This window comes from Labeo rohita, chromosome 19, assembly GCF_022985175.1.
Source record: "Labeo rohita strain BAU-BD-2019 chromosome 19, IGBB_LRoh.1.0, whole genome shotgun sequence".
NCBI lineage: Eukaryota > Metazoa > Chordata > Actinopteri > Cypriniformes > Cyprinidae > Labeo > Labeo rohita.
The window spans coordinates 27,249,366-27,315,876 of record NC_066887.1 but is presented as its reverse complement, the minus strand read 5'-3'; the positions used below and the strand labels follow the sequence as shown (position 1 = coordinate 27,315,876).

The 66,511-nt window shown below is 34.4% G+C and overlaps 3 protein-coding genes across 5 annotated transcripts; 2 read left to right on the top strand and 1 right to left on the bottom strand.

Annotated features, from left to right (window-relative positions):
- The first annotated feature begins 24,703 nt into the window (after positions 1–24,703).
- LOC127181745 (CD209 antigen-like protein E) lies at positions 24,704–29,179 on the top strand. The gene is made up of 7 exons (XM_051136644.1): positions 24,704–24,855; positions 25,450–25,584; positions 25,696–25,731; positions 25,836–25,907; positions 27,348–27,502; positions 28,795–28,904; positions 29,005–29,179. Exons 1-7 carry the CDS (start codon positions 24,780–24,782, stop codon positions 29,177–29,179), a joined length of 759 nt encoding a protein of 252 aa, XP_050992601.1. The 5' UTR covers positions 24,704–24,779.
- A 580-nt stretch (positions 29,180–29,759) lies between these two features.
- zgc:86598 (STKc_CK2_alpha domain-containing protein) lies at positions 29,760–47,368 on the bottom strand. Its single transcript, XM_051137375.1, has 14 exons — positions 47,236–47,368; positions 44,651–44,721; positions 41,613–41,743; positions 39,076–39,187; positions 38,017–38,118; positions 37,816–37,866; positions 37,654–37,713; positions 35,315–35,398; positions 34,867–34,977; positions 34,591–34,692; positions 30,766–30,866; positions 30,522–30,670; positions 30,245–30,334; positions 29,760–30,162 (listed from the first exon to the last, which is right to left on the bottom strand). The coding sequence occupies exons 3-14, from the start codon at positions 41,711–41,713 to the stop codon at positions 30,044–30,046; spliced, it is 1,182 nt and encodes a 393-aa protein (XP_050993332.1). The 5' UTR covers positions 41,714–41,743; positions 44,651–44,721; positions 47,236–47,368; the 3' UTR covers positions 29,760–30,043.
- Positions 47,369–58,436: 11,068 nt separating this feature from the next.
- On the top strand, positions 58,437–63,024 carry si:ch211-133n4.6 (uncharacterized protein LOC797776 homolog). 3 transcript variants are annotated; one of them, XM_051137074.1, is made up of 10 exons: positions 58,437–58,532; positions 59,355–59,413; positions 59,925–59,957; positions 60,040–60,072; positions 60,169–60,204; positions 60,786–60,818; positions 60,915–60,950; positions 61,672–61,701; positions 62,059–62,091; positions 62,176–63,024. In XM_051137074.1, the coding sequence occupies exons 1-10, from the start codon at positions 58,522–58,524 to the stop codon at positions 62,337–62,339; spliced, it is 468 nt and encodes a 155-aa protein (XP_050993031.1). In that variant the 5' UTR covers positions 58,437–58,521; the 3' UTR covers positions 62,340–63,024. The 3 variants fall into 3 exon arrangements, with proteins under 3 accessions (XP_050993031.1, XP_050993032.1, XP_050993033.1); XM_051137075.1 differs by lacking the exon at positions 60,786–60,818; XM_051137076.1 differs by lacking the exons at positions 60,786–60,818; positions 60,915–60,950.
- Positions 63,025–66,511: the final 3,487 nt, after the last annotated feature.

Genomic DNA, 66,511 nt, shown 5'->3' with positions numbered 1-66,511 from the left:
AAGTTCTTCTGATTATTTTCGCCATCTCTCTGTTTTTTGCTCTTGGAGGTCTCTGTGCTTTGAGTATACTGTGTGAGTATAACAGTATAGTTGACATAACGCGCATAGATGTATCAGTTATTATGTTTTGTCTTCAGTCAGATGTCAGTGTTTCAGTGAAAGTGTCTGCCCAGGAAACTAATGTCACTAGTAGGTAAAACATTTTAACCCACTCAATACAGCAAAGCTTAATTAAAGGAGAAGTCCACTTCCAGAACAAAGATTTACAGATAATGAACTCATCCCCTTGTCATCCAAGATGTTCATGTCTTTCTTTCTTCAGTCGTAAAGAAATGTGTTTTTTGAGAAAAACATTTCAGCATTTTTCTCCATATAGTGGACTTCTATGATGCACCGAGTTTGAACTTCCAAAATGCAGTTTAAATGCGGCTTCAAACGATCCCAAATGCAGTTGTAAATAATAATACAATTTAAATACTTTTTAATGTCAAACGCTCGTCTTGTCCAACTCTTCCTCAACTGTTTTTTTTCCGGTTCATGCCAGTTAGGGTATGTCAAAAAACTCATCTTATGTTCTCCCTCAACTTCAAAATCGTCCTATAGCAATCTATATCTATAACCAAACATTTTGCTAGATAAGACCTTTCTTCTTCGGCTGGGATCGTTTTAAGCCACATTTAAACTGCATTTTGGAAGTTCAAATTCAGCATAGCAACCATAGCAGTCCATTATATGGAGAAAAATCCTGAAATGTTTTCCTCAAAAAACATAACTTTATGACTGAAGAAAGAAAGACATAAACATCTTGGATGACAAGGAGGTAAGTACATTATCTGTATTTTTTTGTTCTGGAAGTGGACTTCTCCTTTAACAGTGCATAAAGAGGAAGAAATACAAAATGGCAATTTTCACCAGAGATTCAGAGCCAAATCACACTATCAAAGTGGGTATGTTATTACTACACATACACTGTTAGGTCTGTTAGTAAAATCTTTAGACTTTAGCAATATTTGTTGCACTATATAAAAAAAATCAAATGGTGGTCTCTTTGCAAAAATATGATACTTCTTTCTTTTAAAGAGGAATGAAGAACAAATATTGTTGAACCTTGAAATGTATCTTGTTTCCATCTGTCAAGACAACTACATTGAAAATACTTTTGTGAGTGCCATAAATATTCTTTTTCCAAAGTTTGCATGCCCATAACTCAAGAAGTATTAAATAATTTGTCATATGATTTTAGATTCTACTTCATTTTCAAGGCCCTACATCATTCAGTCCCAGAGATATGGGGACATCAATGTGGCTCCATATTATATAACAATTTATTATATAAGTAAAAGTATAATATAGTAAAATAAGTGTAATTTATTATATAAGTAAAAACTTAAAATCTGTCTTTTTCCCCCCTTTTTTGAATGGTCATTATGATAAAATTATGATGCTGTCATCTTTCTGAAGTTATTTTTACCCTCCTGTAATTTGGCTCTGAATCTCAGGAGAAAGCAGCCATTTTGACTTCCCTATACAAAATAGTGGATTACTCAATAAATATACATCCATGATATTTAATATTTTGATTTCATCACTATACATGTGTCAGGGTTTGGACTTTGGACTTTGTGTTCTGTGTTTTACCCCCAGCCTTAGTTCCTGTTTCCTTTAATGGTCATGTTTCCTGTTCTAGTCTAGCTAATTTGATCCCAAGTACGTCTTGTTAATTGCTTCCTTTGTAATGTATTTAAGCCCAGTGTTTCCAGTGTCCTGTGTTTGGCGTTAATTGTCTTCCTGTTCTCCTTTGTGGTTTTGCCTATCCTGTTTTGACTTTTGGTTTTGATTATTAAAAGTATATTGTTTTGTGAAGTTTACTCCTTCGTCTCGTTGTCCCTCTCTCCTCCACCCCGACTCACCATGACAACATGTCTATCTGTCTTAAGAAAAATATTAGCAAAATTAGTTAAAGTTTTTGAAATTTGGTTGATTTGACACGGAATGACATGGAAAGAACCTATATGAGGATATATGCGCATATATGAAACCTATATGCAGTATATATGCACATATATGATAATATATATGCTGCATATATGCGTATATATGCTGCATATATGCGTATATATGTCACATATAGGCAAAATTGAGGTGCATATATGTGCATATACAGGCCATATAGGTCTCCTGTATTGCTTCTTTATATCCACAAAAAAGCCCTATATGTACATACAAGATATGTCTCCTATATAGCTCATGGCAGGATCTGGTCATTTTAGCTCATATCTCACTTTGGCAACTGTCATACATGATGCCTAGCTCATACTTTCTATTATCAAGGCAATAACTAAGAACTAACTAAAAAAAAAAAAAAAAAATGCAAAAAACTTATGTGCGAACACGTGAAATTGGTATCACATGTAATTGGCATGTTATGGAATTTACCCACACGGAAATAACCTATATAAACATATATGTTTTAATATAGGTTTTGATATAGGTTTTTAATATATGTGACATATATAAAATTGGCCGCTTTTCCTATATTATATGTACATATATGTGCATGTTCATACCTATATAAACATATATGTGCATGTACATATATGTACATATAATATAGGAAAACGGCCAATTTTATATATGTCACATATATTAAAAACCTACATCAAAACCTATATTAAAACATATATGTTTATATAGGTTATTTCCGTGTGGGTTGGTTTTAGATTCATGCATAGACTTACAGGCAATTTCTAATTTTGAACTCTGTTTTGATTAAACCTCCTCAATCATTACATTACCCACTTATTCAGGAAATATACGTCTTTTGAACACATTTCTTCAACCACTTGTTTTCTCTTTCTCTCTTTCAAATTGCTTCTGTATCAGTCATGGCAAGAAAGCTTGAAGAACTTACAGCCACCTGCACCAGAGTTAGAGTACAGCTGTCATTTTATGAAAGTGAGCTAATTCTATTTCAGACACAGGTTTAAAATTGCACTTTTTTAAATATCAACTGTGTCGTGGTCTGAAGAACAAGTCACTTTCATATGCTTTTCTTTCAGCAATTACGGCTCAGCCTTTGAACTGTAACATTGACAACTTTTAATGGAAAGTTGTACTTCTTCAGCTCTAATAAAATGAACTGGTCAAGCAGTCGTGCTTTATGTGTTTCAAAAGGAGCCAATTTGGTCAATGTACCCAGCCAAACACAAGCATGTAGTGTTATCAAATCTGTATTTCAAATCTGAACACAAAGGAAAACAAATCACAAAAGAAACAGAACAAGCAGGTAATGGGGAAGTACTAAAACTGGTCATTTTCATAGCAGGGGTGATTAATGCGACAATGGAGATCCATTGACTGAAAGAATACAAATAATTGTGAAAGCTGCAGTGCAACACTTAAATATAAGTGGGCTGACTTGGGAGGAAGTAAGCAATGACCTCAGTGGTCAGGAACAAGCATGGGTTGGATAATAATAATGGTCCTCTTAATGTAATGGAATGCTAGGAGTTTGCTGGCTAATGGACAAGAATTTAAAAAACATGTTGAAGAATTATATAGCAAGCCTGTGTTATTTGTATTGAAGAGACATGGTTGAGATCAAATTATGACAGTGTTAGGTTTGACAGAAGGGAAGGAGTAGAGGGAGGTTGTATAACATTTATTAGAAAATGAATTGTATTTAGGGTTATAGGAATAGAAAATGAGCAAGAATATATAACCATAGAGGTATGAACGAAGGAAGGAGCGCTCATAGTTAATAATTACTATAATCCTTGTAAGAAACTTGACTTAAGTAGTGCAGATTGCAGGAATGGAAGGGCATAAAAAAGTGGTATGTGGGGATTTTAACGCACATAGTACATTATGGGGGGATACAAAAACAGATGTAAATGGGGAAGTGACTGAAGTACTGTGAGGGAAAAGTGGATGGTTTGTTTAAATGATGGGAGAGGGACGAGACTAGATGTACTTAAAGGGAGTGTATCAGTTTTAGATTTAACCTTGGTGTCAAGTAATTTAGCAGGGAAATGTGAGTGGGAAATAGCATATGAAACTAAAATTGGAAGTGATCATTATCCAATATATTTTAGGGTATTGTTACAGGAAAATATGCAATAAGGGGAAAGAGTAGGAAAGTAGATTTTTGATCGTGCAAAATGGGGAAAGTTTAGTTTTATTTGTGAGAGAGGAGTGGATAAAATAGATTTAAATGAAGAGATTGAGGAGATTGATAAAAAAAAAAAAGAAAGAAAACTGTGTTACTTGATGCTGCTGAGAAGTCAATTCCTAAAAGTAATGGGCAAATGAAGAGAAAGATGGTTCCTTGGTGGACAGATGACTGTAGTAGAGTAGTTAAAGAAAAGAATAAAACTCTAAGAATATTAAGAAGAGCCCATAATTATCAAAACTTAATTAAATACAAGCAAATTCAAGCTAAGGTGAAGAAAACTATACGTAATGCAAAAAGACAATGATGGCAAACATTTTGTAATAAAATTGGTAGATCAATTCCTGTAGGAGAGATATGGAACATGATTAAAATTATGAGAGGGATTGGAAAAGAATGGAAATATCCTGTTATAAAGGTGGGAGAAATAGCAGCATATCTGATGAAAAAAAGAGCAGAAATGATAGCAAAGGAACTTTGCAAATCCATAGCTCAAATAACTTAACTGAGGAGGGAAAGACAGGAAGAGAATTAACAAAATCAGCTTATTCAAGGTGTGAGAGACAGAATGAAATAGAAAGTGTGATAGATGCTCTGTTAACTATGGAAGAATTAAAGAGAGCAATAGCAAGAGCTGGAACATCCCCTGGGAAAGATGTAATCTGTTACATAAAGTTAAAACATTTGGGAGTTTTAGCATCTATAAAGCTGTTAGGTTTTTATAATAAAATTTGGGAAAAAGGAAAGTTACCAACTGAATGAAAAGAGTCATTGATTACTCCTATTAGGAAACCAGGAAAGGATCCATCAAATCCAAAGAATTATAGACCAATAGCATTGACCTCACATATTGGGAAGATAGTGGAAAGAATGATTACAGAGAGACTAGCATATTATTTGGTAAGTAAAGGAATTTTATCACCTCATCAGAATGGTTTTAGGAGAGGGAGAGGAACTATGGACCCTATTATATGTCTTGAAACAGATATTAAGAAAGCTCAAGTTAATAAAGATTCAGTGATGGCAGTTTTCCTTGACATTGAAAAAGCCTATGATATGGTTTGGAAAGAAGGTTTATTGGTAAAACATAATAAGATATGAATAACTGGTAGAGTGTATAATTGGATTAAAGACTTTTTATTTGATAGATTTATCCAATTAAGAATTGGGACAGCCTTATGAATATACGGTATAAAGTGGTACCCCTCAGGGTGGTATTATAAGTCCAATATTTTTTTTCAATTATGATAAATTATGTATTTTCTCGAGTTCAAGGAGCTATTGGTCGATCATTGTTTGGAAGTAATAGCTTATGGCTCAGCAGCAAAAACTTTATTGAAGAAGCTAGATGTGATACAATCTCAAGCCTTGAGACTTTGTTGTGGTGTGGAGCGACTCCTGTATCTGCTCTTTGGGTTGAGATGGGTGAAATGAGATGTAAACAGTTAAGAATGAACTACTGGGTAAATCTTCAAGGTTATTCAGAAGATCGTCACTCAACTGTAAAGGTACTCCTTCCATGTTGTGAAAAGGAAAAATCTAAATACAAGTTTTTTGCATGGGACAGTGATAAAAAAAAGCTAGAGTAATGATATTAAATCAGATAAATCAGAAAAGATACATTCCTGCAATTTTACTGTCAATAACTCAACCTTGGATGTTACCTGCTGTATTTTTGCATTTTTATGTACTGGAGTTAATGGAAAGGTTTAAAGATTCTGAAAATATTGTAGCTGTTGTTGAAGATATGTTGCAAACTGTATACCAAACATTTGCTATGTCACAGGATATAGTGAATGAGATATATGAAAGTCAATGATCTAAGAATATGAACATTATGGTAATATTTATGTGGATACCAGCTCATAGAGGAATAGAGGGTAATGAAATTTGGATAGACTAGCAAAACAGGCCTTAGAAAATGAGAGAATCATGAATGTTTCATTAAGTAGATTAGAAGCCAAGGCAATAATTAAAGCATCTACCATTACAGAATGGCAACAAATTTGGGATGCAGGAAACACATGATGTCATCTTTATAAAATACTATAATGCACCTTAACATTGGTGCTACCTGCCATTAAACAAAAAGAAGAAGCACCAGCAGGGGTGATATTTATTTATTTATTTTATTTTACTTATTTATTTATTTTTTTTTAGCAGGGGCGACCATGTTATGTGTAGTCAGTAAATACTATACAGTATAATACATTTTACTAAAGTGGTTCAAAAACACAATAGTATTTACTATATATTACTATAGTATTTTTTAATGTGGGTAATTTTTGTAAGGGATGCACAGTAACCACAATATACTGTATACCATGCTTCTCCCACCTTAAATGTAGTTTAACTGTGGTATTTGTATGTATGGTAACCACAACAATTGTCATTTTACCATAGTAACCGTTTACTGTCTACTGTTTGTATTAAAAGCACAGTATATCACAGCACTTACCATGGTTTTCCCACAGTGACTGTACTTGTAATGTGGTATTTGTAGTTATTTGTAGTTAAGCACATAACCACAACATTTAATATGGGTTTACCTCAGCAACTGTAGTTTTACTGTGGTATTTGTAGTTAAAGCACAGTAACACAACACCATGGTTTTACCACAGTGAATGTTTTATGTGGTATTTAGTTAAAGCACAATACTACAACACTCACTATGGGTTTACCTCAGTAACCATAGTTTTACTGTAGTTTTACAACAATTACCATGTTTTTACCACAGTAACTGTGTTTTTACTGCATACTATTTGTAAAGCACAGTAACCACAATGCTTGCCCTGCCTTTAATAGCTTTTTGTGAAGTGATTGTAGTTCAATATTTTTTTTCTGTCTTGCAGTTACGTCAGATCACATACTCCACAACAACCTGTAATCCAACAACTCTTTTAAGAAGCCATCTCTTGTAGTTCTCTCTCTCTCTCTTTCTCTCTCTCTCTCTCTCTCTCTCTCTCTCTCTCTCTGTCTCAGCTTTTCCTTTCCTGTTTTTCCAAACTGTAATCCACGATGCATTTACACACAGTTTTGCTCTCTCTCTTTTTGTGGTTCATCATGACCTATTTTTAAAACTCAGAATTGACTAATTCTGTCAGAAACTTGAACTTAAAAGCTCCCAGTGCTGATCTTGAAGAAGCTGCCAAGGAGGCTGAACAAGTCATTCAAAGGTTTAACCCCTCACAGGTTTTGTTGAACACATTTCGTTATAACCAATTTGCTTTAATGAATGCATCCTTATTTTATGTTAATAATAACTTTCCTTACAGTCCTTCCTCTCAAATATTTTGGTCACAGATGTTTTGGCCACAGTTTTTTACACACTGTCTCAACATGTATATATGTGTCTTTGTTTCAGCTGTAAAGGAAGACCAAAGGAAGGCCTGTCATGTAATTTGAATTCAACCATCTTGTGCAAACACTTCCAATGGTGTGTCTGTGTTTGTCTGAGCACCCTGACTGTACCTTTACTGCAGTTACATTTTGCAAGAAGTGTGACATTTCTTAAACTTTGGTTTGCATACCCCATCAGGAAGAACCCCCAGAAAAGTCTCATGTTGAAGTAGTAATAATTCATACAATTTACCAAGTCAGCAAATTAATATGATATTGACAAGCATATTTGTACAAAATTCTATGACTTGTACTCCTACTGCTGACACTGGCCATTGCTTCAATTCTCATGAACATTGTGCCCATTGTAAGTAGTCAGAGTCTTTATATCATAAAGTTTATTTTAAGTCCATTGTATTCTTCATTAACCTTTGCAAATTGCCGCAGCATCTTCCCGTTCCAACAGTACATGATATCTGTCCACATCTCACAGCCTGGCTTTCTTACCATGTTGATTTTTATTGAACACATCTAAGAAGGAAGAGTCTGGAAATGCCAGTTTAACTTGTTATGTGACAAATCAGGTCTGCAATTCATTTGGCCAAATCAGATCACTTAAAGATGTTCACACCAAGAGCAAACTATAGTGAGATCTATTTTAACTATTTATTTTTCACACCAACAGACAATAACATTCTGTTTATTATAAGCACATGTTATGGTCAGTTTTTATTGGTCATCATCTGGATTTTTTTTTTTTTTTTCTGAAAGAGATTCCAACAATATCATTTCTCTGTGTTATTTAATGTTAAATAGCTGCGGTGCGGACTCATCTTTGTTGGGAAGAGGCCTTTAAACTGCTTAAAATACCGCCAACATGCTATTGCAGAATACAACTTTTTCTAATGCTGCTTTCCTCTCACTCTGTTAAACATACACACAAAATTCTGCCTATTTTTCTTCATCTTATTCCTTTACTTCCTCACTCACTTACACATTCTTTTGTGCTCTGTTGTAAGGTAGAAACTGAGAGTTCGCATGATGGCCTTCTCTCAGACTCTGAATCTGATGTGTACAGATGAACTCAGGAGCCTGCTAGAGTTGCCAGAGGACTTGAGCTTGAAGTATATAATTACAACTGCTTGATTAACCCTTTAACTGTCATCGTCCACCCTGTGGGACGCAAATAAATCCCAATCTAATCATGACAAACTATACATCGTTGGAAAGGTCTAAAACTCCTAAATAGATATTTTACCATTTTTTTGTGTTAGAAATTATGTAGGAAAAGTAATAGATTAATATATGCCAAGAGTGCCACTTAAAAAATGTACATCATAACATGAGTTCTGACCTTTGTCACAAAAGACTTTCCTCATTGCCTTTTCCCCTATCACGCTTTAGATATCATAAGAAATTATGTGTCAGCTCAAAACTTAAAATCTCAAAATTCATACTTTGAAAGGCATTTTAAGGCATTTTTCATTCATTAATTATAAAGATTTAAGTCTGGATAGTGCATTTTTATGTCTGTGTTCAAAAATAGGAGTGACAGTTAAAGGGTTAATATGTTTAACGAAGAATATTTAAGCATGGAGTCAATAAATATTTTCTTGTTCTACAGCTGAAGACCAAAAACACAAAGAAAATCAGTCACAGCAAGCCAGTCAAACCAGTCCTGATGAATGAGGAATGAACATGGTCTTCTTGTGCCCAAACACACTAGACAGAGATCTGAAAAGTTGGACATTTCCATTGGTATGTCTGTATTCAAGCTATGCAGTTATGTGTGGTATAGCATTTAATGTTTATCTTTCAAAAGCCTATGTTCAAAACATATAAGTTACTAAGTGTACCAAACTGTTATTTATGCACACAAACGACGCACACATTGTTAAAGTTTTTTTTTTACTTACCGACACGGCAAACAACTACTTCTTTTTAGCGGTTTGTAAACAACGGTACTATCTTCTTATCGATGCTTCTTCCTGTTTCAAAATGAATGAACATGTGACATATGTGGACATGGGCGTGGCTTTTGACGTCACATTCCTTGTATCTTCGTCTGATGCCTTTTATTCTGATGCCGTTTCATCTGATGCCTAATTGACGTCGTTTTAACTGAGACCTGAAGCCTTTCAGTCTGAGGCACGATGCCGTTCTGTCTAGTGACTGAAGCCTTTGAGTCTGAGGCATGACGCCTTTTTATTTTATGACTGACGTCTGAGGATGTCCTAAAATGTACACCGTACGCAGGCAGTTTCTTTCAAATAAAAACATTTTTGTTCATATAAAGTAACCTGAAAAAAGTGTCAGTGCTTTGGTGTGAGAAAAAAACATTTTCTGTTCATATAAAATAACTTAAAAGTAAGTGTCAGCGGTGGCAGGTGCTTCCTGTCAGATACATTTTGAATTCATTTACAGAATCATTAGGTGCTTAACACTAACGGCAGGCAGTTTGTGTCAAATAAATACATTTTTTTTTATTCATATAAAGTCATTTCAGAGAAGCGTCGGCTATCGAAGTACTTTGGTGATAAATAAATACATTTCATATTTTCGTACGGTTACATCAGACTTGCCAGCGATCTTGTGTGATTGGCGTCAGATATATTTTAAATTCATATCCAGAATCTTTAGGTACTTAACAGTAACGGCTGGCAGTTTGTGTCAAATAAAAACATTTTCTGTTCATATAAAATAACTTAAAAAATGTTAAAAAAAAAAAAAAAAAAAAAAAAGTTAAATAAAAAAAATGGTCAGAGCGTTTTGGTGTGAAATAAGTACATTTATTTTTTTGTACGGTTACATCATAGTTGTTCAATTTAAATTTGTGTGTACAGTGCCTTTCACAATACATATCATTGCAAAGCTACTTTACAGCAAATTACAGTTTTTACAATATATTTAGTAGTAGCTTACTAGTGGTGGCTATGTCAAGTTGATGTACATATGGCAGAGGTGTATGGTAAAGATCAATTAATGATGTAATCAAGCAGACAAAAAACACTATAAATTAGAACCAAATTTAGTAGTGCTGTATGTTGTTTCAGGGTTGGCATCATCTGAAGTCCTCTGAGGGTTTGACATCATCTCTTCTTAAGTGTTCTGAATCCAAACTGAAGCTTATGAATTCCTAGTTACCACGGGATGTCAGTCCCATGACAGAAACAGAGAACAAATAGGAACATTAATTAGCATAGCTGCTGTTCAAACCAAGCAAAGAAAGATTTGTTCAACCAGAGCTAAAAAATTAATAATGTGCATTTGATCAGATATAACTGCAGTAAAAGTGTATGGGAAGCATTATTTGAATGCTTGGCTAAAAGATGACTCTTTATTCTAGATTTAAACAGAGAGAGTGTGTCCAAATTCCGAACGTTATCAGGAAGGCTATTCCAGAGTTTGGGAGCCAAATCCAAAAAAGCTCTACCTCCTTTAGTGGAATTTACTATCCTAGGAGCGACCAAAAGTCCGGAGTTTTGCAACCTTAGGGAGCGCGATGGATTGTAGCAAGGTAGAAGACCAGTTAGGTACGCAGGAGCTAACCCATTAAGTGCCTTATAGGTAAGAAGTACTATTTTGTAGCTGATGCGGAACCTAATAGGTAGACTTTAAAATTGGGGTAATATGAACATATTTTCTTGACCTGGTAAGGACTCTAGCAGCTGCATTTTGGACTACCTGTAGCTTGTTTCTTGAAGATGCAGGCTAACCACCTAGTAGTGCATTACAGTAGTCCAGTCTAGAGGTCATTAATGCATGAACTAGCTTTTCTGTGTCAGAAACAGGCAGAGATGGGAAGTAACGGAGTACAAATACTTCGTTACTGTACTTAAGTAGATTTTCCTGGTATCAGTACTTTACTTCACTATTTATTTTCCTGACTACTTTTTACTTTTACTCCTTACATTTTTACACAAATATCTGTACTTTCTACTTCTTACATTTTCAAACCAGGCTCGTTACTTTAGTTTTAATCAGCATTAGATGTATCGCCATTCGATAACAAATCTCTAATAAATCATGCATCGGTTGATTAGTCTTTACTGTCAACGCGATTCGGCTCGTGCGCTCTCCGTGTTTCTATCAGAGTAATCATTACCAGCGACTTGAGAATTGAGTGGAAGCGCCCGGGTGGATCATAGAGGCAAAACTACTGACATGTTCAGGACTTCAAGTGCAGGTCAGTTTCATCTATAAACAGGCTGCTAAGAGTTGCTAACAGTTTAATGCTTAACTAAGTAAACAAAGACAAAACTACAGCAGTAGTACTGTAAACGAAACTAAATTACTATCATCACTCAAAATACTTTATGCTGAAGGACACCATTATTATCTACTGTAAAGTTACAGTAGAAATTTAGCAAACAATTGTTATAAAACATTTTGTAATACGTTCAGAGGGAGCTATAGGGCAGATAACAACACAGCCCTTATGAAAATTAAAAACAAAATCCATGGTTACTGTAGTTAAACCATGGTAACCACAAATGAACCATGGTTTTGTTACACTAACCATATGTAATTACTATACTTTTACTGTAATAAACCATGGTTAATTTTAGTAAGACTCATGATAATGCAATAACATTTTCAGTATTATATTTCTCTGTGAAGATATTGTCGTGATGTAATCATTACTAATTTTGACATTTAGGCAATTTAAAAATATAGTTTTCTTAAATCTTTAAGCCATTTTAAGATAAAACAACAACACCTGGTCATAATGAGATACTTTAAACTGAAGTTAAATAAAATTGTTACTGCAAATACAATATAATGAGGCGGTTGTTTTGCAACAAGGTGGAAGCGGTTGTGCTCATAACACAAAACGGCTGATGGAAAAAGTGACAGGTACAAGAAAATTAGTGAAAAAAGCAAATGCACACAAAGTGAGATGCAGAGAGATATCATGGAAAATGAAGAGATTGAAAAGGAAAAGAAGGTGGAAGAGAAGGTGCAGTTCAAGAGAGACTTTTTCTTATTTTGCACGGACGCAGCCTAAGGTTTTAAACATAATTTTAAACATATTTAAATGTGATGGCCATACAAAAAAAATAATAATAATAATAATAATAATAAATAAAAAATAAAAAAATAGGGTTGTCCATGATTTCAGAATTTTGGGAGATTTCCCTGCCTGAAATTTTGTCCCAGTCCGGCTCTGTTCTGCATAGTGGTTGTTTAGCCTTGATACATTCATTGGCTAACAAATTTTAAATGTAAGTTATTTTGTATTAATGTGTCAATATGACTTGAGGTCCAGTTACCAGCGTGACACTAAAACAGGTAGTAGTAATGGGTACTTTTAACTTAAGTACATGTCTGAGCTCATACTTCTTTACTTTAACTTAAGTAAAAAAGTGTAGTTTTTAAAGATGAGAATCTGTACTTCTACTTAAGTGATGGACGTGTGTACTTTTGCCATCTCTGGAAACAGGTAACATTTTCAAAAGCCAAGTTGCTGTCTAATATAACACCCAGACTTTTGACTGTAGTGGAAGTAACAGTACATCTGTCTAGTTGTAGATTGTAAGCCAATAGATTGTGTGTACAGTTTTTTGGTCCAATAAGTAATATCGCTGTTTTATCTGAATTTAATAGGAGAAAATTATTGGTGATCCAATCTTTTACATTTTAAACACACTTTGTTAACTTCGATAATTTAGAAGTTTCATCTGGTCGTGTTGAGATATATAGTTGAGTATCATCAGCATAACAATGGAAACTAATTCAGTATTTCTAATTATATTACCAAGGGGCAGCATGTATATTGAAAATAGCAGAGGACCTTGGACAGATCCTTGTGGTACTCCATACTTTACTAGTAATAATTGAGATGACTCCCCGTTTAGATAAACAAAGTGGTAGCGATCGGACAGGCAGGATATAAACCATCTTAAAGCCTGCCCTTGGATACCCGCGTAGTTTTGTAGTCAATCTATTAATATGTCATCATCAATAGTGTCGAACGCAGCACTAAGATCAAGTAAAACTAGCAATGAGATGCAGCCTTGGCCTGATGCAAGAAGCAAGTCATTAGTGATTTTAACAAATGCAGTTTCTGTGCTATGATGGAGTCTGAAACCTGACTGAAATTCTTCATAGATATTTTTTTTTTTCTTTTGCAAGAATTAGCACAGTTGAGCAGATACAACTTTATCCAAAATTTTAGACAAACGGAGGATTAGAAATGGGTCTGTAATTTGTCAGTTCACTAAGGTCTAGTTGTGGTTTCTTAATAAGAGGCTTAATAACCGCCAGCTTGAATGGTTTTGAGAAGCGGTTCTTCTGCTACAGGTAACAATTCTTTAAGTCATTTAGTGGGTACTGCAGTTTTTCTTTTGGTGTGGTGATAGAAGCTGACATATTAAACTCTGTAGAATGCTATTGTATTTCTGATGTTATCTGTTTTCTCCATTTTCTCCATTTGCGCTCAAGATTATGAGTTTCTTTCTTGAGAGAATGGGTAACAATGTTGTACCATTCAGTTCAATTCAGTTCAAATTGATTTGTATAGCGCTTTTCACGATACATATCGTTGCAAAGCAACTTTACACCAAAATAAAGTTTTTACAATATATTTAGTAGTAGCTTACTAGTGGTGACTATGTCAAGTTGATGTACATATGGCGGAGATGTATGGTAAAGATCAATTAATGACATAATCAACAGATTTTTTTACAGAAAAAAAAAAACATTTGTTGTAAAATTCGGTAGTGTTGTATATTGTTTCAGGGTTGGCATCATCTGAAGTCCTCTGAGGGGTTGGTATCATCTCTTCTTAAGTGTTCTGGATCCAAACTGGAGCTTGTGAGTTCCTAGTTACCACGGGATGTCAGTCCCATGGCAGAAACAGAGAACAAATAGGAACATAATTAGCGTAGCTGCTGTTCAAAGCTGCTGCTGCGAACGTGTCCTCGCCTGCACTCAAAAGTAGACACAAATTCGCCATTACAGCAAGTAACAGTGGGTAAACAAAGGTAATGTGTGTAAATATAATGCAAGCAAGATTAGCGGCAACCACGCGGACTCGGTAGATCAAAACAAAAATAGTGATAACAAGGCAATCCAGTTGTTTTAGTTATAAAATACAACAAGGGGTATATTCCCACGTTATAAGAAGCGAAAATGATGGTGTGTAAAATTGATTTTAGATGGAAAAATAGACAATAAGGACTTAACTTGACGAAGTTCAAACTCTAAGTGTGCGGCATATTAATAAACATTAACTTCAGATACCAGTCAGCAATCTCAGGCAGTTTCTTTCACATAGAAATTTTTTTTTGTTCATATAAAATAACTTGAAAAAAGTGTTAGGGCTTTGGTGTCCAATAAATATTTTTCATATTTTTGAACGGTTACCTCAGACTTGCCAGCGATCTCCTGTAATTGGCGTCAGATACATTTTATATTCATAAACATTAACTTCAGATACCAGTCAGCAATTGCAGGCAGTTTCTTTCACATAGAAACATTTTTTTTGTTCATATAAAATAACTTGAAAAAAGTGTCAGGGCTTTGGTGTCAAATAAATATTTTTCATATTTTAGTATGGTTTCGACTTGCCAGCGATCTCCTGTGACTGGCGTCAGATATATTTTATATTAATAAACCTTAACTTCAGATACCAGTCAGCAATCGCAGGCAGTTTCTTTCAAATAGAAATATTTTTTTTGTTCATATAAAATAACTTGAAAAAAGTGTAAGGCATTTGGTGTAAAATAATTATTTTTCATATTTTTGAACGGTTACCTCAGACTTGCCAGCGATCTCCTGTAATTGGTGTCATATACATTTTATATTAATAAACATTAACTTCAGATACCAGTCAGCAATCGCAGGCAGTTTCTTTCACATAGAAATTTTTTTTTGTTCATATAAAATAACTTGAAAAAAGTGTTAGGGCTTTGGTGTCAAATAAATATTTTTCATATTTTTGAACGTTTACCTCAGACTTGCCCGCGATCTCCTGTGACTGGCGTCAGATGTATTTTATATTAATAAACATTAACTTCAGATACCAGTCAGCAATCGCAGGCAGTTTCTTTCCAATAGAAACATTTTTGTTCATATAAAATAACTTAAAATAAGTGTCAGCGGTCGCAGGCGCTTCCTGTCAAATATATTTTGAATTCATATACAGAATCTTTAGGTGCTTAACACTAACGGCAGGCAGTTTGTGTCAAATAAATATATTTTTTATTCATATAAGGTCAGTTCAGAGAAGCGTCGGCTATGGAATGGCTTTGGTGTTAAATAAGTACATTTCATATTTTTGCACGGTAACATCAAATTTGCCAGCGATCTCGATTGTTTGGCTTCAGATACAGTTTATATTAATAAACATTAACTTCAGATACCAGTCAGCAATCGCAGGCATTTTCTGTCAAATAAAAACATTTCTGTTCGTATAAAATAATTTCAAAAAAATGAAAAAAGTGTCAGGACTGTGGTGTCAAATGAATACGTTTCATATTATTTTACAGTTACATCAGACTTGCCAGCCATCTCATGTGTTTGGCGTCAGATACAGTTTATTTTAATAAACATTAACTTCGAATACCAGTCAGCAATCGCAGGCAGTTTCTGTCAAATAAAAACATTTTCTGTTCATATAAAATAACTTAAAACAAGTGTCAGCGGTCGCAGGCGCTTCCTGTCAAATATATTTTGGATTCATAAAAAGAATCTTTAGGTACTTAACGGCAGGCAGTCTGTGTCAAATAAATACATTTTTTATTCATATAAATCAGTTCAGAGAAGCGTCGGCTATGGAATGGCTTTGGTATCAAATAAATACATTTCATATTTTTGTACGGTTACATCAGACTTGCCAGCGATCTCGTGTGTTTGGCGTCAGATACATTTTATATGAATAAATATTAATTTCAGATAGGCAGGGAGTTTCTGTCAAATTAAAACCTTTTCTGTTCTTATAGCTTGGAAATAAGTGTCAGGGCTTTGGTGTCAAATGAATACATTTCATATTTTTGTATGGTTACATTCAACCTGGTATCACGCCAAAACACGTTGACACGTTGGTCCACTCAAGGATACATGTGAGTGTCACGTTTTGCCGCCTCAAAACGTGAAAATGACACGCATGTATAAATTGGAGTTCCCACTGGAGCACCAGCAGAGGCGATAATTCCCCCCAGTGCGCCAACAACTCCACACGGACCAAAAAGCCTCAAGTGATTTAGTCCGTTAAAAGATGCATTTAGATGACTTCAAGACACATACAGGTAGGGTTTCCACCCGTCTCCTAAAACAGACGATCGTCCCATATTTATGAGTGAAATTATTAATTTGATATTTGCCTTTCCTGGGAAAGGGTTCATGTAAAAAGTCCACATATTTACCATATTGTTTACCATAGTAACTGACGCTCGACCATGTCATGTGTACTCAGTCCCCTACGAAACTTAACCATGGTTTTATTGAGGTAAAATCTAGTAAACATGTTTTTTGTTTGTTTGTTCGTTTGTTGTGTATTTATTACTTATTGCATAACCACAGTTTTACTACAAATACCATGGTTAAACCATGGTTAGTGTAGCAAGACCATGGTTAATTTGTAGTTACCATGGTTTACCTATAGTAACCATGTTTTTTTGTTTGTTTGCTTGTTTGTTTAATTTGTAGTAAAGCCATGGTTACCCACAGGAAAAAAAAATTCTACAGTAATTTATGGTAAATACTATAGTTTTCGAACCATACTATAGTAAAATAGCCTACTTGAATTCATTTGTTGTGGCAGTTCTATGGTTGCTAATATAAAGTAGTAATATAAACAAATTACCCAATACTAAACTAAGTTTTCTGCAATATTATACTACAGTACATTACAGTTTACTGAAGTATAGCTAATACTACAGTATGCTGTAGTATTCATTAACAAAGTGTTGTAAAAACTATAATGTATACAGTATAATACACTTTACTAAAGTGGTTCAAAAACACAACAGTATTTACTATATATTACTATAGTATTTTTTTAATGTGGATAATTTTTATAAGGGATGCACAGTAACCACAATATATACAATGCTTCTCCCACCTTAAATGTAGTTTTACTGTGGTGTTTGTATGTATGGTAACCACAACAATTGTCATTTCACCATAGTAACTGTTTACTGTCTACTGTTTGTATTGAAAGCACAGTATAACACAGCACTTACCATGGTTTTACCACATTGACTGTGCTTGTGATGTGGTATTTGTAGTTAAAGCACATAACCACAACATTTAACAAGGGTTTACCTCGGCAACTGTAGTTTTACTGTGTTGTAGTTAAAGCACAGTAACACAACACCATGGTTTTACCACAGTCAATGTTTTATGTGGTATTTAGTTAAAGCACAGTAACTACAACACTCACTATGGGTTTAGCTCATTAACCGTAGTTTTAATGAGGTATCTGTAGTTAAAGCACTGTAACAACAACAATTACCATGTTTTTTTTGTTTTTTTTACCACAGTAACTGTGTTTTTACTGTATACTATTTGTAAAGCACATTAACCACAATGTTTGCATTGCCTTTAATAGCTTTTTGTGAAGTGATTGTAATTCAATATTTTTTTTCTGTCTGTTACGTCGGATCACATACTCCACAACAACCTGTAATCCAACTGAAATCCACAATGCATTTACACATAGTTTTGCTCTCTCTCTCTTTTTGTGGTTCATCATGACCTATTTTTAAAACTCAGAATTAAATTCTGACCAGTTCTGTCAGAAACTTGAACTTGAAGCTCCCAGTGCTGATCTTGAAGAAGCTGCCAAGGAGGCTGAACAAGTCATTCAAAGGTTCAACCCTTCACAGTTTTGTTGAACACATTTTGTTATAACCAATTTGCTAATGAATGCATCCTTATTTTGTGTTTTAATAATAACTTTCCTTACAGTCCTTCCTCTCAAATATTTTGGTCACAGATAATTTTTAACACACTGTCTCAACATGTATATATTTGTCTTTGGTTTAGCTGAAAAGGGAGGCCTGTCATGGGATTTGATTTTGACCATCTTGTGCATTTATGGAGAAGACAAAAAACTGCCAAGGCAAACACTTCCAATGGTATGTCTGTGTTTGTCTGAGCACCTTGACTGAACTTTTACTACAGTTACATTTTGCACAGCATGTGATATTTCTGAAACTTTGGTTTACATACCCCATGGCCCCATCAGGAGGAACCCCCAGAAAAGTCTCATGTCGAAGTAGTAATAATTCATACAATTTACCAAGTCAGCAAATTCATATGATATTGTTCAAGCATATTTGTACAAAATTCTATGACTTTTACTCCTACTGCTGACACTGGCCAATGCCTTAACTCACACGCAGATTGTACCCGTTGTAAGTAGTCAGAGTCTTTATATCGTAATGTTCATTTTAAGTCCATTGTATTCTTTATTAATCTTTACAAATTGCTGCAGCATCTTTCCATTCCAACAGTATGTGATATCTGTCCAAATCTCACAGTCTGGCTTTCTTACCATGTTGATTTTTATTGAACACATCTAAGAAGGAAGAGTCTGGAAATGCCAGTTTAACTTGTCATGTGACAAATCAGATCTGCAATTCGTTTGGCCAAATCAGATCACTTAAATCTGTTCAGACCAAGAGCAAACTATAGTGAGAGCTATTTTAACTAAGTATTTTTCACACCAACAGACAATAACATTCTGTCTACTTCTTATTATTCATCATGTGATAAATTCTCTTTCTTCCTGTCTTGCAGGATTTTTCATCGATTTAGTCCTTCTCCATCAGCTCTCCACAAGATCAGCCCTTCCAAAAGCTTCCACATCGCTCTCTCTCATGTGGCACATCTGCTGCCAGTCCTTTTCCCATTCTCTCAGTGATTACAGGAGATATATTTTTAAAAGTAATAATTGTAAAAACAAATACTGAAATATTGTTTTTAATCAGTTTTTGCCTATTTGTTCGTTAAAGTAAAGAAAATAATATATTGTCAACTGGACCCTCGAAACTCCCAGTTTGTAAAATATTATTTAGCATTGTATAACATCTTCTGTAAACAAATTCTTTCGTTTTATTTTTGAATATTAGAGAGTGTTTAAAGGGGTTTTCTATTGTGTTTTTGTTAGTTAAATATTTGTTTGTATGTACCCATTAATTACTTTATCACTTAGTCATTCCTTTAGGTGTTGTTTCACTATAATTGGTTGCCTTTATGCAGAAACATTTTTATAATCAACTGCTTTTTTTGTCTTCTTTTTTTTTTTCATAGTGGCACAAACTGAAGAGAATACTGTTCTGGGCAAGCATGTTTGAATATTTATCAGAGATGTATTTTTTTATTTAGATTTCTTTTTGTAAGCAAATAAAACATTTAGACTTTTAGCAGTTATTTTTCACACAGCTTAAGCAAACTTTTGAGTTTTAATATTGTATATTAATATTAGCGTAAACAATCTAAACAATTAAAAACATTATGCCCGTGTTGAAAAAAAAATCACTGTAATCAACTATTTTATTGCTGCATCAGGTTAACCCCATGATGCAATCTGTTGTTGCAGTTTTATTTTAAGTGGGGACAAATAAATCTTTAACTGATTATCTGATAAAGAACCTGGAAGAACCTGTTATTGATGACGATATATGGATGACGCCTCTGTTCAACTGGGTTGCCGTTGGCTTTGAAGTTTCCCTGGCAGATGCAGAACTCGCTGTGATTGGACTGTCTTTTAAACCAAATTAAATAAAGCCTTATTTTGCAAAGTACATTTTGCTATTATTATTACATCCTTCAGTTAACAATGCAGTGTTGCTATCTCGTGAGAAATATCCTCTTTACCGAGATCTTAACCCTAACCCCTGAGCATAATTTCATTAAACTACAAATAACAGTGCCATGTTTTTTGTGTTCAATCGATAGAATACCAGAGGCTTATGGGTAATGTAGTTTAAAATGTTTAATAATGAAATTGGGGGTACACAATCTTTTGTGAAAAAATTGAGATTGAAACATGCTCATTGTGCAAACATCTATGACATATTTGAGGGGCAGGCTGAAGTTTTGTATTTTGCTAAGAACACTTTTTTCAACACCTTTATAACATATTTCCATATGTGTTCCATATAACTGTTTAACATTATTGAGTAAACATAGCATAAGTAGTTGTCCTACCAATTTTCTTTTTGACCCTATAATCAGTTTTGATTTACAGCCATTTGAAATGTTAATTTTCTTTGTAGACTCCTGGGGATGGGAGGGCAGTAAAATATACACAGATGATCTATTCTCATCATGGACAACACACTATGCCGAGTCACATTTTTTGATTGTCTTTCAACAACTTGCCATTATGTAAGTTGCAAGTCATCTTAGAATAAGTATAGAAACCCTAAACAATATATACCAGTGCCCATTTGGAATGGGCTCCTTTTATGTAATTCCATCAAGAACAAGAATACAGTGTTGATATTAGACACCAATTTAAACGACCAGTACATATTGTGACACTTCATTGTACTATTACACAAAGGCCAATGTGTCATTCAGTACGACAAGGTATAGACAGTGTGTGGTTTATGTTGCAAAAGCCATAGCATGTATGCAATTCAAAGAATCGTATCATAAAAGACGTACTTTGTACATCTCTGCGCCAAAAATGTCTCATCTTTGGTCTCCTCAAGTGTTGGACATCAGTAATGTGTATGCTCATCTTGCTGATAATGTAGTACAGGATTCATGTTGATCTTTCCCTGGTACATCATCTTTCAGGCTTTGACTGAATGTCTTTAAAATGTCTGATGATGTTCTTGTCTTAGTTAAAACACAGTAATTTTATGAATCGTATACAAAATTACCAAATTCACAAAACACCATCCTTAATACAGAATATTCACCATACTTTATTATCCAACACCATGTACAATTTTGTACTGGAGGATACAGCATAAAGACAGCTAAAGTATCATATTAAGCAAATGATATTCAAGAGAAGTCCAAATGGGTTATGTTAAAACTCAGATGAATCACGCAAATGCATGTATGGTGAAATCTCCTGAGCATCATAAAATCACATTCAGTTTTTTGCTCATCATCAGACAAACAAGAGACACGTGACCAGTTCAAATCAAACCACTTTACTGTGACAACACCGTGAACGTAAGTGTCCAGGCGGTGAAATTCTTTTGTGCAAACTCAAGTTTGTGCAGCATGACAGTATGGATGACAAGTATTGAATATATATGCAACAAACATATATAAGGGACTCAATACAGCTAGATAGTATGCTAAATATACTATACAGAGAGAACAACAATAAACACAACATTCATAGTACACGTATACCTTTGCAGTGCAGTACAGTATGAATGAGCGCAAAAAAAAGGGTGCAGAATAATAGGCAAGGCAATGTTCATTTATATAGCACATTTCATACACAATGGTAATTCAAAGTGCTTTACTTATAAAAGGAAGTAAAATAATAATAATAAAAAAACAACAACCATAAAACTGATTTAAAATGTATTAAAACATTTCAGAATAAAAATGATTATACATAAAATACAGTGCAATCAGTTCAGACATAGCAGTGCTCATTCAGTAAATGCACAGCTAAACAGATGTGTTTTGAGTCTAGATTTAAATGTATAGACTCACATCTTAATACAACAGTGAGTCAGAGTCCAGTCAGTGTAAATGATAGAGTGCAGTATATATGAGGTCGGTGTGCTATGTGTGGTGTTACTGGTACAAGTTCAGTTCAGTCTGATTGCCTGTGGAAAGAAGTTGTCTTGCAGTCTGCCGGTGAAGGTTCTGCGATAACATCTGCCTGATAGTAACGGTGAGAGCAGCCCATGGCTCGGGTGACTGGAGTCTCTGATTGTTCTCCTAACACACCACTTGGTATAGATGTCCTGGTGGGACAAAATATGTATTAAGGGTGTGGTAAATCAATAAGCAATATATGGTATTTTCATTCATAATTGTTGCACTGGACTTACCAATGATTCCTGTTGGAGGTTGTTGGATGTATGGGCCAAAAGAATCCCTCCACAACTTGCAGTTGATCCGTTTACCTTTATAAGCTGTAACAGTAGAATGCAGTCTTCACAGCACATATATGTGGTGGTTTCAGGCTGCAGTGCTGCACATGGTGGCCACTGAATTGATCTCTTCATCAACTGCCTTCACCCTGCTTCAAACAAACAGACAAAATGATATAAGTCAACAATAACTCCAGAGAAATAGTTTTGGTGAATACAGGTGCAGGTGTCAGTACTTAAAATTTTCAGTCATTTCCTCACCAAATTCCAAAAGGTGATGGCACTGTTGATTGGAGCTATAAAAATGTATATGTGAAAAATGATTACTGCTGACCTGAAGAGTCTTTTGAAAGATCAACAGCAAATGCTGTACCGCACATAACTGCATTGCTTGACTACAGACATACAGATGGAAATGTCCAACTTTTCAGTTCTCTGTCTTTTCTGTTTGGGCACAAGAACGTGTTAATTCCTCATTCATCAGGACTGGTTTGACTGGCTTGCTGTAACTGATTTTCTTGGTCTTAAGCTCTAAAACAAGAAAATATGTATTGACTCCATGTTTAAATATTCTTCTTTAAACATATAAATCAAGCAGTTGTAATTATATACTTCAAGCTTAAGTCCTCTGGCAACTCTAGCAGGCTCCTGAGTTCATCTGTACACATCAGATTCAGAGTCTGAGCGAAAAGGCCATCACGCGAACTCACAGTTTCTACCTTACAACAGAGCACAAAAGAATGTGTAAGTGAGTGAGGAAGTAAAGGAATAAGATGAAGAAAAATAGGCAGAATTTTTGTGCAAGTTTAACAGAGTGAGAGGAAAGCAGCATTAGAAAAAGCTGTATTCTGCAATAGCAAGCTAATATGAATTCTTTTAAATATGATTAAATAAAACAGAGAAACAATACTGCTGAAATCTCTTTCAGAGAAAAAAAAATCCAGATGATGACCAATAAAAACATAGACAGCCAATCAAAATCCACCTGACTGTAAAGAGCTTGAGCAAATAACCGTAGCATGTGCTTATAATAAACAGAATGTTATTGTCTGTTGGTGTGAAAAATAAATAGTTAAAATAGATCTCACTATAGTTCTTGCTCTTGGTGTGAACAGCCTTAAGTGATCTGATTTGGCCAAATGAATTGCAGATCTGATTCATCACATGACAAGTTAAACTGGCATTTCCAGACTCTTCCTTAGATATTCTAATTACTTAGAATAAATAATTAATAAAAAATAAAGTAGCTGATGATATATTTTTAATTTTATTTTATTTCAAACTATTTACAAGTGCTTTAAAGCATTTAAGCATATATGAAAAAAAGACATTATTTGGCAAGCTTGTAACCACATAAATCAATGATTTAAAAAAGCATTTTTGCAATTTACCATAGAAATATTATGGGTTTTTTTTAACAGTTAGAGAGCCAGCTGTGGTCCAACCCTCTTAAAACTTTGCACACTTGTTTAGAATCACCTGTCGCCTGTGCTCAGCAGGTAGGTTTCTTTAAGGCTTTACAGGATTTGGGGTAAATTCGGACAGGCCACTTTTCTAAAAAACTCTGATATAGCTTCTTTAGGTGTAAATTTCGACATTTTTTGATAATATGGCCTAGAGCAGGGGTCACCAGACCCGGTCCTGGAGGGCCGGTGTCCATGCAGAGTTTAGCTCCAACCCTAATAAAACACACCTGAACCAACTAATCAAGGTCTTACTAGGTATACTTGAAACTTCCAGGCAGGTGTTGAGGAAAGTTGGAGGTAAACTCTGCAGGACACCGGCCCTCCAGGAACAAGTTTGGTGACCCCTGGCTTAGAGAGTCCAGAGAATTGTACTGCAGTGTTTTTTTCCCAGACACATGAAATCATACAGGAGAGAAGCCAGTCAGTTGAGTTTGTGGCCAAACCTTTTACAATGGTTGAGTGTTGTTGACTTTTACTGCATATGATAATTCATACTTAGAAAGTAGAACTGTGCACCCACCACAGTCTCGGAAAATCCTATAGGAATGCAGAGTTTGTGTATGCCAGTTCACCTTACTATTTGTGTGTGGACAATATATAGCACTAAATACATTTCTCACTAAATACATTCACACCTCCAGCTGCCATTGTGTGGTATATCGGTTTATTGAATTTGCAGCTCTACTGTCAATGACTTGTTTCCTGTGCTTGTTTTTTCTCTTTGTTTTGTGACTTCCTTTACTGTCAGTCACACGCATCTGTCAAGTTAATAAAATGGATGTAGTCTATGAAAATTCTGAATACATGCGTTCAACAACTGCTTCAAATCACAAGTGCTCCAAATACAAAGGTAAGACAATTTATCAAAAAAAAAAAAAAACTCACAATGTCTGATAAATCGTGTGTTTACTATTATATTATACTGTATTTAACTTTACATTTAGCATTCTAATAAGAATTTTGCATTGATTATTCTTCATGAAAGCACAACAATTATACAATAGGCCTACAGTTTATACAAATACTGTATCCAGTATTTTATACACTATATATACTTTAAATAAAACAAAAGATCAAATAATAGTAGTACTAACTAACAGTACTAATTGTCAATTCTCATTCGACCATTCTGGATCAAAACTACATCAAAGTCATCAAACTCAGCACTATAAACAACTTTTATTACAGAAATATTAAAATTTCTGAGTAAGAATGTCACATTTCCTTCCTTCAAGAACTATGGCTTAGTTTAGACTAATATTTTATCATACGTCAACTTTTATTCTGGTTTAAACTGGTTTTACGAATTATGCAGAATGTGGTGTATGCTTATGCAAAACTGAACTGTATCTAGTTCTTAAAAAAAAAAAAAAAAAAAAAAACACAACAACACACGTTTGACTTGTATAGATAATTATGAACTTCAGCTGCCTTCTAATCACAGATCAGAAGACCCTCAAGAAAGAAGTTACTGTAGTCCATAAATGGATTACGGTTCTTTTGATAGCACTCGGTGTCTGTCTGGTCTTTGCTGTCGGAGGCGTTTGTACTTTGGCAGTACTTATTGAACATGCTACACGTAACTCATTTTACTTCTAAACTCATGTTTCATACCTAAATAAGCATTTTGCATTTATCTACTATATTTGGCATTCTATTGATTTGCATCTGTTGCTTTTTTAAAATTCAGACTCCAATGTGTCTGATGAGGAACACAATGCAACAGGTGAGGAAAATATACAGCAGCCACAACAATTTCACTTCTGATTTGTGTAGTCAATGAAAATTGTCAAATGCTCCACATTCATTGTTTCTTTGTTCTGGTTGCAGATTACAAAGCACAGTTCCAGGCGCTCCGTAACCAGCATGAGGAGACACTTAGAAAGCTGAACAGATTAAATTGTAGGCTACGTCTTAAGAACTGAGCCGTGTGCAAAGTTAAAAAGAGCTTACAGTGGGTACGGAAAGTATTCAGACCCCCTTAAACGTAAACGTTGGTGGACAGCCATTTTTAGGTCTCTTCAGAGATGCTCAATTGGGTTTAAGTCAGGACTCTGGCTGGGCCATTCAAGAACAGTCACGGAGTTGTTGTGAAGCCACTCCTTCGTTATTTTAGCTGTGTGCTTAGGGTCATTGTCTTGTTGGAAGGTAAACCTTCGGCCCAGTCTGAGGTCCTGAGCACTCTGGATAAGGTTTTCGTCCAGGATATCCCTGTACTTGGCATTACTTACTATTCATCTTTCCCTCGATTGCAACCAGTCGTCCTGTCCCTGCAGCTGAAAAACACCCCCACAGCATGATGCTGCCACCACCATGACTGTATTGGACAGGTGATGAGCAGTGCCTGGTTTTCTCCACACATACCGCTTAGAATTAAGGCCAAAAAGTTTTTGGTCTCATCAGACCAGAGAATCTTATTTCTCACCATCTTGGAGTCCTTCAGGTGTTTTTTTTTTTTTAGCAAACTCCATACGGGCTTTCATGTGTCTTGCACTGAGGAGAGGCTTCCGTCGGGCCACTCTGCCATAAAGCCCCGACTGGTGGAGGGCTGCAGTGATGGTTGACTTTCTACAACTTTCTCCCATCTCCCGACTGCATCTCTGGAGCTCAGCCACAGTGATGGGTTCTTCTTAACCTCTCTCACCAAGGCTCTTCTCCCCCGATAGCTCAGTTTGGCCAGACGGCCAGCTCTAGGAAGGGTTCTGGTCGTCCCAAATGTCTTCCATTCAAGGATTATGGAGGCCACTGTGCTCTTAGGAACCTTAAGTGCAGCAGAAATTTTTTTGTAACCTTGGCCAGATCTGTGCCTTACCGCAATTCTGTCTCTGAGCTCTTCAGGCAGTTCCTTTGACCTCATGATTCTCATTTGCTCTGACATGCGTTGTGAGCTGTAAGGTCTTATATAGACAGGTGTGTGGCTTTCCTAATCAAGTCTAATCAGTATAATCAACACAGCTGGACTCAAATGAAGGTGTAGAACCATCTCAAGGATGATCAGAAGAAATGGACAGCACCTGAGTTCAATATATGAGTGTCACAGCAAAGGGTCTGAATATTTAGGACCATGTGATATTTCAGTTTTTCTTTTTTAATAAATCTGCAAAAATGTCAACAATTCTGTGTTTTTCTGTCAATATGGGGTGCTGTGTGTACGTTAATGAGGAAAAAAATGAACTTAAATGATTTTAGCAAATGGCTGCAATATAACAAAGAGCGAAAAATTTAAGGGGGTCTGAATACTTTCCATACCCACTGTAAATGCACACACAGTTACTGTAATATAAAGAGAAAATGTGTCTGAAAGAACAAATAATTGATTAATCTTTACCTGTTTTATTAAAGACAGCACAGGTTGTGCACTTTGTGCCGTCCACTTTATTCATTCTGGAGGAAAGTGTTACTACTTCTCTACGGTCAAGATGAACTGGACACAGAGTCGAGATTACTGTGTGACTCTAGGAGCACATCTAGTGATCATAAACAGCAAAGCAGAGCAGGTGTGTTCAGGTTATACCCTTAATACAGCCACAGTTCAGTATTGTTTAAATCGAAACAAATCGTAATTATATATATATTCTATATGTCCAGTCATCTAAATGTTAAGATGTAAAAAAACATACTGTGACTGTTAAAGTCAGCATAAAATCCTGTTTTACTTATGTAACGTGACATGTTTGGGTGAAACAGACCAAAAAAGGAGGAAGGATTTCATTTTGTGCATCTGGAACTTATTTATTTATTTAGCAGATATTATTATCTAAACTGACTTACAAAAGAACATCACAATGTGTCGATATTTGCAGATTGCAAAGTTTTAAGTAAAAGCTAGACTAGCATACAAGCCTAAGCAGACGTTAAATACAGTAGATACCAAGAAGGTTTTTTCCTTCCCCAAAACAGGAGTCCTTATTAGAAGTTCATTTTTTATGTTTAAGGTTAAGTCTTCTTTAGTCTTCCCTAGGTCTCTAGAAAGCAATATCATGACTCGTTTAAAAAAAAAAATAAAATAAAAATCAGGCACTAATTACAGACAGTGAAAAAATTTGATGTGTGATGTTGTCAGTTAAACGGGATCATTTCCAATAAGACCTGAAATGTGTATTCAAAAAAAAAAAAAAAAAAAAAAAGGGGGGGTCAGTTAAGTATGAAGCCCATTTCCATTAATTGCGACCTTTTGTATCACAATTCTGACTTTTCCCCCTCACATTTGGGAGTTTACATCTCGCAGTTCTGATTTTTCTCAGAATTGTGATATAACTCGCAATTCACAGTTACTGTTGCTATGCTCTGACAAACAACGGCTCTCACACTACACATCATGTTCTCAAAAAGCAAAGACGAAACTAACACGCCAGCAGACAGGGCAGGGCAGGTTACTTCTCGTGTGAAACATGGTCTCAGCTTTAAAATGTTGTCATTTTTAAATTCAGACAATACATTACATTTTGTGGCTCTTTAATGTATCGTGACAGATCACTGTATTGCCGCCGTAGATCAATGACACTTTAAGTCAAAATTGCGAGACATAAACTTGCAATTCTGAGTTTATATCTCACAATTCTGACTTTACAACTCGCAATTAGGAGTTTATGTAAATTCTAGGTAAAAGAAGAGTCAAATCAGAATTGTGAGATAAGTTGCAATAACCTTTTTTTTTTATTCAGTGGCGAAAACAGGCTTTTTTTGTTTGCATGTTGACTTTACATTGCTCTGCTCTGAACCTTTTGTGCATTGCATCAGATCTCACTAGTTGCATGATAATAAAACTGTTTAATTTGTTCTCCTTCAGGATTTTGTTACCTCTAAAGTTAAAGTAACCCACTGGATTGGTCTTAATGATTTGGACACTGAGGGACACTGGGTTTGGGTGAACAACCAGCCAGTTAACGATTCAGTAGAGTATGATATTACACATTAATGTTTAAAATACAAGCTTTGCATTGAAAAACCACCAATACTTGAAGCAGATGTATTTTGTTTAGTTTTTTTTTCCCTGCAGGTTCTGGATTAAGCGAGAGAATGGAAACAGAGAACCTGACAACTGGACTGAAGGCCATCCAGATGGTGAAGACTGTGCTGGTCTGGGACATCAAGGCGGAGAGACAGATTTCTGGTCAGATGCTTCCTGTTTTCTAGAGAAAAGATTTGTGTGTGAAGCTGCTGCAGCGGTTTAATTTATCACTCTTGATCTTTCTCACATTAAAAAAAAAAAAAAAAAAATTCCATACAATTATATTTCTCAAAAACAACTTTAAATGGAACACAAAAAGACACATTTTGAAGAATGTGTCTTTTTGTGTTCCATACCTCTTTCTCCCTGATATTTTACTGCATTACACCCTACTGCAATGAATGTAAAGAAGTGTAAAGTGTTTTTTTTTTTTTGTTTTTTTTTGGTTAGAGTTGCTTATTAGGCAAAACTGGATTCTCTCTACATGAGAAAGCAAATGTATACTTTGTATTAACTGTAAGACTTACTATTTTGTCCTCAGAGTTTTCGAACTGGGGGTATGTTAACAAAAAAAAAAAAGGTCATCTTGTTGGTAAATTTGTTTAAATTTAATGTTTTTTTGTTGTTTTTAATTTACAATAAAATGACTTTGAATAAAAGCATTTGCTTACTGCATAAATGTCGATATGGTTCTTGCACCTTGGTATTTGTCTATGCATTTTATTTGCTACACATTTTAACAAATTTTATTTCCCCAAACCTGTAGAATAACAGCAACTGTTCAAATAACAAACGGAAGGCAATGTAGGGACATATAAAATAAATTTTATTATCCATTTTTCTGAATTTCTACACTGTAGTGGCTTCTATATAGACACCATCATCAGGAAAGACTGCCGGACACTGACGCAACATAACAACTGTCTGCTGAGTGTCCGAGCTTCAATATATAATTATTGTATGGAAAAAAAAGAAAAGAAAAAAGGAAAAAAAAAAAGAAGAAGAAACCTAATTTAGTCTCTCTTTCGTTTGTTTACACTCAACATAAAAATGTGGCCCAGGGCAGAAAGAGCGTGAGTGAGTCTGTTCAGGGTTGGGCACCAGTGGCTGCAGGAACCTGTGTGGCAAGAGCACTCGGAGAGGAGATGACAGGAGAACCTGCAATGTTGGCCATCGGCTGGGACGAGGACATGGATGTGACGCCTCCTGCAGGCAAACAGACAGAATGGTTTGTCACAATTCGTGAGATTTATCAAATGCAAATTTACTCAGAAAGCACGGGACTGACCTGTGATCATAGTGGACGTGCTGACTGGAGTGGAGCCAGTGGACAGTCCTGAAGTGGAGCCCATCCTCGCCTGGTCCTTCACAATGGGATCTGACACGAGACATGAACACAGAGATGAAATTAATGTTGCACATTGAGGCATAATCAGTACAGTACATCAAACTTTTATTTTTTATTGTGTGGTATTTCAAGCATAAGGGCGTTTTACAAGAAAGCACAAACATTATTCTATAAACACATTATGCTTTTAACTACAGTAATGTTCAACAACGCTCACAGAAATAAGGGTGCTCCATGGCCTCACGCGCGGTGAGACGAGCTTGGTGGTCGTAGCGCAACAGTTTGTCCAGGAAGTCCAGAGCTTCAGTACTGACCAGGTGCTGGTTCTCACTGTGGACAAACCGTTCCCACCTTTTCCGGGAATGTCTGGAGAAAGAGTGTTAAAAATAAACTAAATTCAGTTATGTATAAAAGCAGCATGTATAAAAACAAGCCTTGTTTTTAAAGCCTTCTCAACACACCTTCCCAAAATGTCGTTGAACCGTGGATCGAGCTCAATGTTGTATTTGTCGATGTAGTCGTAGAGGTCCTCTGTGCCAAGGACTTTGGCAATCCGTACAAGCTGGAAAAAAAGAGACAGAAATGATTAAAAACAGCAGAGGGCAGCAGCCACTAAATGACAGATCAAAACCAGCTGAATGAAGCGCTGCAGTTGTGATGTGTTTAGGCCAACCAAGAAATTAGCATCACCCTGCATCCCTCCACAAAAATTCTGATGCCTAAATATCAGAATTATATCAGCAGAAGAAAGCAAGCTAAACAAATTACACCATGGTCGCATAACTTCAACATCACAACCAGTAAGCTTCCGACTCTTAGCCTTTATTTGAAAACATTTTCCCTGAAAGTTTGAGCTAGAATGGTTTACACAAGTACAATTATAAACATGACAAGCTGGTGAAAGTGGCTAGTGAGTAGATAAGTTTACCTGTTCAGCATGAAGTTTAATGTGTATGTTTATTTTATTAAAATCACAAGATTTTTTATTATTGATAAATTGTATGCATTATGTATTTTGTTAAAATCGCAAGGTGTATTATTGATGTATTTTATGTGTTTTTATTTACTAAAATCACAAGGTGTATTATTGATGTATTTTTATGCATTTTAAAAAAAAAAAAAAAAAAAAAAAAAACAGGTATTATTGATGCATTTTATGTATTTTTATTTACTAAAATCACAAGGGGTATTATTGATGAATTTTATGTATTTTGTTAAAATCACAAGGGTGTATTATTAATGAATTTTTTGTATTTTTATTTACTAAAAATCACAAGGGGTATTATTGGTGCATTTTATGCATTTTTATTTACCAAAATCACAAGGGGTATTATTGATGTATTGTATGTATTTTTATGTATTTTGTTAAAATTACAAGGGGTATTATTGATGAATTTTATGTAGTTTTATTTACTAAAATCACAAGGGGTATTATTGATGAATTTTATGTATTTTTATGTATTTTGTTAAAATCACAAGGGGTATTATCGATGTATTTTATGTGTTTTGTTAAAATCACATGGGTGCATTATTAATTAGTTTTTTTTGTATTTTTATTTACTAAAAATCACAAGGTATATTATTGATATATTTCATGTACTCTTATTTACTAAAATCAGATAGGGTATTATTGATGTATTTCATGTATTTTTATTTACTAAAAAGATCACAAGGAGCATTACTGACATAATTTTGTGATTTTGTGAGACTGTGGTGTTTGGACCTCTGTCCCTGTAGGGGGTTCTGGGGGTATGGCCCCCCTGGAAGAAAATTTTGCACATTTTAAAGCTAAATTCATCTTCAAAATTAACAGCTCCAACAAACTAAAAGAAAAAGCTGGTGAATTAAACTTGAACTTGAGGTTTAAAGTCAGCTCAGTCCTCTTTTTAGTTGTGATATAGTGGCTTAGTCTAAGTTACACTCACACTGGTGAATTTGGAAGCCAAATTAATTACAACATAACTATAATAATGGTTTTATACTATTATTCCTATGACAATAGCCATATACTGTAAAACAATTGCATAGTAAAATAAATGAAAATGAGTATTTCGCAGGTTTTATATTAATTTACCTTATTCTACAGTAGGGAAATTACAATACTTTTGTCCTAATTTCTACAATTGCAAGCAGAGCCTAAAACTAACATTTTGCCACATCTAGTGACATGAGAAAATTTACTGGCCATAAATATTTTTTCCCAGGCCATGAAACAAAGATGCTACATACATGTAGCATGAGCAGTTTTTTTTTATTATTATTATTATTTAAATGGTCTGACTTATCTTTGTGAAATTATGCTATAATCTTCATAAAACAAAACCAGCAGACAGCCTGAGTTTCATTCTCTGACAGCAGGTGGCGCTGATAAGAGGAAAATACCATCAAAACTTCTCTGAAGTCAGTTCCCTTTCAGAAATACACTCATATAAACCCCCACCCAGAGTATTTGTATTTTTATTCCAAAAAAGCAGTGATCTTGCTCTGCCTGTACAGTATTTTCTTTTTGCACGTTTTTAGTTCTTGCTCGCAAGAGATAAACCTATGATCTTTTGTTTTGGCAGAAACTGCAGTTGAGCTTTTATTTAGGCAGGAAACTCCAGCTTCAGTGAAAACAGGCTTACAAATCACAGGTTAGAGGTTATCTAGTGAAATTCTGTAAATATTCGCCAATTAATAATCTTGAAAATGATGCTAATGTGAAAGGATAAATGGTGCCTGTTGCGTTCCCAAATGCGCGATAAACTCGCAGCACATTCAAAAACAACGTTCACCGCATTCACTGTCAATCAAAGGAGCTGCTCTGACTCCGACACACAGCAAACACCAGATCACGAGCTGATCGCCTCAATCAAGTGCACGCTTTACTTTAAAACAGTCAAGCAGTGCAAACAGACTTCATCAAGGGACAAAGCCATATTGCACTTTCAGTTTTTGTTCATTTGACCGATACTTTACAGAAGCAATGGCACGAAACAATGTTAAAGTCCTTTTATAAATATATTTTCGGATTATTATGAAACTGCGGTGGGGCAGATTAGACAGTGGCGGGCTGCCACAGTCTGGTTAATGAATGGGAAACACTGTTGTTGATGTATTTTATTAAAATCACAAGGCAGTATTATTGATGTATTTACTAAATTTGTGTATTTTATTAAAATCACAAGGCAATATTATTGATGCATTTTGTTAAAATTAATAAAATGTGTTAACCAGTGTTGGGGTAACACATTACAAATAACACGAGTTACGTAATAATTTTACTTTTTTCAAGTAACCAGTAAAGTAACGCATTACTTTTGAATTTCTAAGAAAATATCTGAGTTACTTTTTCAAATAAGTACTGCCAGTTACTTGTTTCCCTATTTATTGATTGACAAGTCTCCTGTCAGGAAATTGGGAGTAAACATGATGTTACTGTATTCTAGACTATAAGTGAACATGCATTAATTCATCTCACTCACAAAAAACAGATTCTGTATTCCTCAAAACGAATAAAAACAGTGAAATGCAACCTCAGAATATGACACAAACCTGCAATAATTAAATATGTTAAATAAAACATAAAAATAAAATATCCTTTATGTATTTAATCCCATTTTATTAACCAGTGTCTTTGCTGCTGACCTTCAATGATGCCATTCAACCATACTAGTAAGCAAAAATTACTTTAGATAAACTAACATTTGTGCTTCATTTTTTTTTTGCTGAAGAGTGATCTCCTGCATAAATGTACTTTTCTTTCAGCCTGAGGTGAATTCATTTCACTTTTGGTGTAAAAGGGCTTTTACATTAGAATTGTTTTATGCTAAAAACAAAGAAGCAAGCCCTGCCCAGATTTAAAAAGTAATGCAAAAAAGTAATGTAACTTATTATTTTCCATAAAAAGTACCTAAGTAACATAATTAGATACTTTTTCAGGGAGTAACGCAAAATTGTAATGCATTACTTTTAAAAGTAACTTTCCCCAACACTGGTGTTAACCACAGATCTTTTTAACATCAAATAATCTACTGAAAAAACGCAACTGCTTTGGGACAATGGTACCGTTATTGTTAAAATGCTTTTTGGGTTTTAGCCTAGAAAAATACATCATGCCTGCAGCATTATGCCTACTACAATTCATATACTTCTGAGTATGCAAAGCAAGTACTGCACTTTTTATGAATTAATTTTTGTCTGGTTTCCGATGTTGTAGTTTGTTCTTTGTTATAGTAATTCTGGTCACGCTACAATAGCATGGTAACAATAAATACTTGAAAAGGCCTAAAAGCAGCAAGTCTCACCTGATCGTAGTTGTCGTGTCCATGGAAAAAAGGCTCTTTCCGGAAGATCATACTCGCCAACATGCAGCCTAAGCTCCACATGTCTAAACTGTAGTCATACATCTGTGGGACAAAAGCAACATGAGCTTCAAAAGATCAGCAAACTTGCCCAACAACTAAATTGTTGCACTGCTTCTGTATGTGTATGTTTATTTAACAAATGCTTGAAAAGATGCAAACCAAACAATAAAAAACCCTGTTTGTATCCCTGCATCTTGTTTCCTGTGTGATTCTCACCTGATAGTCCACCAGCAGTTCAGGTCCTTTGAAATATCGAGACGCCACCCTGACGTTGTACTCCTGACTAGGGTGATAAAACTCCGCTAAGCCCCAGTCTATCAGACGCAGCTAAATGACAAAACACACAAAAACAGACAAGAATCAAATGTGAATTCAGTTATTTGGGGAATAATTAATGATTCATGACATGATTTGTGAGATTCGCTCTCACATCAGCGTCAATGCTGACGCAGAGAACATGCAGTTTGTAGACTTGATCTTAATCTTAAATTCGATATTGCTCTAATGTGCTTGACGTCACAGCAGCAAACAATGCTTCTCTTTTACTAGAGCAAACTCTGATTTGAGGTTGGTGCATGTATGTGAGCTCATCATTCAGCCAATCAGAGTTGCAGAGTGTGATGGCGTAACACAATGGTTGACGTGAGCAATGAGCTGACAGTACCTTTCTGTGTTCATGGTCGATCATTACGTTGTGTGGCTTCACATCTCTGTGCATAATTCCCATACTGTGGCAGTAATCCAAAGCCTGAGAGAAATAAAGAGACAATCTTAGAACTAGACATTACAAATACCTACATTTCCACATCGTCTGACAAATAAATAATAAAAATAAATAAATAAATAAAACAAATAAAGTAGCTGATGAAATATTTCAATTTTATTTAATTTTATTTAGAAGCGCTTTAAGGCATTTAAGCACATATGAAAAACACATTACACATATGAAAAATACATTATTTAGCAAGCTTGTAACCACCTAAATCAGCGATTTAACCCTCTGGTGCTCTTCGGTCGCTTTTGACCGGCATGATTCAAGCAGGCTAAGTGGTCGTAAAAAAAATAGTCACACTTGTGCTCTTCGGTCTAAAATGACCGACCATAGGAAATGAATGGGAAATCGACAAAAATACAAATATTCAGAGAATTTTTGTGTGTACAATCTACAAATTCTCCACAATGCTGAAAAAAAGTACACAGCAGTGAAGGGGTGACACTCTAAAACACACCCATTCATAAACACACCCATTCACACACACACACACACACACACACACACATTATATACACACCTCTCTTCGGTCACTTTTGACCAAAACATTTTCGGTTTTGAATTTTCAAAAAAATCACAGCTTCATCAGAATGGTACCAAATTCAGTGACTTTTATGGCATTTGGAATGTGAACACACATAAAAAATGAGGGAACGATTCCAAAAAAAAAAAAAAAAAAAAACAACTTGTGGTTGTTTGGTCAAAAATGACCGACCACAGGAAATGAATGGGAAATCGACAAAAATACAAAAATTTAGAGAATTTTTCTGTCTCTTTCTCACACATCCACACACACGCACAAATGAACTGTAACATAGCAAATTGAGAATATGTAAAATAAAAAAAATATATACAAAAAAATTACATATCCAGAGTGCAAAAGACACACACTCTCTTGCATATACAAATTCAGAGAGTATCTATGTATACAATCTACAAATCAGTTGCAACGCTGAAAAAAGTGAAGGGGTGACACTGATGTAGACACATCCACTCACACACAGACGTGCACACACACACACACACACACACACACACAAACACACCTATGAACTACGGTGTCTATAAACAGAGCAGAGTTTTGAGAATTAATTTTAATTATTCTCAATGGCAAAAAATGGATATTAATTACAGCATAAATATTAATTATTACCACAAAACCCTCTCAAAATGCAAAATAAAAAATAAAAAATATTATTAAACAAAAATGAATTCGAATGGTTTTACTGAAAAAAATTACAAGATGCGTTACAGGTGTCCGGTCACTTCTGACCGCGAAGAGCACAAGTGTGACTCCGAAACGAAGAGCACCAGAGGGTTAAAATAGCATTTTAGGCAAATCCCAAAGGGTAAATGTCAACTTTTTGAGTGTTCAGAGTATATTACTGCACTGTTTTTTTCCAGATTGAGTGAAAAACCTAGGACTGGTTTGCAAAAGTAGGTTTTTTACATCTGCTCAATAATTTAACAAACGACTTGATTGACAGCGGTTGTTCTAGAGGAAACCTATCTTATGATACGAATATCATGCGTATGTGCAAAAAATTTTACAACATACAATTGTTTGCACCCTTGAAAAAGGCAATATTGGCCCCCCCTGTGGGCGATTACTTTCAAATTTCTCTCAGACTTTTGGGACCGTGAGTCAAACAGAATCAGCCTCCGTTAACTTTGTCTAACAGGTGCTTAAAATTCGCCGGCCAGTAGTGGCCATGTTTTTCGAGATACACAAATGTCCTTATAGACACCTGTGGCACTTTGGACCAAGACTTCCACACCGATTTTAATGTTGATAGGACGAATGGTTGTGCAGTTATAACCATTTCTATGTTATTATAGCGCCACCAAAGTGGCCAAGCTCCGTGATGGTTTTCCTGTGACCTTAGGTTGAGATCTTACACAAGTGTTCTGAGTTTGGCGGAGATATCTCATTCTGTTCAGGAGTTAAAGGCATTTTACTAAAAGTGGCCCTGCCCATTTGAACATTTTGGCACCCCATTTGCAACGGTGAGCCGTAAGTTAAACTTTTTTTTGATAACTACTGATATTCACTCTCCAGAGAATCTTTCTGCACTGTTTTGGTTCCAATCGGGTGAAAAACCTAGGATTAGTTCGCAAAAGTATGTTTTTCCAAAAATGCGAAATACCCGAACATTTCACCAGGCTTATGATACTAAATAGGTATTCAGGTTTAGACTTGTGATTCCTGAATGATATAAGAAGGAACTTACCTTTAGGATCTCATACATGTAGAACCGAATGTCATAGTCCGATAGCGTTTGATACAATTGCTGCATGACAGAACAAGAGGATGCTTGAGTTTGACTGCACCAATTTTTGTTACATTATTTGAGGTATCGGTACTGATTTAGCAGGTATCAGAAGTGATTTACCTTGAAGTCTGTGTTGTTCACATGTTCAAAAACCAGAGCTGGGGTTCGAGACTTCAGAGAGAAAAGCAAGAGACAGTTAGAGACACATTTGAAACACACTATATGCAAGTACATGCATGTAACTGCACAAGTTTGATTTCACATGCTGCATTCGCAACAATATTTTTAGATCCAACATCATCTTCAAGAAAGCCAACTGACCACTGGATCCTTGACAATGTCTAGAAGTGTAATGATGTTGGGGCCGCCTCTCAAATTCTCCAAAATTTTAATTTCCCGCTTGATTTTCTTCTTCTTTACTGGCTGCATATGGATAAAGAGACAAAAACGCAACAAACTCAATAAAGATAAAAACATAAAACAGCATTTGTGACTCATTTAACATCCATAAAGTGATATTTCAGAGTTGAACAGGATATTCAGTGGGAAACTTTTACGATAACTTCCATTCATTTGTGATTACGGGATAAGAATTTTTTTAAAATAAAGATTCTATAGATTCTATTCTATAAAATTTAACTTAATTTTAAAATACATAGATTTATAAATGAAAGAAATCGAGTAAATTTAAGGTATTTATTTATGCAACCAACCACTGGTTGCAGCCAAAAAAAAATTGATTTAAGAGTTGGGAGAAAGTTTTTTCACTTGACAATGGGTTTGAAAAGCAACGGCTTTGAGAAATCAAAGAAAACAGACCTGAACTCATACTGCCACAAGCACAACTACATCATTGCTTCATTCAGATATATTAAGAATGAAAATAGGCTCAATTTTGATTTCATATTGGATGTCATTTGACGCAATGACATCCAATCTGACTGCGTCTAGACTCAATCTGTGCAGCTTCATCCTTCGTGTCTCCAGGTAGGGGAAGTTCATCGCACATGACTGGCTACATTACAGGACAACTGCGCTAATCTTCAAAACTATTTATCACTTAGCTTGAAAAGAAGCTCTCAGCTCGTCGGGTGTTATCGCTAGAATCTAGAGCTTTCTCTGGTTAAGCGGAGGAGGCGGGGGGAAGGAAAGAATTCGGCAGGCACCCGTTCATCTGAACGCCGGCCAGCAGCTTCTGGTTTCGATACCATCCGCTGCCTTCCATAACATAAACAGGCTTATCGCAGCAGACGTTTTTGTCAACTACTCGGAAAATGAGAAGCTGGAGAGGAACGTGAAGGCTTCTGGTCTTCACTGTCCCACTGAACCCAACCTGACTTGACCGAGGGCTGGTCAGAATGCAACAACGTTGCTCCTCACCTTGAGTATTTTGACGACTACTTTCTCGTTGTTTGTGATGTTGATGGCTTCAAACACTTCGCTGTACTTTCCTCGGCCGAGTTTCCGCACCAGCTGGTAGTCATCTTGATTCCTGTTGACAAGACCGACAGCTGTTATTACAACTACAAATGAAATGCCAGTCCAGACAAACAAAGACATCAGCACTGTTGCCCTGCAGAGAAATATTTCACACTACACACTGCAAAGAATCCTGGGACTCCGAAATGATACCTGATATTTGATTATTAAACATGAAAAGCTTCCAAAATAGTGAACCAATTACCATTTTTTTGCTATTACTGCAATTGTAATCGAACAATAATGCCTTTAAGACCCCTGTGATGTGCTCAATTCAGTTGCACTGAATTAAGATTGAAACATGTAATTGAGAACAGGCAATGAGCTTTAGTTTTAATAATGTTGACCTTTTTTTCTAGACCTAATTTCATTAATCAATAGCATGCTTAATTAATTGAAATCATGCAACTATTAACCATTAGTCTTCCATAGTAGCATGCATTTAGATCATGATAATCAGTTAAAACCACAAATATAGCACCTCAATACCACAGTAAAAAATGTAATATACTTTCTATGTAGTTGTATAAAAAAACAGTAGTCTAAACACATTTAGTATACATGCATTCATATATACAGTAACGATACATCTCGGTTCGGTGCATGAGGCCTTACAACGAATACACGTAATTCACCCTCAATCCAGAAGGGGGGCGCCCGCAATAATGCAACTCTGTTTGATAACCGCCGCCAGAAGAACAGCGAATGCCAGGAGTTGCGCTCTTGAAAACAAAAACCACTAGACAGTGACCATGTGCTGATTCTGAACGCGTCTCTTACTGACAAAGGACTATAACGTTACTTTAAAGGCTTGCGCACTCAACTCTCTGAGAAATGGAGCTTTGTGCTCTTGCATCCTACCTCTCTCATTCGGCACAAATCCAAATAATCCATAACATTTTCATATTTGCGATGTGTCCAAATGCCAAACTATTATTTATTGGGTAAATTATAGACTTTGTACTTCAGTCACGCTCTAACGATGACACAGCGAGGTGGACGCCCTGATGTTTGGCTCACTGTGTTTTATTTTGATAAAGTACCAACTGTACTGTCAAGTTAGCAATGCTAGAAGGCTGGAACTGATGTTTTGTGTTTGTGTGCGCCGGCACGATTCCTTATACCAGCAAAATCAACTTAAACAAAAACCAAATAGCATGTCGCTTCCTGCAATTTGAGTTTCCTTTCTGTCACAAAACTGAACTGAAACTCAGCAAATATAGGCTACATTATGTGTCGCACAGTTTTTTTCCCTTGTCTGCCAGTTAACTAAATTTAATATATTTATATATAAGTATTTATTTCTTGTATATACATATGCACTGCAGATTTTATAACCTATATATTACATTAATTTGATATAATATTTAGTATTTTCACATGTAGGTGGAAAAAAACTGTAATTTGTACTACTGTAGGTTTAAATGAAAAGAAACCAAGCATAGTAGATTTGATTTATTTTTTTCTGTTGTACCGAAATCGTATCAAACTGTGACCCTCAAACTGAGGTACGTACTGAACCGTGACATCTGTGTACAGTTACACCCCTAGTATAAATGCATAAACGCTATAGCTTAATCACAAAAAAATACTGTAATTATATTCCATTACTCCTCCTTCAACACATTTAATACGTCTACATTAATAATATATTAAAATTCGACAGGAACACCCACATTTCTGACACAATACCATGGTGCATTTAGTGCTACTACAGTAGATTATGGTAAATGATGCCAATTTGTAGAATAAAAAGCCTTCTGAGTATATTGTTGTGCACAGTGTCTCTCCTGTTTGTCAGCACTGTATCATCTGGCTATAAACAGAGTTATGTGTGTTCACCGCTGAATTCAAGTGCTTCAAACTAGATCTTACAGCACTGTTTAGGGGTCGTGTGACCAAGATTCATCAGCGAGTGAACGCTGATGTCGAGCAGAGTTGAACTTTAAGTCGAGCAGATAAACGGTCTGAATAGCATGCTTCAAATGACTAGCGCTCTTTCGTTCCACCTTTGTCGCATAAACTTTATATCGAACATTTTTCAAACTCTTGGTATTGTTTATTGAGGAAATTTATATTGCGCAATAATTATTGTTAACGATTTATCACCCAGCTCTAGTATGTTATATGACGATAGTAAAATGCTCATGAAATGACTCTCAGAGCAGTTCTAGAGACTATGTTCATGTACTCTGTATAATTGCAATAACACTGTGAAATATTTTTCCAATTTAAAATAGGTGTTTTACATTTGAATATGTGTTAAAATGTAATTTATTCCTGGGATGCAAAGCTGAATTTTCAGCATCATTACTCCAGTCTTTTTCAGGTTTTCAGGACTGTGGTAACCCTGTAAGTTTTTGCGATGTTCAAAAATCAAATCAAATCAGAGCCCACATTGTCATCACATGCCGAACAAAATCAGTCTCATCACTCACCCCCACTCTACGACGTGAGATTCATAGTCCCAGTATTCCCGCGGTCTCTGTGTGTTGACGTCTGGATAAACACGGGATCGACTCGTGACAGGGCCGGACATGATCTGGATGTGTGGCTGCTCCTGTCAGGGCTGTGAACACACAAAAACACAATCAATACAGGGACAGCACTATCAGGCTGATGTGTATCAATAGGATCGACTAAAATAAAAGGCTTGGGGGCTGAAATCTGTGGCCTCATTTGCACGTGGACTTAGTAAAGCATCAAAGGAACGACAAATCTACCACTGGGATGTTTGGCTTTACTGGCCCCTGGCTACGACACGGACCCCTGACTGATAAATTGGATTAAGGTTCTGAAACTCTGCCCACATGGAGGAAAGTTTTAATCTAGATGCAAGCAGACCGAAAAAGACTCGACCAACACGGCCCAAAAGGTGTCAGCACATTCTTTCAGGAATGTGGCTTAAGAACACAATACTGTTGTTGTTTTTTTATATACATTTTAATTTGATTGACTGAAGTTCTGTACTCTACATACAAGACGACAGAATACGGAACATAATAAGAAATGAGATCCAGGTGGTTACTGGACCCGTAACCAGTCCTGTTTCCAAGGTCGAACCTGTTGGAATAATCCACTGAGTGTAATTTACGACCCAACCCCTGCTTCTCTTTCACCTGCTGACCTACCTGATAAAGAGTTTGTCACTGCATATCAAAAATCATCAAGAACACTCCAGGACTTCTAGTAAGTTAGGTAATGAATAACAGCTACTGAGCTGTGCGTGGTCGCTTACTAGCTCAACTCATGTCTCAGGTCTGTTTTTTATTGCCATTTTATCATCCATCAAGTGAGAATCACTTTTTAGCAAAAGCACAGTTCTCCTAAATCAGCTAGGTGAAACATTAAAAACACTAAATAATTAGCAATGGACTCTTTTCACAGACCGAAATGATGGATTCCCACAGTCATTAATATAAGATTTAAATATATTTTTTGTACATTCAGGGCTCTACAAGGCAACCATTTAGAATAAGAATGGTTACTGAATGAGACTATGAAAAAATATTTAGGAGCACCATCTGCGACTGACCCGATCAGCATATTTGTTAGGGATGCAACAATACAGTTAGTCCACGGTTCAATACGTACCTTGGTTTTTAACCATGGTTTTCAGTTCGGTTCTGATATCTTGCCACTTCAGTGTGGGTTTTTTTGCAACAAATTAACAAAATTCTCACGTAAACCTCTGTACACTAGAAAAAGCGTGGTTTAGTACATGTCTGCTTAATTTTTCTTTTGAGAGAGGTATTATTTTTTCGATTTTTACGCAAAATATAATGGGTTTCATTCATACTGAGTGTATGTTTTAGTTTCATTTTATATTAATCTAATATTTCTGTATTCAAAATTTTATATTTAAAATATTAATCTCAATAATAAACATTTATGAATTTGACTGCACTCATGCCACCTCTGAGCCTCATTAAACATGAAAATATACCTACAAGGCACTTTTGTGTTCTTCTGTGCCACCTCTGTAGTACAAATTAATTTTGTACTGATTTAATTTGATTGGTAACTTATTCTTATTCTACTTGTTCCTATTCTTCTGTTTTAATTAGAAATTTTAAAAAGCTTATAAAATATAATTTGACATAAAAGACGACATACTATAAATAAAGTTAGAAAAATGCCAAAGTTTAGTTTTTACCTCTTACAAAGGTAAAAACTAAATTCCCCTGTAAATCACTTCAAGGAGTGAAATATCACCTCATAATATGAAGGATAATTTTTTAATCAGATTTTTGGATTATTAATTAGAAGGTGCTTCTGAAATTTTGACTGTGCTCCTAAATTTTTTAGGTTAAGGAGCACAAGTGTTCCTACAAAGAAATTATTTGTAATTGTGATGTTTTTAATCATCCAATTAGACTCTCATTCTGATGGCACCCATTCAAATTTGATCAAATTTTCCATTTTGGGTGAACAATTCCTTTAACGCTGCTGTATGAGAGTTTTAGGCACAGTGGTACAGGCACAGTAATTTTCAAGCACTTAAAAATACACTAGCAACCAAAATAAATAGATGCCTGTCAAGCAATGCATTTCCTTACTTTACCTGTAGCCTCTTTACAGTAGAAAAAACAGCGGCTTCGCCACATTAAAACAGAAATCAATTATTTTACGGCAGGTCTGAATGCATCTTATCACATCTGAAAACAGGAACCTCCTGGTTTAATGAACAACTGTTCTGATACAGTACTGGGATCAGCGCTGTAATGGAGACTGGCCTGCAGGACCCCAGCGTGATTAGATTTCATCTATGCCTGTTCTACTGTAATTTCCTTTAACTGGTTGAAAAGGAAACCAAATCATCCTTTTTCCATTCCAACTTCATTGCGAAGCCAAAACAGAGACAAATCAGACCAGAATCTGCTTAAAAACCATTCAGTTCCCTGTCAGAAAAGTTGTGTTTTTTAAATTCATCCCTTTAAAAGAACATCTCTTGCTGTTTTTAAGATGGCATATTAAGTTAAAAACAGCCAAACTTGCATGTCTTATGTAAATCTTGCTTAAGTAATGCATCAGATCAGGATCTCATAAAACCATGAAACCAGCCTAATCATCCATGTTTTCCCCAAGACCAATTAATCAACTAATCATTCAGGCGTCACGTATAAACGTATGTAGTTTGGCACATCCTTATTTACAGATTCTCAAGACATCAAGCAGGGATACTGGAACACAAATACAATGGGAGTCTACCATCAGAAACAATGGATAATTTTGTATTGCCAGATGGGATTTTGGTTTGATCAACATTCCAAAGATTCCTGCCTTCGCCGTCGGCCACCTCAGAAGAGCACCGAACCTGATATCACATGATTCACAAAGCCTGTATTCACTCGCAGCCATCACTCGTATCGCAGACCAAAAATGACATGATCTAATCTACAGATGGACGAGGATCAAATATGTCGACGCGCTTTAGCTCCTCAGCGTGTCAAATGAGGTTTCAACCCTGACTCACCTTAAACTGTACTTGCAGGCAGCCTTGGGGAATCTTGCGGTGATTTTACACGAGGGTGACGCTCCAAACACCTGCAAGGCAAAGCAAAACAAATAACTTCAAGACTTGCCACTGACGTCAGTATTGGACTCGCACAGATGTTCATTTGTTTGTTTGCATGAACAAAACCTGTTGTGTGCAGCCCAATCGGGCTGCTGGCAAACTCAAAGCAACATTTGTGCTGAACACACCAACTCAAAAACACATCCATAAACATTTATTAGGAAACATGCCACCATTTTCCAATCACTAGACTCACTAGGATGTAACACAAAGGCATCTGCAGAGTTTTATAAAACTAATTTAAGACCTGCACAAATAAAATTAATACCGTATATCCATACAGAATCCATACTGAAGTAACATACCAATATATAAAAACATACAAATTAGAATGATCGACTGATATTGTTTCTTCATCGCAACAGATTTGGATTAATTAGCATTTACCGTTACATCACTTGCTTACCAATGGATGCTCTGCAATAAACGGGTGCCATAAGAGTCCAAACAGCTGATAAAAACATCACTATAATTTAAAAGTAATCCACACGACTCCAGTTAATCAATTAACGTCTTGTGAAGCACAAAGATGCGTGTTTATCAGAAACGCTTTTAACTTTTAAATCACTGCTTCTAGCAATAAAGTCGATAATCCATAATAACGCTTCCTCCAGTGAAAAAGTCCATCTCCTGTTGTCCTTTCATATCCAAATTCACTGACATATTTGTTGCTTTGAACTGTTTTGGCTTGCTTAACCTGTGCCCATCTCTCTCCTGATTCAGAAGAGAACAGAGGACTTGTATTTTAGATGCAAGCAAAAATCATCAAAAACATCTCTGCATTTTCTTACAAACGTGCAACTTTTCACTTCACCAGAGGTTAATTGATGGACTGGAGTGATGTTGATTACTTGTGGATTATTGTAATGTTTTTTATCAGCTCTTGGGACTCCCATTCTGACGGCACCCATTCACTGGAGAGGAAACACTGGTGAGCAAGTGATGCAATGATAAATTTCTCCAAATCTGTTTGATGAAGAAACAAGCTACATCTTGGATGGAATGAGGGTGAAAAAAATGTAATCAAATTTTTAATTTTGGGTGAAACGTTCCTTTAAACCATAACATAATGTAATTAATCTGAATTTAAGATATTTTATAGACTATGCATGCCATGAACCAACATTTTCTGTGAATAAAACAAACTGAAAACACGTTCTGTTCAAATGTACAGACAGTCAAGGTGCTTTTCTTAGAAAATTAGTCTGATCTCCAATCTAAAATTTTGTTTGGTCACATTTAATATTTATAAAATATGTATTTTTCCAACCACTTGCCACCACGTACTAGGTACTTCCTGGAGATCAACCCAAGCAAACAAACACCCGTGGATAGAAACCAATACTTAACGCAGGATGCGTCTCAAAACCTAGTTTACCTAAATAACCAATGAATTTCCATGCCTAGGATATTTTATACAAGACTGTATTCACCAAGACCAATTTCTAGCCTATGGAAGATTTTAGAGAAAAATACATTCACTACTGAAACCTCAATGACTTTTTCATACCCTTAAATCTCAATTTAGATTTTTCCAAGTATTCCATCACTGTTGGAAATGTGTCTGAATTTTCCTAATAACACAAGACAGTCTCGCTACTCTTAAAACCAACAGAAGAATACTTATTCTGCCAGGGAAAAAGTGTCCCATTACCTATAGTCTATATTTTTGGGCGGCACAGATGTGTTTCAAATGTGTCTATGATGCCTAAAAACACTGGATTGATAGTTAGCTCACTAGGTTTTTTATTTGAAAAATATGCTTCGGGATCAGTGTCTCCATGGATTTACCCCTCCAACCAGTTTACCACCATGCAGAATGATACTAGATACTGATAAACATATTTCAATACAAAATCTTTAACCTCATACAAAACCTCTATTTTGAAGAAGCATTAAACGTAACCTTTCTCAGTCTTTTACATTACCTGCATCTCAATGAGTGAGCTTAAAACATCATTTGCAGCCTCTTCACAAAATCCAAACAGGCTGTTACACATTTTAAAACCTTTAAAAAGGTTTCTACAGATTTAGAATGGAATGAGAGGTTAAATGAATGAATGAATAAAGGACCAAAATCAGCCATGGAGCTCAAACCCTCATTCAGATCAGGATGTAGAGCATCAGTTAGAAGCTAAACTAACAGCCTGCCTAAATTGTACACACTCGTAACCACTCAGCTAATTTATTTTCAACTGAATCCACACTTAAGCACATTCCCGACAACATTTAAGTATTACACAGTTAAAATCCCATCAAATCATCGAGTTTATCTTATATTTCATTAGCATATCATCACGTTAGCCACAGCCATGCTAACGTTCCATCATCCACACAATAAACACATTTCTAAAGACACAAAAGGGCACAATACGCAATACAAAACCCCCTCGTCTTCCCCACAACGATTTAAGGGTCATATACAGGTTAAAAGTTAATAGTTAATAACAAAAAGTATTAATATAAAGGGCGGTTTGTATTACCTCTCAGCTCTGTGTTAATATGGCGGCGGCGAAGTTAGCGCGAGGAGACGCAACGCTCTTCCGGTCCTACAGGGGGCGCGTAGCAGCGGTGCTCTCACTGATACTGGCTTCCGTTCAAACACACTGGGTTTTCTGGTCCTCCCACTCTGTAAACGGGCTTTTGATTAATTTAGTTATGCGTTAAACAAATTTCACACCCATAAATGCATGTTTGATAATAAAAACCCAACTTTACGTGTGTGTGTGTGTTTTTTAAGTCTGTACATTAGTCGTTTAAAGTACTTTTTTATTCCTATTCTAATTTTTATATTATTTCTCTTCTCTGGCAATTTTATTTATTTATTTCTATAGTTATTTTTTTTCTTCTTGATGTGTATTTGCATTTGAACTAAAGTACATGCTGTTAAAGTTATTACGTAAATAAAATAATACATGACGTCTCTCTACACTACAGCCAAAAGTTTTTGAACCCTTAGATTTTTAATGTTTTTTTAAATAAGTCTCTTCTGCTCACCAAGCCTGCATTTGTTTGATCCAAAGTACAGCAAAAACAGTAATATTGTGAAATTGTTTTACTATTTAAAGTAACTGTTTTCTATTCGAATATATTTTAAAATATAATTTATTCCTGTGATTTTAAAGCAGATTTTTTTGCATTATCACTCCAGTCACATAATCCTTTAGAAATTATTCTAATTTTCTGATTTGCTGCTCAATAAACACTTACGATTATTGTGATGCTGAAAACAGCGGAGTAGTTTTTTCAAGGTTCAGAAAAACAGCACGTATCTGAAATATAATTTTTTGTAACATTATAAATGTCTTTATAATCACTTTTAAACCATTTAAGCATCCTTGCTAAATGAAAGAATTATTTTCTATAATTTCTTTCCTAAAAAAACAAAAAACAAAATTATACTGACTCCAAGCTTTTGAATGGTATAGTGTATATTACAAAAGCTTTTTATTTCAGATAAATGCTGAACTTTGGATCTTTCTATTAATCAAAGAGTTTTAAATATTGATGATAACAAGAATTAAACAGCAAAAATTGAACAGCAAATCTTAGAATGATTTTTGAAGAACACCGAAGACTGGAGTAATGATGCTGAAAACTTAGCTTTGACCACATGAATAAATTACATGTTAAAATAAATAGAAAGCGGTTATTTTAAATAGTAAAAATATTTCAGAATTTTACTGTTTTTGCTGTACTTTGGATCAAATAAATGCAGGCTTGGTGAGCAGAAGAGACTTTTAAAAAAACATTAAAAATCTTACTGTTCAAAAACTTTTGACTGGTAGTGTACATTTTTAGCAAAGCCATTCAGTTCTGCAGTTGTGGATGATTTTCACCCTTGGACTTGGACACGGAACTATCGCACTATCAATGCCTAAACAGCACCTAAAATCTAAGGTGGTCACAAGCTCCCGGTTCACAAGTTGTACTTACGAGTTCTACGATGAAGTGAACGCTTTTTACAAGTTGGTATCTCATAATTACGGTAATTACGATATGGCATAAACGCACCTTTAGCATGAACTCAACTCAAATAAAAATGCATATAAAAAATCCAACATGATCCAGAAGCTCTCAAAGATATGAAACTTCGCTTTTAAATTCAGTCTTTGTAGCCTCTGGAAATTCAAGCTTTGAAACCTTTCAAACATTTTAGTCTAAAAGTCTCTGTACACCTGGTTTTGTTATTTTTGTATTACTGAACGTTGTTGCAAGTTATTTGTAATTGGATGTCAATGTTTTGTCTTAATTTCAATATTTTGTATTTTATGACTCCCTTTGGACAAGAAAAAAAAAATTCTGTTGAGAATGAAAGTAAATTAACCTGTATCTATGATGTATCCTACATTTACATTGTGTTCTTATATTGTGTAAAAATAATTACTGGCAATTTGAGAAGAGACACAATTAAGTATTAGATCTGCATCAAAGTTTGCAGTTTGAAGATTAAATGAGAAAAATGCTAATTGAAAATTCTATATCAGCGTATAGTAATGTGAATAAGAATGGCAAGTTGCTTCAGCCAATCAAATGTCCCGTTGAGCATCATGTGACTTAATATGAACCCTGTGGGATTCCAAGATCATCTTTTCTCTCTTTAAATTGTCTTTGGCATCATCTTCTCCAGCATTAATTAAAATGACAGAATTACAGGCCTGAAGTGGGACACAGTAGAACACTGGGAATATTAGCAGGCTATGAATGCCAGTCTGACAACTTAATGGATAACTGTCAAGAAAACTGGTGTTATGGGCTAATTTACCTGATGACAGCTAACTCATTTGCACATATTTAGCAATTCGTAATCCGTGGTAATGGACACTTGGACTCCACAGGCAAGTGATGGAAGAATCTTAATTGATTCTGAAATGAGATTCGAATTCATCTTGATGACAAAACCCTGGGTTTTTAAATATGGCAGGATATGAACTATACCATAGACTTAGATTTAAATATATTCAGTGTGCTTTTGTTTATTCCCTTATTCATCTTGTACAGTCTATTAAACGTAACCATAATGCAGACTTTAACTACTGTTGTTGTTCATAATCACGCTGAAATATTAATTAGTGTAATGACTGAGAAGTAAACATACTTGCTAAAATGCTGAGTAATTGTCCACAGATGATTGTTCCCACATCACGGGGCATCAGACAGGTCTCATGTGATACTCTGTCTATATTAAAAAGCTATTCAATCCCATCAGCCTCTGAATAAATCCTGTCTGGTATGTGCTGGTTAAAGAGTGTAATTTTTCATGATGATGGAAGGCAATGGAAACTGCTTTGAAATTATGACAGTTCATTTACCAAGCTGGCAGAGAGCAAAAGCAGGAGAGACTGCTTACCAACCAAATACACAAACCCTGGTTTTAGCATTCATGTTTTGTTGATAGACATAAATGGTGATTCTAGCAAGGTCACAGTTTCAGATAATGTTTATGATGTCATGTTCATAGGTTGTTAAAAATAAATGGAAACCTGTGTTGAGATAATTCAGGAAGTAGGGGCGGGGCATATCAAAGTTTAATAGCCAGTAGGCTTATGCCAGAGCATGAAGCATCAGTGCCATTAGCAAGTTACAATTGAAATTTGTCAATTTTATAAAATAAATAAATAAATAAATAAAAATGTTGAATTTTAAAAACTGTGAGTTAAAAAGGAGCCATTAATATTTTTTGTCCATTCTTAACTTTGAGGTCACACTTGGAGTCCTAGGCAGATAAAGTGTATAGCTTTTATTTTAAAAATGAAATATATTTATATAAAATATTATTTTATATAAAAGATTTGTCGATAGTACCACAATAAAATGTTTTGTATATTTTCATATTTTTATTTAGCACTATTAATTTCCAGTAGTGGTCATTTTTTGACTGCTACGACCACAAGTGATCTCTTTAATTAAATTAATTTGTTTAGGTCAGTAATATTTCTTTAGTATTTTGTATTTTGATTAGATTTTGTGTGTGTGTACACAAGTGCCACAGACGTCACCAAGTTTCATACTATTCTAATGAAATAAAAAAAAGTAATATTTTTAAATTTTTTTGCTAAAACAAGCAAAGGTTTAAAAGCTGAATAATATACCTTCAAGACTAGAAATTGAAGACCATAACCAACTCTTAGACATGTTTATACGGAAGAAAAAAGAAAAATGTAATTGTGACTACAAATTGCAAGATGTTTACATGTTTTTTTAATTTAGTACTGACCTGAATAAGGTTTAATATAGTCCACAAGAGAAAATAATAGTTGAATTTATAAAAATGTATTAACAACGGAGGGTTCAAACGCTCACTGATGCTGCAGAAGGAAAAACAATCCATTAGGGGTGTAAACTTTTGAATGAGGATGAGGAGTAATCATTTTTCAGAATGAGGATGTGTTCATTTTTCTTATTTTGCCTATCATATTTTTTTTTCATTTAGTACTGCCTTTCAGAAGCTACAAAAGATACTAACATGTTCCCAGAAGACAAAATAAGTTAAATTTACCCAGATCTTCAAATTCCAAAAGTTTTTACCCCCTGGCCCTTAATGCATCGTGTTTGCTTCTGGAGCATCAGTGAGCATTTGAACCTTCTGTAATAGTTGCATATGAGTCCCTCAGTTGTCCTCAGTGTGAAAAGATGGATCTCAAAGTCATACAGTCATTGCTGGAAAGGGTTAAAATACACAAAAATGCTGAAAAACCAAAGTATTTGTGGGATCTGAAGGATTTTTCTGAAGAACAGAACAGGACAAACAAGGGACTCATGAACAACTATCACTAAAAAAAAAACGCACACACAGCTGTGGATCATTCAGGTAACAATACAGTATTAAGAATCAAGCATATGTAAACTTTTGAACGGGGTCATTTTTATAAATTCAACTATTTTTTTCTCTTGTGGACTATATGTAAACATCTTTTATGTGAAATATCTTATTTAGGTCAGTACTAAATAAAAAATAACATGCATTTTATATGATCCCTCTTATTTTGGTAAAATAATGAACAATTTTGCAGATTCTCAAAAGATTGATCTCAACTGTATAAACTCTATATCTATATATAAATTCTATTTTTCCCTCCAATTCTGAGTTTATATCTTACAATTCTCTGAATTTGAGTTGTAATCTTGCAATTCTGTTTTTTTCTGCTACAAAAAAAGGTAATTCTTTTTTTCCTCACAATGGCGAGATTTTATCTCACAATTCAGAGTTTATATCTTGCAAATGTAAAAATAAAATGAAATAAAATAAAAACTGAAGTCTAAATTTGCAATTACCTTTTTATTTTTTATTCTATGGAAGAAACAAATTCTATAGTTTACAAAGCTATTTTTTACAAAAAGAAAACTAAAAAAAAAAAAGCATATTAAGCTGTGATAGAAGAAATGATGTTAACAAAGAAAAAATGAGACACTTAAGTTTCAATTAAAATATTTAGTTTATTGACGGCTTTTCTCTGTAAATAGTGACCCGTACCACAACAAACAGAGGTTTCTAAGTTCAAGCTGGTCCTGATGGTCCTGTAACCCGAGCGAGCTTGTGCTCCCTAATGTAAAGTGCCGCAGAGCGTTTCTTCTTTCCGTCAAGCATGAGAGTACTTTCTGTACCTCACGATGCTAGCAATTTCCTTTCAGCCTCCATGTTTAAAAGGAAAATCCAGGGGTCCCGTGTGCCCTTGGGCCTTTTTCACATACACATGTAAATCTGACCTTACCAGCTTTCAAAGACTTCCCTCGCGAATGTGTTTCTTGAAAAGACAGCTAAGCGGCCATAATGTGGCCTAGTGAGGGATCCTCAACGGTTAATTATCCATTTACGCTTTTAAAGAGAAAAATCCTTTTAGCGTGCACACAGAGGACTTCTTTGATAGCAGGCAATGCTGCTCCTAAATACCAGAGTGGAGGACATGTCAAATGTAACTCTATTACACAGGACCACTTTCTCCCATTATCAAAACTCTAACCCCTGTTCTGCTCCACAGCGGCCCGTTCCATTTTACCACAGGCGCCCATAGAAATCCAGGAAAGGTAAAACCCAGATGGGTAGACTTCCTGTCTTGTCTAGCGACGGCCCATTCATTTCCATTGGCAGTAGTTCCGTCTGATAAAAGGGAAAAATAGCCAACAGATCGAATATCCACGGACGGATGAGTCTGTGTTTGGGACGTGCAAAGGATTTAGTCTTAGCTGCGTGAGTTCGTGAAAACGGGCACGTTTGGAATTTCCACCTTCCCCTATTTTTAAGGCTAGAATGTGTGACTTTTACAGATTTTTGTCCCAATTTGCTAGCTGACAGTCAAAGTATAGGATGACCACAGATATTTTTTAAGCTTTAAGACACTTTCCAATCTCACACTGAACTTTCAAATTACACAGTGTCTTAAAGGGATAGTTCACCCAAAAATGAAAATTCTGTCATTAATTACTCACCCTCATGTCGTTCCAAACCCGTAAGACCTTCGTTCATCTTCAGAACACAAATTAGGATATTTTTGATGAAATCTGAGAGCTTTCTGACCCTACATAGACAGCAACGCAACTGACGCATTCAAGGCCCAGAAAGGTAGTACTGACATCTTTAAAATAATCCGTGTGATATCAGTGATTCAACCATAATGTTATAAAGCTACGAGAATACTTTTTGTGCAAAGAACAAAAATAGTGGCTTTATTCAACAATTTCTTCTCTTCTGTTTCAGTCTTCGATTTGCTCTGATGAGAGTAATGTGATGTGTGTGATGCTGCTGATGCAGGAGTCGGCATTCTGACGTAGAGCGTCCATCTGCCTTAGTTCACTGTCTGTGTGTTCTGGTTCAAATAAGTAAGGCTGGCCAAAAAAATTGCAAGTCATCCTCTGTGTCGAAATTTTCTGACATGCTTACGACGACTGTTTTATGTACAGTGTGCGTCGTCTTCTGCTTGTAAACAAGGCGCATCTGGGCTCTACAGTATGTCAAAACGCAAGCTCACATGCGTCCTGGTACTCTTGTGAACGTGCGTCAAAGTCACGGAATTAAGAGAACAAATTGTTAAATAAAGTCATTATTTTCTTTGTGCACAAAAACTATTCTCATAGCTTCATAACATTATGGTTGAACCACTGATGTCACATGAACTATTTTATCGATGTCCTTACTACCTTTCTATGCCTTGAACGTGTCAGTTGTGTTGCTGTCTATGCATGGTCAGAAAGCTCTCAGATATCATCAGTGAACGAATGACTGGTTTGGAACGACATGAGAGTGAGTAATTGAGTAATTAATGGCAGAATTTTTTTTTTTTTTTGGGTGAACAAACCCAGATATGACGTGATATGCAATAAAAGTATTTTTTCTGTTAATGAGTGGTTTCATTTTAACCATCCACCAATATTTATGGAGGCTGTTTTGTTACAGGATAAAAAAATACACTGATGTGTGACCTTTTAAAGGAGAACTCCACTTTCAAAACAACAATTTACAAAAAATATACTCACCCCCTTATCATCCAAGATGTTCATGTCTTTCTGTCTTCAGTCGTGAAGAAATTATGTTTGTTGAGGAAAGCATTTCATTTTCTCCATATATTTAACTTCATTGGTGCCCCGATTTTGAACTTCCAAAATGTAGTTTAAATGCAGCTTCAAAGGACTTAAAACGAGGAAGAAGGGTCTAGTTAAACAATCGCTCATTTTTTTTGGAAAATAAAAATTTGTTTACTTTTTAAGCACAAAAGCTTGTGTAGTACAGGCTTTGGGATGCGCGTCCACGACACTACGTACTATTGAATCACGACGAAAGGTCACACGGAACGTAGGCGGAACTATAGACCCAGTGTTTACAAAGCAAACGCGCAAAGACTAAGGAAGTGCAAGTAAGTCAAACGCTGTTTACAAACAAAAAGGTACAACAATGTCAGACGATTCTGAAGTTGTAGGAGAAAATGAGATGGAGTTTTTCGCCAAACTCTACCTTTTTGAGCCGGAGTACACAGACAATGAACTTAGATGTGATTCGTAGTGTCGTGGGTAAATTATTTGTAAATTGTTGTTCTGGAAGTGGACTTCTCCTTTAATAGGACAATTCTGGGGAAAAAAAAAATCTGAATTGCGAGACAAACAGAATTCCTACTTTTTTCTTCTGAGTTTACGTCTTGACTTACATCTGTTACATTTCATCACACAAATGTGAGTTTATCTCTCACAATTCTGACAGAATTGAAAGTTTATATCCAGTGTTGGGGAGTGACTGGTTACATGTAACTGCATTACGTAATTTAATTACAAAATAAATGGGTAACGCTTTAGTATAGGGAACAATTCTAACTATTAACTATTTACTTATTAGCATGACTATTATTAACATATTGGCTGTTTATTAGTACTTATAAAGCACCTATTCTGCATGGCCATATTCTACATCCCTAACAACTACCTTATTAACTATTAATAAGCAGCAAATTAGGAGTTTATTGAGGCAAAAGCTCTTAATGGTTTCTTAATAGCGAGAACTGGACCTTAAGTATGACCAATAAACGTAACTGTACTTTGTTAAAGTTACTGAGAAAAAAATGTACAAATAAAGTTAATTGTTAAGTCACTTATTAAAATGTTAACGAATACAAAGGGGGTTACATCTGAATATTTCTTGTATTATTATTTACGATTTCTTATTATGATTTCATACCTGTATTAAACCTCAGAAAGATATCAAAGTAAAAAGTCTGATTTTGTGGTGGCTGTGCTTTAAAATCAAATTATTATGATCTTAATTCAAGACATGAAGGATTTTGAACATCTGACAGTAATCAGTTTTAAGTTTAACTCTGCCTACTTTAAATGTTTAAAGATGATTAACAGTTGAAAACATTCATTAGAAATGAAAGTAATCAAATGTAATCCGTTACATTACTTTAATAAAGTAATTTAAATAATTACACTAGTTACTACATTTTAAATAGGGTAACTTGTAATCTGTAACCTATTACATTTCCAAAGTAACCTTTCCAACTCTGTTTATATCTCACAATTATGACATCATTTCTCAGATTTGGAAGTAAAAAGTCTGAATTGAGATAAAAACATAGAATTGCGAGACATAAACTCAATTTTGAAAAAAAAAAAATTGAGATAAAAAGTCAAACTGTCATATTTATGTTTTTATCCCATGGTGGAAACAAGCTTTCATAAGTTTATGATGTCTAGTTTTAAAATTTGTCCTGAATTTAAGTGTCATTTATTGTATCTGTGCCTTTATAACATGTGATTCTTGCTAAAGGAAAATTGTTCAGTAATTGTAATAGTTTGGAAACATATAAGAAAATAATCAGTAAAAAGCAGTTTTAGTCATCAGAGAGTACCTTTGTTACATCTCAAATCCTGACTTTTTCCTCTATAACCATTTACAAGTTTGCAAGTGTATGATGTCTGGTGTTTTAAAATCTGTTCCGTGTATTCCAGCCATAATAACTTGTGACTGTTGCAATGTGATATTGTTTGGTAATTAAAATACTTTTGGAATTATCCAAACAAACAGTTTTTGTCATCCCAAAGTCCCTTGGTTACATCATAACTACATCTCAAATCTTTTTTTGTGTGACAATTTGTAAGTTGGCAAGTATACAATGTATAGTGTTTTAAAATCTGTTCTGATTTGAAAAGTCAAAATATATTCCAGCCTTAATATAATGTGATTATTGCTATACGATATCATTCATTAATCTGAATAGCTTCTGAATCGTATCTCGAAATTATCCAAAAAAGCAGTTTTTGTCATCACAGAGTCCATTTGTTACATAGCTACATCTTGAATCTCAACTTTTTCTCTGTAAGTTATTACAAAGTCGCCAAGTGTACGATGCCTATTGTTTTAAAACCTGTTCAGATTTAAAAGTTGTTTATTCCAGCCATGTGATCGTTGCTTTGTGATATCATTCGGTACTTTTGGAAATCATGTTGAAATGATCAAAAAAATCTGTTCTGATTTTAAAAAGCGTGTAATGTATTCCAGCCTTAAAGGGGTCATCGGATGCCCATTTTCCACAAGTTGATATGATTCTTTAGGGTCTTAATGAAAAGTCTATAATATACTTTGGTTAAAAATTCTCAATGGTAGTGTAAAACAACACCCATTTTACCTTGCCAAAATCAGCTCTGTAAAAATCATCCTGTTCTGGTCAAGGTTGCTTTAAATGCAAATGAGCTCTGCTCACCCCGCCCCTCTCTTCTCTCTGTGGAGTGACAAGCCTGTTTACTTTAGCCGCATTTAGCCGCTAAACTTGCTAACTAGCACATTATTAGGAAAGGCAATCGCGAAGATTCATAAAAACCCTAATACTCACTTCTGCTGTAAGTGAAGCTGGATCACGAATGATTCGCGCAAACATAGACGGATATATGTAGATCGGCAGGCGCATTCCATTCACAAACAAATGTAATCCACTGCATCTTCAGCAGCTCAGATGTCGGGAGTAAATGACGACCACTATGTTCATTATTACATCCAGCAACACAGCACCTCAATCGCTCAATCAGAAATATTCTTGTCTAACTTACATCCCTGCTTCAGCATCGAAACAATGGAGGTTGGACTGTTACAGCTGATCTGAGGTAAGACGCTCATGTCAATCAACTATCGTGGGAGCGGCCTCTGTCGGTGTGACAGGCATCTGAGAATGGCTCGATTTGAAAAAGGGGATATTATTTTTACAAATTAAAAACCACTGCATGGATTTTTATCATTATAGGGTAGATGTACATACACTGCCAACACACATTAATGTTCAAACAACATGTAAAAGTGAACTTTGCATCTGATGACCTTTTTAATAAAATGCGATCATATCATTCAGTAATTAAAATAGTTTTGGAAACGTATCTCGAAATGATCCAAACAAGCAGTTTTTGTCATCACGGAGTCCCTTTGTTACATCATATGTCTCCAATCCCGACTCTTTCCGAGTCTAAACCTGACCTTGGTGTCGATTTCCAACCTTTCTGGGTAAATTCCCGACCTTTTGGTAACATTTCTGGACTCACTGTACGACAGGTCATGCGTTCGGCCCAGGATGTTACCCGACACTGTCTTTCTCTCAAAATTAATCTTGAGGAAAGCTAGAGGAAAAAAAAAAAGTGGAATTTCCTGAACACAGATCCCCGAGTCTTTCCCGCAGCAGTGAGCACTAATACCTCCATCAGCAGCAACCTTATCGCTGGCATCTTGACAACAAGAGGCCAAAAAAACAAGCGCCATTTCCCCAACACCAACCTTTTAAAGAGGAAAAATTCTATTTATGCCCTGCCAGCTCGCTATTGATTTACAGCGCAATTAGGTTTGCATTTCTCCCCAAATACTGGCCTCAGTGACCCAGGGAATCCCCACCATTGAGCGCATTTCACCACGACACGCTCGTCCGATCGCCAGGTCACGCGGGGCACTTATGATGACCTTGCTATTGTGCTTTACCCGAATCCGTCACTTTTTTGGAGGAGAGAAACTTTTAAATATGCAGCAGGTAACAAAAGGTTCACTGTGAGGAAAGAATCTTTTAGTGGGAATGTACATGGGAAGGAGATATATGAATCCTTACATTAAGCCTTGCAATTAATGTAATCCAAGATCGAGCCGTTTTTTCCACGTCTCCACTTTCACAATAAGAGACCCTCCCCTCGCACGTTCTCAATGGCCTTTGAGGAGGTATAAAAGCCTTGACGGATGCTGTTGCCACAGGAGCAGTTCAAGTGCAATACTACATTGTGTACTGTACACCACCGGACCCTGTCTCTGACCTCCAGCCATGCTCACCAGGTAAATCTCAACACCTTTTATCATGCAAACACATCCAAAGCAGTTATTATATTAACATTTTGTTTAGAAAAACTGTTTATGTATGTCACTCTGGAAAGACATGAAGCTTAAATTCTTTAAAATTATACCACCAAACTAATTTATATACTAATTTATTTTTATATAATATTAATAATATGTAACCCTGGACCGCAAAAGCAGTCGTAAGTAGCATGGGTATATTTGTAGCAATAGCCAAAAAACCATTGTATGGGTCAAAATTATTGATATTTTTTTATTCCAAAAATCATTAGGATATTAAGTAAAGATCATGAAGATATTTTGTAAATTTTCTACCGTAAATATTTTAAAACTTAATTTTTGATTAGTAATATGCATTGCTAAGAACTTCATTTGGACAACAAAGGTGATTTTCTCAATATTTAGATTTTATGTGCACCCTCAGATTATTTATTCAGCTTTCAGAAAAAAAAAAACAAAAAAACTGACCATTATGACTGGTTTTGTGGTCCAGAGTCACATAATATATTAGAATATTTAAACTCATAATAGCCATTATTTTAATTATGTGTAAATGAATTTTGTATTTATTATTATATAAAAACACATTTTTAATCACTAGCGTTGATTTATTATTATTATATAGTAATATTATCAATATAGTTTTTTAAGCATAAATCCAGAGTCATGATTGTTATCTGTGATCATTGCATTTAACTCTTTTACTACAAATATGACTGATGCAAAACAGCTCCTTACCTGCTTATTCATAAGTCATATTTATTGTGTCAGTAAATGATACGACTGTTTATTTTTTCACAGGAACATTCTCATCCTCTGCTCATTGGCACTGGTACTGGTTAAAGCGGACCTTGAAGCAGGTAAATATTTTTATTTTATAAGAGAGTTGACAAAAAGAAGCCACAATAAAACATTGTTATAACAGAGAATGATTATGTAAATTAAGAGAATTTAGAGTCTTTAAACCCTCAAGAATTGCAGTTAATAATGTAGTATATATTATATATATGTGACCCTAGACCACAAAACCAGGTATGAGGGTCAATTTTTTGAAACTGAGATTTATACATCATCTGAAAGCTGAATACATAAGCTTTCCATTGATGTATAGTTTGATAGGACAGTTATTTGGCCATGATAACTATTTGAAAACCTGGAATCTGAAGTTTTGATATATTTGCGGTAGGAAATTTATAAAATATCTTCATGGAACACGATCTTTACTTAATATCCTAATGATTTTTGGCCTAAAAGAGAAATCGATAATTTTGACACATACAATGTGTTTTTGGCTATTTCTACAAATTTAAACTAAAGCAACTAAAAACCGAAAACTGACTGAACATTTCTCCTTCTTTCCATTTTTTGCAGCTGAGGGAGGGTCCCAAGCCATGTTTGCTACAGGTAAACCTAAAAACAATAACATTAAATCATGTTGCCAACTGCAAATAAACTTTAAACTAAGAATCCCTCTATTAATCCACAGATCCAGATTCAACCTCAGATGAAGCTCCAACCGGTGAGCTTTCACACAATTTTTCTGTTTCAGCATCACAGGCTATAGTATGTCAGCCGTACGGATTCTCACTGTAGTGTTTTGTGTTTTCATTGACAGAAAGCATGAACCTGGTCTCACCCGACCTGCCCAATGGTGAGTGATCACTGCTTCACATGGTAGGACAGGAGCTGATGAAAGATTGTTTCTTATAAACGCTGCACATTTGTGCAGAAGACCGTCTGACATTCCTGACAAATAAGAGAGAATGATTGTTAGCTTAAGAAGAAACAATGTGTGATGGGTTAAGGCATGTTTGACAAGTTGCCCTTAGGGATAAACAACGGTTTCAACCCACTGCCTACTACAGCTTTTGAAGCTGAGCTCACAGATGATACAAGAACATGCAAGATCATTCAACTGCTTTCATGTTAAACTTCTTATTCCATAGTGCTCTTGTGCTTTAAAGAACCTAGAGACTAAAATACTCACCAGAAGAATCTACAATAAAACACCAAGAGCTTTTTTTAATATCCCAAGAGTCATATAACAAGCAAGTGGTTGGATTTTCTGAGTTTGACTTTACAAGTCCGCCATCTAGTGGAGTCTAAACCCACATGCACATTTAACACTTAACTTTACTTCTATTCTAATGCTCTGAGAGTTGTTAAACTCAGTCTAAGGGGAATAATTAGATTTTAAATTTCATTTGTGATTTGTCTTTCTTATGGCTACAGACGAGCTTCTGTATTACAATGGAGCAACTGCAGGTATAAGAAAGAAATATGTACATAAAAAAAACAAGCATTGATAAACAATAAAAAATAATTGTGAGCCTTATTTTAATGTCAAATTGTCTAATTTAGATGCAAGCAGCACCAGTGCTGAGGCAGGAAACAGTGGTGAGCATCAGATCTATTCATAGAAAATATGAAAGATATTAAAAAAGTCAAAAGTTTTTGAACAGTAAGATATATATATATATATTTAAAGAAGTTTCTTCTGCTCACCAGGCCTGCATTTATCTGATAAAGTACAGCAAAAACAGTACATTTTGAAATATCTTGACTATTTAAAATAACTGTTTTCCATCTGAATATATTTTAAAATATAATTTATTTTAGTGATTTCAGATCTGAATTTTTAGCATCATTACTCCAATCACATGATCCTTCAGAAATCATTCTAATATTATGACTTGAAAAACATTTATTATTATTATTATTATTATTATTATTATGTTGATAAAAGCTGAGTACAATCTTTTTTTTCAGGCTTCTTTGATGAATAGAAAGTTCAGAAGAACAGCATTTATCTGAAATAATCTTTTGTAACATTATACATGTTTTTATCTTCACTTTTCCTTACTAAATAAAAGTATTAATTTCTATAATTTCACTAAATAATTTTAAAATGTATTCAAAAAGAAAACACAGTTAAAAATAGTGCAAAGTTTTACTGTTTTTGCTGTACTTTGGATCAAATAAATGCAGGCTTGGTGAGCAGAAGAGACTTCTTTAAAAAACATTAAAAATCTTTTGACTGGTAGTGTATACCGTAGCTCAATAATTTACACTAAATCACAGAAAATATTCCAAAAATTGATGTTTCATTTCTTTTCAGCACCTCAAGTAAATGACGTGCCCAAAGCTGGTAAGTAATTTTTATTATATATGATTTTTGACTAAAATGTAGTCCGAAATATTCTAACTGCTGCAAGAATGCCCAGGTCATGTTTTGCAGAAAATTTTAATTTAAATTAAATGAGGCATATTTTTAGGAAGAAAAATATTGCAAGAAATATTTAAAAAATTGCATGCATTATTTTTATCTTTATTTTATTATTTTTAAAATATTTTTTATTGGTCCTAAGATCCACTTTAATGCGAAATTAATTTTCTGAAATTGCATGAGATTATTATAACGTATTATTATAAATAATCAATTACAACAAAAATATAATGTTCATGTGTCTCATGCATGTGTTTATTTTTATTTTTTTATCTTTAGATGCAGCTAAATCCAGCATGGAAGAGCCTGATGGTAAAAGTCACATGATAAACACTGAATGTGATTTTGTGAAGCCGAGGTCTAAAGTTTCAGTCTCACCTGTTTCTCTTTGTGCAGAAGACGAAGCTCCAGACTCTGAGGAGGCAGCGGCGGCGGCGGCGGCTGTGAAACCCGCTCCGGTCCCGGTCCAGCGTGCAACCAAATCCCATAATGCATCAGCACGCAAGCGGAGCAAGCCCGTCTCTGCCTCAAAAAAGAGATCAAGAAACCTCCGTCCCTGAGACGTGAACTGTGGAGAGAAACAGGGCAAAGCTGCAATGACAAGGCAGTAATAGAAGAAGGAGGAGAAAAACAAATGATATAGATGATGTTTTCAGTGGCATTTTTTGTTTTGGTTTGTGTTGAGAATCTTGAACTAGACTTTATCCTCTGTGATGTACTGATCCGTTTGTGCGTTTGACTGTTTGTTTGTTTGTGTTGGTGTGAATGGTTACGACCTCTGTTTAAGGTCTCTGTTAATGTGAGCTACACGATTGTGCTTGCCAAATATTCTTCCAAACTTTACCCAGAGGCAAGGCTGACGTGGACACTTTATAGAACTGATTTCATTTTAGATCAGACTAGATGTTAAATATGTCGTTATAAGCTGAAAATTTATAGACTGTTCAGTTTTTTTGCTTGATCAATTACAGGATAAATCTGAATCTAAAAATCTCAGACTTGATGAGAAAACTGGTGCTGGCAACCTGACGACATTGTGCTCAGATGTGCCATGACTTTAGCGACTAGCAAACACAAAAGCCTTCGCTCTCCTCACAATGTCAGTGTTTGAATCAAAAGTGTTTCTCTCTTTGTTTTCAGTAACTTTTTTTATACACAAAGTATTTAACATTATTGAATTTACTGATATTACAATCAATAACATGTTATTCTGAACACATTTCTTTCTTTTTATTGTACCCCTAAATAAATCTCTAAGCAATGAATATGCTAAATAGAAACACTGTGTCTCTTTCATTATGCTTTTGTTTCTGGTTAACACAGAATGTTAAATATATTAATTGTTGAATTTTTAAATTAATGTACATTAAATATTTTTAAGTATTACATTTAATATATTTAATTAAATATAATTTATATAATTACTTTAAATGTTACTTTAAACTGAAAATATCACAAGTATAGCTCAAAATAAGAAAAAAAATGCTTACATAAAACAAAATTTTAAAAATAAAAAGAAAAACTGCATAGATATAAATTATAATATTGTTTATTACTAAAATAAAATGTAAACAACAAACTAAATAATCCAAAAATAATAATTTTGTAATAAAAAAAAATCATTATGAAAAATAAATAACATAATATGAAAAAAATAATGCATAAATTCAATCAAATTTTATACATAAATATTATAAATATGTTAATTACAATTTACTTTTAATTAGCCTAAAAAAAAATACTAACACAGCAAAGTCAATGCATAAAGGCATCCATAAAAATAATGATCTTTTTAAATAATTAAAATTACTAGTATAAAAATAAAAATAAAAATATATATGGAAATATGAGGGAAAAGGAAAATAATTCAACCAAATCATTTTAATTTAAAAATGTATACATAATACCATTAAAATGACATTATGTTTATTACAATTTACTTTTAATTAGCCTAATAAAATAATACCATACCAAAGTAAATGCATAAAGGCATCTATATGAATAATTATCAAGTTTGAATAACTAAAATTAGTATTTAAATGCATTATGAAAAAATTAAATGAAATTATTTTATTATTTGTAATTATTTTCACTTAATTATTTTGTCAATTGTTTTATATGAATTAACAAAGTGAAAAACAAAGACAAATAAAATATATCCACAAATGCATATATACAAATAATAACAATGTTTAATAAATGAAAAAAAAAAATTAAAATTAATAGTATAAAAATGGAAAAACATTACAACGTTAATTCAACCAAATCTTTTTAAGAATTTAAAAATATATACATAATACCATAAACATCACATTTATTACAGTTTACTTCTAATTAACCTAATAAAAAATAAAAATAATACCATACCAAAGTAAATGCATAAAGGCATCTATATAAATAATTATCTAGTTTAAAATGAGTTATGAAAAAATAAATTAATTAAATATAAAGAAAATGAATAATTGAATAAATAAAAATGACTTTTTAGCAACACACACACACCTGTATATATATATATATATATATATACACCTATAATAGCAATAACATAGCAATAAAAAAATATTATTTTCAGAATGAAGGTAGAGGAAAAAACATGATGTTGCGTAACAGATCCTTCTATAAAAAATCTTTCATAATGCTTTCCATTTGATTTCCAAGAAAGAATAAAATTATATAGTTATGTACTTTATGCAGCAACATGGTCTGAAATCAACTTAAGTAGCTCAGTGAAAGCTGTAAAGCGACACTTGTCTCTGAGACAGTCGAGAGCTTTCCTGTAAGCATCTATAGGTTCCACTTTACCTTACACTGTATGTATGTATTCACTCTCTCTCCGGGACTCTTAAAGGTCGGGCCGTTTTCTCAGGCTAAAGCCGATACCCGTGTGGGCTTCTGGGGTTCTTCTGTGACGTCCACAGTGCCACACAGCTCTGTTCTCACATCTATATGCAACCTTTCTCCTGTAAAAGGTCAGAAGGTCAGACTGTGAAGCTTTTTGTAATCTCACACGTCACGGCAACAGGATTTACCTTCTAGAATATCAACACTAATGCACACGTACACAGCACTGGGGACAGATTCTGAATACATAAATATGAGTCATTGGTTATTATTATTATTGTTAGAAACTATTACTATTATTTTATTATTATTAATAATAATGTTATAATAATTATTACTATTATTAATTAATTTATTTATTTATTTATTATTATTATTAATTATTTAAAATATAAAAATAAAAAAGAATAATCAAAGAACTAAATATAAACACAAATCCATATATATAAATACCAATGTTTAACGAATTAAATTTAATTATTTTATTGTTTAATTTGAATTTTTATTATTAATTAATTATTTTGTTAATCATTTTACAAATTATTATACAAATAATAACAATGTTTAATAAATTACATGTATTTTATTATTTTATTTGACTTTACTATCAATTAATTATTTTGTTAATCATTTTATATAAATTAACATAAAGAAAACAAAAACAAATAAAATATAGCCACAAATGCATAGATACCAATAATAACTGTTTAACAAATTAAACTGAATTATTTTATTATTTATTTTGAATTATTATCAATTAATTATTTTGTCAATCATTTTATATAAATTAACATGAAGAAAACAAAAACAAATAAAATATAGTAAAATATGTAATTATTTTTATTATTTAATTTTAATTATTTTATTATCAATTCATTATTTTGTCAATCATTTTATATAAATTAATTAAAAATATAGCCACAAATGCACAGATACAAATAATAACAATGTTTAATAAATTAAACTTAATTATTTTATTATTTCATTTTAATTATCAATTATTTGCCAATCATTTTATATTAATTAACAAAGATAAAATAAAAAATTAAATACAGCCACAAATGCATAGATACAAATAATAACAGTTTATTATATAATTTGAAATACTATCACATAATTATTTTGTCAATCATTTTATATAAATTAACAGAAAATAAAGGAAAAAAACATTAAATATAGCCACAAATGCATATATACAAATAATAACAATGTTTAATAAATGAAATAACTTACATGTTTTTAAATGAAACAAAGTAAACAGAACAATGCACAAAGATAAATAACCTTAATTATAAAAAAAAAACCTTTCTAATTATTAAAAATGAAAGAATAAAAAAACACAAAATTCATATAACCTATCATTATAAACCTATTATTTAAAAATAAGTCAAATTAAAATTAAATTAAAGTCATCAATTTTATTCTATGATGGTCATATTTATAGAATACTTTTAATTAAATTTTATTGTTTTCACTTTAATTTTTTTTTATTTTGATTAGTTGTTCGTCATTTTTATGTCTATATAGTTCTTAATTATTAGTTTTAGTCTATTTAATTTTATTTTAGAACTTTAAACTAAACCAAATAAGAAATATTGCCTTGTATCTCGCTGAAATAAAATTAGTTTACATTTTTAGTTAAATTATTTACTTTTAGTTTTAATACTAATAATAACCCTGACAGCACTCACTGTTTAGCCACAATAAATCAGTTAATCTGCTATTTCTCATCAAACTTGAAATGATCCACTTTCAAAAGCTTGTTTCAAGTGCAGCTATTAGTTACTATCACAAAAACATCACTTGAACTCAATGAACATGAAAAACAAGCTGTTAAGTGTTTTGGAGGGGACATTATCTCAGACGTGCAGGAGTTTCATTTGGTGGC

Bases quoted from the DNA above. Each gene is read 5' to 3' on its own strand.
- LOC127181745 (XM_051136644.1), top strand. From the start codon at position 24,780: ATGGATGTAGTCTATGAAAATTCTGAATACATGCGTTCAACAACTGCT. The intron at 25,585-25,695 runs GTAACTCATTTT...TTTAAAATTCAG, and splicing joins ACTTATTGAACATGCTACAC to ACTCCAATGTGTCTGATGAG. The intron at 25,908-27,347 runs GTAGGCTACGTC...GTTTTATTAAAG, and splicing joins AAAGCTGAACAGATTAAATT to ACAGCACAGGTTGTGCACTT.
- zgc:86598 (XM_051137375.1), bottom strand. From the start codon at position 41,713: ATGTCCGGCCCTGTCACGAGTCGATCCCGTGTTTATCCAGACGTCAAC. The intron at 37,867-38,016 runs GTCAGTTGGCTT...TTCTCTCTGAAG, and splicing joins ACATTGTCAAGGATCCAGTG to TCTCGAACCCCAGCTCTGGT. The intron at 34,693-34,866 runs GTGAGAATCACA...TTTGTCCCACAG, and splicing joins AACTGCTGGTGGACTATCAG to ATGTATGACTACAGTTTAGA.
- si:ch211-133n4.6 (XM_051137074.1), top strand. The intron at 59,958-60,039 runs GTAAACCTAAAA...ATTAATCCACAG, and splicing joins CCAAGCCATGTTTGCTACAG to ATCCAGATTCAACCTCAGAT. The intron at 60,073-60,168 runs GTGAGCTTTCAC...TTTCATTGACAG, and splicing joins CTCAGATGAAGCTCCAACCG to AAAGCATGAACCTGGTCTCA.